The sequence below is a fragment of the Nicotiana sylvestris genome, chromosome 1 (genome assembly GCF_000393655.2).
Source record: "Nicotiana sylvestris chromosome 1, ASM39365v2, whole genome shotgun sequence".
Classification (NCBI taxonomy): Eukaryota; Viridiplantae; Streptophyta; class Magnoliopsida; order Solanales; family Solanaceae; genus Nicotiana; species Nicotiana sylvestris.
Genome location: NC_091057.1, coordinates 53831038 through 53903126, shown reverse-complemented (window position 1 = coordinate 53903126; position 72089 = coordinate 53831038). Strand labels below are relative to the sequence as shown.

At 42.8% G+C, this 72089-nt stretch overlaps 2 protein-coding genes across 2 annotated transcripts; one reads left to right on the top strand and one right to left on the bottom strand.

Annotated features, from left to right (window-relative positions):
* Positions 1-38107: 38107 nt before the first annotated feature.
* LOC138870106 (uncharacterized) lies at positions 38108-61070 on the bottom strand (the record flags this gene model as incomplete). Its single annotated transcript, XM_070147725.1, has 8 exons — positions 60743-61070; positions 60417-60613; positions 56233-56375; positions 55620-55716; positions 55026-55310; positions 40099-40220; positions 38961-39870; positions 38108-38173 (listed from the first exon to the last, which is right to left on the bottom strand). Coding segments are annotated over exons 1-8 (2148 nt in total), but the record flags the coding sequence as incomplete, so codon positions are not given.
* Positions 61071-63279: 2209 nt separating this feature from the next.
* LOC138870104 (uncharacterized) lies at positions 63280-63666 on the top strand. Its single transcript, XM_070147721.1, has one exon. It carries the CDS (start codon positions 63280-63282, stop codon positions 63664-63666), a length of 387 nt encoding a protein of 128 aa, XP_070003822.1.
* The last annotated feature ends 8423 nt before the right edge of the window (positions 63667-72089 follow it).

Sequence of the window (72089 nt, the reverse complement as noted above, 5' to 3'; positions counted from 1 at the left end):
ACCATGAAAGACTATACAACAAAAACTAGCCGACAAGGCATACCAAACTATACATGAGTCGACACCTGTCTATGAGCCTCTAAAGGAACATAAGTGCTGCAACATAGCCGGAACAGGGCCCCGACATACCCATAATGTCTATAACAAAAATGCATACCAAGACCAAGGCAAGTCCGGAGAAGGGATCTCGCCAATCACCGCTGAACTGGACAGCCTACTGTGGTGGGGGAGCTGCACCTGCCTGTCTATCAGGACCTGCAGCACGACATGCAGCGTCCACAAATAAAAGGACGTCAGTACGAATAAAGTACTGAGTATGTAAGGCAGGGAACCATAAATACGATCAGTAATGTAAGCAAGGATAGAGAATATACAACCTGTAACATCTTAGTACCTCTGAGGGCTACTGACATGAAATTCATGATACATATGTATAAATACATAAACCTTTAAAACATTCGCCTCTGTGGGCATCATCATCATTATATCGTACTCGACCATAATAGGCTCGGTAAAAAATGTACCCGGCCATCATAAGGCTCGATAGAATCGTACCCGGCCATGTGGAGCTCGGTAAAACCCAACTGATCAGTGGTTAAACAATATGTGTCATACCCGGCCAACTATAGCGTGGCTCGGTAGAGTAAAATAGATACATATATATAATGCATGCTCGACTCATGGAATCACATTCTAAACCTTTCGGAGTGACGTAAGGTCGGTATCCTCTATACACATTATTAGGACTAACTCTTCAGTATGAACCTTATAAGAATCAGGAAGTACCAACAACATTGATAACATAAGAATAAGAGAAGCAACATTAACATCAATCGTTCCATAAAAGGGAAAACAATGTAAGTACTTCTAGCTTCTAAGAGTAAAGTATCTTGGAAGCTCGTTCATTACATTATGTACAATCGGAGTCGTGAAAAAGAAGGAAAGGGATAGCCTCACATACCTTGTATATACTGCCCCAATCTCAAGATATGCAATTGTCAAAACTCCTTAGTCTACAATAAGAGAAACGATACTATCGTTATCATTTAAGCGTCATAACTATTATGTATCGACCACAACCTATTTTACAATGAAACGGACAGCACCTCCCCTATATATATGACTTCACACCATTCAAAACAATCACCAAACAGCCCAAAAAACATCAATAATAAACATATTGAGCCTCCCAAAATAGTCCACGCACAGCCTAATCACTCCATACATACGACGACCACCATAGTCGTGTCAAACGACCCGAAAATGTTACGAATAACTATCATCCCACAACCCTACATATATATGGTATTTCTCCACACCCTTCCTCCTCCAAAACTCCACAAAACAGTAGTAAAATACGCATCCTAACTGCAACGCAAAACAATCCACAAAACAATAACATTACTACCAAGCCTTTCGATATATATTTCACAAGTTCTAGCTTCAATGGCTTAGCCGCAACTTGGATAATCTTAAATACATATAGAGTAAGAGGTTCCTTACCTTTATACAGAAAGAACAACTCCAATTTGACCTTAAATTTCCATGAAATATCCCTCCAATGCTGCCACAACAACAAAAAAGCGAAACTAGCGATCAATTAGTGTTTTTCGGCACTAGAATCACTTTAGAAGGCTTGAAATCACCTAGGATTGATATTAAGAACATGAGGGAGTATTTACAGAACATAAACCCTTTAAAACAACCTCCCACATGAGCTGGAACGACACAAAAATGAGCAACAACAAGAAGAACAAGAGACTTACTAGCGCCACGGAATTCCCGACACTTGATTTGTGTTGTTTGCCCTTTTTTTGGGTCTTGAATCTTGAGAGAACCTTGAGAGGATGTTCCTAGGGTTATAAGGTCTGAAAATAGTGAGAATAAATGACTTAAAACGGGTTGGAGGCATCCTATATAGGTCCAAATATCTTAAACAACCTTAGTGAGCCCCATAGAGAGGTGCTTGGCGCAGTCTCGCGAAAATGCGAATATCTCTCTACTCCGAGATCGTATCGATGAACGGTTTAATGCATTGGAAACTAGACTCATAGATATTTAATTTGGTTGGTATATCAACCCGAAATTTCTTGTAAATTAGGAGAAAAGATTAGAAACATTTGACCTAATGTTTAAGTAAAATTATGAACCTATGTTGCGACAACTTTTGTCGACTTTTGTTTCATAACTCGTTTGACTTCAAGACTTATGATACGGATATTATATGATTAAAATACCTTAATACATGACCTCTTGAGTGTATTAAGCACCGCTAGATTTACCTGAAAATACGAGTTACAACATCCTTGATTCATTTAACTTCTAATACTTGTTAATCACCCTTATACACTCTTGTATCACTTAAGACCAATAGGATTGACTTCTTATCATCTCAAAGATAATTCCTTCTTGGATTTATGTTAACTAATATATGGCATGAACTAACACATGTGGATATGGGTTGTAACACCCTCCCCCCCTTAGGAACATTCGTCCTCGAATGTAAGGGTTTATGGGGAGTTTAAATCATCGTGGATTCCAATGGAAATTTCCGATCAATTTTCCCCTATAAAATGGTCACTAGCAAAACTTGCATGTAATTAAGCCCAACATATGGCTTCACAAGGCTACACAAAGCATTATGCGTATTTACATTATCTACATATCACCATTTTGTATTAAGGAGGAGTATTCTCAAATTATTGCTTACCTCATAAAGCCGTTTCTTCTTCCAATGTATCCTGTCTTCCACCAGCATCCTTGTTATCTTCATTCTGGAATAAGTAAGGGTATTTAGACTTCATCTCCTCTTCTGCTTCCCATGTCATTTCTTCCATATTTTTGTTCCTCCACAATACTTTGACGGAAGCTACATCTTTGCACATCCTTATAGTGCCATCCTTTTTCTTCACAAATAGAGTCGGCGCACCCCAAGGCGACATACTAGGCCGAATGAACCCTTTATCAAGGAGTTCCTGAAGCTACTCCTTTAAATCCTTCAACTCCATTGGTGTCATATGATACGGTGGAATAGAGATTGACTGAGTGTCCGGCACCAGATCAATACCAAAATCAATATCCCTATCTGGTGGCATGCCCGACAGGTCTGCAGGAAACACATTAGGAAAATCCCTCACAACTGGAACAGAATCAATACTGGGAGTCTCTGCGCCGACATCCCTCACAAAGGCTAAATATGAAAGACAACCCTTCCCAACCATACACCAGGCCTTCAAGAATGAAATTACCCTACTGGGAACATAATCAGTCGAACCTCGCCACTCAATCCGTGGCACACCCGGCATAGCTAATGTCACTATCTTAGCATGACAGTCTACTATAGCACGACACAGAGATAGTCAATCCATGCCCAATATAACATCGAAATCCACCATACATAACAACAAAAGATCCACTCGGGTCTCTAGACCCCCAATAGTCACCACACATGACCGGTACACATGGTACACAATAACAGTATCGCCCACCGAAGTAGATACACGAACAGATGAAACAAGAGACTCACGGGGCATATCCAAATAATGAGCAAAGTATGATGACACATAAGAATAAGTGGAACCAGGAGCAAATAATACAGAGGCATCTCTGTGACAGACTGAGACAATACTTGTGATCACGTCATCTTAATCAATAGCATCGGGTCTAGATGAAAGTGCATAGAAATGGGCATAACCGCCACCTAATCGACCTTCCCCTCTAGGGTGACCCCTAGCTGACTAACCTCCATCCCTAGCTGGCTGGATGGGTGGTGGTGAAGTGACCGGTGCTGAAGCCAAAGGCAGACTCCTCTGTTGAGATGAACCCGCAAGACGACGAGGACACTGCATCTACCTATGACCCATCTCTCCACACTCATAGCAAATCCCAACTGCGGGAGATGGGGACTGAAGGGAACCTCTAGCACCGGAATGACTAGCAAATGCACCTAGCAGAGAAGAGCCCTGAACTGATGGAGCACGGGATGAACTCTGAGGTAGAAGGGCACTGAGTGATGACTGGACCCAATGAGAACTGTGAGAACCATGACCCGATGACGCCCTATGATAACCTAGACGAGCTGGCTGAGCATGCCTGAATGGACGGCCTCTGTCGTGCTGAAACTAACTTCTCAAAGGAGAACCACCATAACTACCAGATCCTCGAGGCCTCTTGGCCTCCCTCTCATCTCGCTCCTGGTGACAAACTGACTTAATCTCACGAGCAATGTCTACAACCTCCTCAAAGGTAGCACTAGACACCCTCTCCTTGGTCATGAGAATACGAATCTGATATGTGAGGCCATCAACAAAACTCATAATCCTCTCTCTATCTGTCGGAACCAACCAAATAGCATGACGAGCTAACTCTGAGTACCTTATCTTATACTGTGGCATAGTCATCTCTCTCTGATGCAACCACTCGAATTGTCTGCGCAGCTCCTCTCTGCGAGACTGCATCACATACTTCTCCAAAAAGAGAACGGAGAACTGTTGTCAAGTAAGGGGTGCTGCACCAATAGGCTTATGCCTCTCATAAGCCTCCCACCAAGTGAAGGCGGCTCTAGAAAACTGAAAAGTAGTGAAAGCGACCCCGCTGGTCTCTAGAATACCCACTATGCGAAGAATCCTCTGACACTTGTCCAAGAAACCCTAGGCATCCTCGCCATCTGCACCACTGAAAGTCGGAGGCTGAAGTCTACCATACCTCTCCAACCTGCGCTGCTCGTCCTCTAGCATGTCAGGAGCTACATAGTCCTGAGCAGCTGCAACCACCTGGGCTAGATGTGCCCCTGTGTCTGAAGTCCCTGCACGACCTGCTCAGGTGTGCGAACGGCGGGAGTCTGAGTGCCTCCCTCCAACCTGAGAAGTAGTTGCGGCTGTAGTAACTAAAACTGCCTGAGCTAGGCTAGTGCATACTGATAGAATCTAAGCCAAGGCCTCATGAAGACCCGGAATCACAATGTTCACAGCTAGTGCCTGAGTTGGTGTTGTTGGAGCGTCCACAATTGGGACCTGATCCTGAACTGGGGCGGCTAGTGGATCTGCAAGTGCTGCCCTAGCTGTTGTGCAGGCCACACCCCTGCCCCTACCGTGACCATGACCGCGTCCTCGGCCTCTAGTGGCCACAGCTGGTGGTACTGGTGGTCGTCCATCCTGACCGGTAGCGTGTGTCCTCACCATCTGTGAGAGAATAGAATAACAGAAGTTTAGTACTCGGATCAACAGATTCTCATGACAAGAATTTCAAGAATATGAAGTTTTTCCTAAAGGTTCTGCAGCCTCTCGAGGATAAATACAGACGTCTCTGTACCGATCCACGAGACTCCACTAAACCTGCTCATGACTCGTGAGACCTATGTAACCTAGGCTCTAATACCAACTTGTTACGACCCTAAACCCAGACCCGGTCGTGATGGAACCTCTCGTAAAGACAAGGCCAGCCGACACAACACCCAATTCATTTTAAACAATTAACATAGCACAATTTAAGTCATTAACATGATTAAATCCCAAAAGAAATAGTGAAACAATACAATTTGCGGAACAGACACAACCCGACATCGGGGTGTCACCAGTCATGAGCATCTAAACATGTGTCTAAGAGTTTAAAAGAATTTATACAGACTATTACAGAACTAGAAATAGAAAGTAAGATAGGAGGGAGAAACACTGGGTTGCAAAAGCCGAGCAGCTACCTAGTGGATTCTGAATGGCCTGCTGGGAGCAATCAACCCTCAATGGCAGGACCTAAAGCTCCTGAATCTGTACACAGGGTGCAGGGAGTAAAGTGAGTACTCCAACTCAGTGAGTAATAACAATAAATGAAAATTGAGCGATAAGAAATTACGTAAAAACACAACAACATGCTATAAAGAGTCACTGAAAACCCAATAAAATGCAATAAAACAGTGAAATCTTATAAAAACACCTTGGTTCAGAATAAGCTTCTTTAAAACACCTTTTCAATAGTTAAACAAGTAAATGAAAAGCAGCTAGAAAGGATAAGCATATAAAATCTGCCCCTCGGGCACAATGTCAATAGAATTAGCCCTTCGGGCAATAACATGGAACAACACTAGCCCCTCGGGCTATATCACATATCACACTAGGTATGCGCGCTCACTAAGGGTGTACAGACTCCAGGAGGGGCCCCTTACGGCACAAGCTTAATATCAAACCATCTCGTGGCATAATCAAAATGGCTATCGGCCTCATATCAAGCCACCTTATGGCTTACAACTCAGGCCCTCGGCCTCATAATCATAATCAGTACAACACTGCTGCGGCGTACAGCCCGATCCCATAATAATCCTCACAACATAGTCCCTCGACCCTACTCAGTCAGAAATCTCTAAAAGCCACTCGGGCATAGTAAAAATATGATGCTTAGCCTAAAATATCATTTAAAGTACTAAAACAGAGTAAACATGGCTGAGTTATGAAAAATAGTATAATATAGCATGACTGAGTGCAGAAAAATCCCCTAAGGGTCCAAACAGTTGGCATGAGGCCCAAATATGGTGTTCAGCCCAAAACACGATGAAAGCAAACAGTTTTAAATCAAATACGCGGTAAAACAATCATTCGGGATGGACTAGGTCACAACCCCAATGGTGTACGACCCCACGCTCGTGATCTAGCATGTGTGTCACCTCAATTTAGCACAACGATATGAAATCCGGGGTTTCATACCCTCAAGACAACATTTAAAATCGCTACTCACCTCTACACGGTCCAAACTCTAGCTCGTGATGTCTTTGCCTCTCGAATCGACCTATGGATGCTCCAAATCTAACCAAAATCAGTACAAAACCATCAAAATATGCTAAGGGAACAAAGCCCACTCGAAAGAAATCAAATTACAACACAAATCCTGAAATTGGCCGAATTAGACCCCCGGGCCCACGTCTCGGATTCCGATAAAAATTTCATCAATAGACTCCTTATCACTCCCCGAGTTCATTCATATCAAAATCACCAAAATCCAACCACAAATGATCCTTCAAATCCCTAATTTTTGGTCTCCAATTACAAGCCCTAGTTCTTCAATGTTTAGGCTTAAATTCAACAATTTCCATGATTAATTAGGTAGAAATCACATTAGGATCGAGTAATAAGTCCATGAATCTTACCTCCAAGTGTTCCCCCTTGATTCCCTCTTCAATCCTCTTCAAAAAACATCAAAATCGCCCAAAAATGGAGGAACTTATGCTCAAAATCGCGGAAATGGGCTTTTAAAACATTCTGCCCATACATTTAAATCATTCTTTGCGAACGCAGTCAAAGCCTCGCGTTCGCGAAGCACAACCGGACGTTGACCACATTTTCCTTCTTTGCGGACGTGTCTCCCTTCTCGCGAACGCGAAGGCTCAGTTCCACAACCCATTGCGAATGTGGCTCCCCTCTAACGAACGCATAGCTCAATGACCCCAGCCCTTCGCAAATGCGGGACCTCCTTCGCGAACGCGAAGGCCAAAAATCCTGCCTCACATCTTGACACTCCACGAACGCGAGGGATCACTCGCGAACGCGAAGGCCAAAAGCCTGCAACAGCTGAAGCCAAAAATCTGCAACTTCTCAACTATGCATTTTGGTCCGTTTAACCACCCGAAACTCACCCGAGGCCCTCGGGACCTCAACCAAACATGCCAACATATATGATAACATCATTCAAACTTGTTCCAACCTTCGGAACACTCAAAACAACATCAAAACACCAAATTTGCATCAGATTCAAGCCTAAGAATTCCAGAATCTTCTAAATTCTGCTTTCGATCAAAAAGTCTATAAAACCACGTCTGAATGACCTGAAACTTTGCACACACATCCCAAATGACACAACAGACCTACTTCAACTCTTGGAATCCCATTCCGGCCCCTATATCAAATTCTCACCTATCAACCGGAAAATGCCAAAATTACAATTTCACCAATTCAAGCTTAAATCTATTCCGGACCTCTAAAACACATTCTGATCACACTACTAAGCCCCAAATTACCTCTCGAAGCTATCTGAACCATCAGAACTCACATACGAGCCCTTTAACACAAAAATCAACATCCGATTGACTTTTTCAACTTAAGCTTACTCAAAAGAGACTAAGTGTCTCAAACCTTACCAAAACCTCTCCGAACCCGAGCAACCAACCCGATAATACAAAGTACAGTTGAACAAGGCAATAATAAGCAAAAATGGGGGAAGCGGAGCGGTAACTCTTGAAACGACTGGCCGGGTTGGTACACTTAGTTGTGTAACCAAAGTCTGTCACTTTTGTAAAATATCTAAGGCCACTAATCAGGGCAAACTCTCGCAACCCAAAATTCAACCTCTCACCCTTTATCTCTGCTGTAAAAAAGTCAGGACCAGATGCATTCAATTCATACATCATGAGATGGTGAATTGCTTGATTTTGGATATATATTTTGGGCAAGAAAAGAAAATACCCAAAACATGTCTTCTTAAATAGCTTTAGCCCATTTTCAAACAGTAAATCCTTGATTTGGCCAGGAATAGTAGGGTCGCATAATGTTTGGAACCTGGTGATGCCATAATCAAAATCATGTTTTGCAAAAAAATTTCGATTCTGCAGCAAAAGAAACAGCAAGTTAATAAACTTGTTTCAAAACTAGAAAACAAAATAACTACATTTATAGACAAATTAACTACAACAAATCTACACAATGTAGACAAATATCTACATTCCCTAACTAAATAATTTCGAGTAATATACAACAAATCTATAATTTACAGTGAAATGTAGAAAATTTGTTAACCTACAACAAATTTACACAATGTAGACAAAATATCTACAAATACAAAAAAACAAAAATTATGGATGTTCATGAGAAGGAGAACAAGTGTTTTAGCTTTATAAAAAAAAATTGAAACTACTGAAATTGTACCTTCTCCAATGACTGTTGGGGTATAGTTTTAGCTGATTTTTGAACCTTCTCCTTTTTTGAAGGTTTAACATTAGGAGAAACTCTGGGTTTTTTTTACAACATTCTTGATAACTTCTTCTTCAACGAAATCATCATCGGAAGCAATTTCTTTGCCCTTCTGTTTTACAGATTTTACAGACGTCGAGGCTTCACCAGCATCCCTATCGTGCTTATGTTTTGTTGGAGCTTCTGGCCTAGCTTCACGAGGGGAAAGCCTGGGCTTGGTCTCTACTTTTGCATGTGCCGATTTTGAAATTCTTTTGGGTGAATACTGTGAGAAAATACCCAAATCAAAAGTAGGAATATCACCTACTTTAGTTTTTTTAGGGCTAATCTTCGAGAGTGTTTTCTTCTTCATTGAAAATTAAGCAAAAATTTAAGCAACTACAATTTTGGTAGAGTATTTAGAGTTGAAATCTGTAAAAATAGGGTTACGACCCGACCGGTCGTTTTAAGAATTAACGCCCTGATCCCTTATTAACTACTTTCCCCATGTTTGTTTCTGCTATTTTGATTTGTCGGGATGTTTGGTTTTGAGTTTCGAAGTATTTTGGGACAAAGAGAGCTTACGCTTTATAATTTGGACCGTAGTCGGAGCAGTGTGAAAATGGTCTCACAATGGAATTCCATCAGTTCTGTTAGCTCCTTTGGGTAATTTCGGGATTAGGGGTGTGTCGGATTGTGTTTTGAAGGTCCGTAGCTTATTTAGGCTTGAAATGCCGAAAGTTGAATTTTTGAAGTTTCCGGTTTGATAGTGAGATTTTAATATCGGGGTTGGAATGGGATTCTGGAAGTTGGAGTAGCTCGGTAGTGTTGAATGTGATGTGCTTGCAAAATTTCAAGTCATTCGGACGAGGTTTGATAGAATTTTTGATCGAAAGCGTAATTTGAGAGTTTTTGGAGTTCTTAGGCTTGAATACGATGTTAAGTTAGTGTTTTGATGTTTTTTTTAGCGTTCCGAAGGTTGGAACAAACTTGAATGATGTTTTAGCATTGGTTGGCATGTTTGGTTGAGGTCCCGGGGGCCTCGGGTGTGTTTCGGATGCTCAACAGGACATTTTTGGACTTAGAGAATTGCAGAAAAATTGCAGTAGGTTAGTTCTGGTTTCCTTCTTCGCGTTCGCGAGTGGGGTCTCACGTTCAAGAAGAGGAGCTGGGATGGTGAAAGTTTAATGCTTCGCGTTCGCGAGGCTGTGGGGTCTTATGCCTACGCGTTCGCGAAGATGGTCCCGCGTTCGCGTAGGAGGAGGGAAGATGGTCATCGTATTCGCGATGAAGGAAGACTGGGCCAAGCAAAGTTGTGCTTCACGAATGCGAGGGTCCTTCCGCGTTCGCGAAGAAGGAATTATCTGGGCAAAATATAAAATTTCAAAGTCGAGGGTTTGGCCATTTTTATCAAAACTAGAGCTTGGGAGCTCGGATTTGTGCGAGATTTTGAGAGATTTTCAGAGATATCGATTGGGTAATGATTCTTAAATCCTTTTTGCTTATAACCAATTAATCTAAACATGAATTCATCATCTAATTTAGGATTTGGGGTGAGAAATTGGAGAAAATTTTGGAAATGTTCTTAGACCTAATTTTCGAGTTTTGATTAGGAATTTGACATTAGATTGGGATAATTTTGGTATGGTTAGACCCGTGAGTGAATGTGGGTTCATAATCCGTATCTTTTACCCGATTCTGAGACGTGGGCCCGGGGGCATTTTGGTCATTTTACCTAATTTCGCATATTAGCTTAGAATATATTTGTGGAATCACATACTTGAAGTTATATTTACATTATGCAATTGAATTGATTAGATTTGAGCCATTTGGAGTCGAGTACTCGTGGCAAGAACGTGGTTTCGGGTTGATTTTGAGCCGGTACGAGGTAAGTGACTTGCCTAACCTTGTGTGGGGGAACTCCCCTTAGGATTTGGTATTGTTGATATTTGAATTGCCTTGTACGTGAGGTGATGAGTGTGTACTTGTGCTAATTGTTGAAAATCCTATTTTTATTAAGTAACTTTAATTGTGTTTCCTTTCTTGTTTATACTACTTGTAATTTAAGCCTACTGTTAGCTTAGGGAAGCATGTCTAATTGACTTAATTGCTTTACTTGCTCAAACTGCCTTATTTGGATTTTGTGTAGCATACTAGGATAGAAATACCTATTTTACATTTGTATGAAATTCAATTTAATTGAGTATTCTTCGTGTTGATGTTGTGTGTTTACTTTGGGCCTACGGGACGGTATCCCAGGAGATCCCCTACACATATATTGACTTGGACTGTAGTGGGGGATACCGAGAGATCCCTAGCGTATATTGAGGATACTAAGAGATACTTGGGATACCGAGAGATCCTCAGCATATATATTGAGGATACCAAGAGATCCTCGGGATACTAAAAGATCCCCAGCACACATATTGAGGATACTAAGAGATCCTCAGGATTTTGAGAGATCCCCGGTTGTTATCTCTGTGTTGAGCGGTATTCCTTTTGTGATTATTTTGTCTATGTTATAGTTATTGTTAATATTATTATCTTGTGTTACTTCTTATTGTTAGCATTTAATTATATTGTCGTATTCTTTACTGTTTTACCTCATTTTTAAGCTATAATTAGTAGGTCTCTAACCTTCCTCATCATTACTCGACCGAGGTTAGGCTTGGCACTTACTGAGTACCGTTATGGTGTATTCATGCCCTTTCTGCGCATGTTTTTCATGTGCAGATCCAGGTACTTCGACTCAGTCCTACTACCCTTGAGGCGAGGCAATTCTCCAGAGACTTCAAGGTATATCTTCCGCGTCCGCAGACTGAGGAGTCACTTTCCATTCTCTCTAATAGTTTATCCCTTCTATATTTATCTTGATTTAGACATTCTGGAGTTAGAACATAATATAGCATTCATAGCTTGTGATTTCATGAGATTCCGGGTTTTGGGAAATTGTTTTAGTTTTTGAGATCTTGTATTGGTATATGCCGAGCGACATCTTAAGCATTTCTATATTTGTTTATCTTCAATTTTTATTAGTTTTTCCGCTTTTTGGTTCTTTTTCGCAATTGTTAGGCTTACCTAGTAATAGAGACTAGGTGTCGTCACGACAGTTCACAGAGGGTGAACTTGGGTCGTGATAAGTTGGTATCAGAGCTTCAGGTTCATAGGAGTCATGAATCATAAGCCGGTTTATTATAGTCTCGTGGATCGGTACGGAGACGTCTGTACTTATCTATGAGAGTCTATGTAACTGTTAGAAAAATTTCCACTTCATTTGATTTCCTTGTCGTGCGAGATTTTTGATATCAAAATTCTAAACTTCTATCTTCTATTCTCTCACAGATGGTGAGGACACGTGCTACCAGAGATGATCAGGCACCCGCGCCCCCTACTGGAGCCGTCAGATATCGGGGTCGGGGTAGAGGCTAAGGATGCGCATGTGGTGCAATCAGAGCACCCGTACGAGCTACCACCGAGGTGCCACTAGCAGTTCCAGCCAGAGTCCAGGCACCTAATACGCCTACTGCTACTACTACTCTAGCTCTCTAAGAGACTCTTGCGCAGTTCATGAGCATGTACACCACTCTGGCTCAGGAAGGGTTACTTTCCCTTGCTGCAGCTACATCTCAGGCCGGGGAAGGAGCACAGACTCCCGCTGCCCGCACTTCTGAGCAGCGAGTGCATGTTGATCAGGTCCCAGAGATTATTACTGTACAGCCTGCAGTCCGAGATCAGCCCAAGGGTAGGGCAGCGGCTTCTGAGGATGGGCAGCTGAGGCTGAGAGGTTCAAGAAGTACAAGCCTCCTATATTCAATGGTATAGCATCATATGATGCTCTGGGATTTCTAGATGAGTGCTACTGTATCCTCTGTACCATGGGTATATCCGGTTAGAGCGGGGTTTCCTTCAACACCTTCTAGCTTTGAGGAGCCGCCTATGAGTGGTGGCATACCTATGAGTTAGACAGTCTGGATGAGGCAGCTTTCCTAACTTGGACTCAGTTTTCAGATATGTTCTTGAGAGATTATGTTCCTCAGAGCCTTAGGGACGCATGGCACACAGAGTTTGAGCATTTGCGCCAGGGTACTATGACTATCTTGGAATATGTTGTTCGTTACACTAGCTTGGCTAGACATGCCCCAGCCTTGGTTTCTACTGTTTGTGAGAGGATTCATCGGTTTATTGAGGGGCTTATTCCCAGCATCAGGTCTAGCATGGCTCGTGAGTTGGAGATGGATATTTCTTATCAATAGGTGGTGAGCATTGCTAGGAGGATAGAGGGTATGCATGCTAGGGACAGAGAGGAGAGGGAGGCGAAGAGGTCTTAAGAATCGGGCCATTATTCTAGTGCTCGTGCTCCAACTGTAGTTCGTCGTGGTAGGGGCTATATGAGTCGCCCCATTCATTCAACTCTTCCAGTAGCCAATGGTATTCCAGCTCATCCTAGGCCTTAGGAGCCTTATAATGCACCTCCAATATCTAGTGCGCCTCATGCACGGGGTACTTTCAGAGGTCAGTCCAGCAAACCTAGCCCGAGCTAGACACAGTCGCCACGTCCTCCTAGAGATTGTTTTGATTGGGGTGACACATGCCATGTGGTGAGGGATTGCCCTGGACTTGGGAGGAGTGCACCTCCACAGACTTCTCATCCACAGTGTGCCCCGCAGAGCTCTCAGGCTATGGTTACAGATCCAGTTGCTAACCTACCTGCTCATCTAGCTAGAGGTGGAGGTTGGGGAGGTAGGGGCCGCCCTATAGGGGGAAGCCAGGCTAGATATTATGCCCTCCTGCCCGTACCAAGGTTATCGCCTCCGATTCTGTCATCACAGGTATTGTCCTGGTTTGTCATAGAGATGCATTGGTTTTATTCGATCTAGGCTCCATTTATTCTTATGTGTTATCTTATTTTGCCCCACATTTGGGCGTATCTCGAGATTCTTTGAGTTCCCCTTTATATGTTTCTACTCCTATGGGAAATTCTCTTATTGTGGATCGCGTTTATCAGTCGTATATGGTTGCTCTTAGTGATTTTGAGACCAAATCCGATTTATTATTGCTTAACATGGTAGATTTTGATGTTATCTTGGGCATGGACTGGTTGTCACCCCATTATGCTATTCTTGATTGTCACGCCAAAACTGTGATGTTAGCTATGCTAGGTGTACCGCGAGTAGAGTGGAGGGGTACCTTAGATCATACTTCCAGTAGAGTTGTTTCATTCCTTAAGGCTCAGTGTATGGTTAAGAAGGGGTATGACACGTATCTAGCTTATGTGAGAGATGTCAGTATTGATACCCCCACAGTTGATTCAGTCCCAGTAGTACGGGATTTTTCTGATGTGTTTCCAGCTGACCTTCCGGGCATGCCACCCGATAGAGATATTGATTTTGGCATTGATTTGTTGCCAGGAACTCAGCCCATTTCTATTCCTCCATATCGTATGGCTCCTCCTGAGTTGAAGGATCCATTACAGGAATTGCTTGATAAGGGTTTTATTTGGCCCAGTGTATCACCTTGGGGTGATCCTGTCTTATTTATGAAGAAAAAGGATGGTTCTGCGCGTATGTGTATTGATTATCGCTAGTTGAACAAAGTTACAGTGAAGAACTATTATCCGTTGCCTCGTATTGATGATTTATTTGACCAGCTATAGGGTGAATGAGTGTTTTCTAAGATTGACTTGTGTCCAGGTTACCATCAGTTGAAGATTCGGGAGACAGATATCCCGAAAACTACATTCAGGACTCGGTATGGTCATTACGAGTTCCTTGTTATGTCATTTTGGCTGACCAATGCCCCAGCAGCCTTTATGCATTTGATGCACAGTGTGTTCCGGCCATATCTTGACTCATTCGTCATTGTCTTTATTGATGATATTCCGGTATACTCCCGGAGTCGGGAAGATCATGAGCAGTACCTGAGGACAGTGCTTCAGACTTTGAGGGAAAAGAAGTTATATGCAAAGTTCTCGAAATGTGAGTTTTGGTTGGATTTTGTGGCATTCTTGGGCCATGTGGTATCGAGTGAGGGTATTCAGGTGGATCCAAAGAAAGTGGAGGAAGTGCAGAGTTGGCCCAGAAAATCCTCAGCTATAGAGATCCGCAGTTTTTTTGGCTTGGTAGGTTATTACCGTTGATTTGTTGATGGGTTTTCATCTATTGTGGCCCCTATGACCAGGCTGACCCAGAAGGGTGCTCCGTTCCAGTGGATGGAATAGTGTGAGGTGAGCTTTCAGAAGCTCAAGACAGCTTTGACTACAGCCCCAGTTTTGATATTGCCTACAGGTTCGGGGTCCTATACTGTCTATTATAATGCCTCGAGGATTGGCCTTGGAGCGGTATTGATGCAGGATGGTAGGGTGATTGCCTACACATCTAGACAATTGAAGGTACATGAGAAGAATTATCTTGTCCATGACCTCGAGTTAGCTGCTATTGTTCACGCTTTGAAGATCTGGCGTCATTATTTGTACGGTGTGCCTTGTGAGATTTATATTGATCACCGGAGTTTGCATCATCTGTTCAAGCAGAAGAACCTTAATTTGCATCAGAGGAGGTGGTTAGAGCTGCTAAAGGACTATGATATCACTATTTGTATCACCCGAGCAAGGCCAGTGTGGTAGTCGATGCTTTCAGTCGTCGGGCAGAGAGTTTGGGAAGTTTGGCTTATTTACCAGTAGCGGAGAGGCCCATGGCGATGGATGTTCAGTACTTAGCCAACCAGTTTGTGAGATTGGATCTTTCGGAGCCTAGTCGGGTTCTAGCTTGCGTGGTTTCTCAGTCTTCCTTGTTTGATCATATCTGGGAGCGTCAGTTTGATGACCCTCATTTGCTTGTCCTCAAGGACAAAGTTCTGCATGGCAATGCCAGAGATGTGACTATTGGTGATGACGGGGTGCTGAGGATGCAAGGTCGGATTTGTGTACCCAATGTTGATGGGCTTCGGGAGTTGATTCTAGAGGAGGCCCATAAATCATGGTATTCCATTCATCCAGGTGCCGCAAAGATGTACCAGGATTTGAGATAGTACTATTGGTGGAGGCGAATGAAGAAAGATATAGTTGCGTTTGTAGCTCGGTGTCTCAATTGCCAACAGGTGAAGTACGAGCACCATAGACCGGGTGGGTTGCTTCAGCAAATAGAGATTCCGGAGTGGAAGCGTGAGCGAATCACCATGGACTTTGTAGTTAGGCTCCTACGAACTTTGAGGAAGTTCGATACCATTTGGGTGATTATGGATTGGCTAACCAAGTCCACGCACTTTATTCTTGTCTGTACTACCTATTCTTTGGAGCGGTTGGAGGAGATTTATATCTGGGAGATTGTTCGTCTGCATGGTATTCCAGATTCCATCATTTCAGATAGAGGTACTCCATTCACATCACGATTCTGGAGGGCCATACAACATGAGTTGGGTACTCGGGTGGAGTTGAGTACAGCATTTCACCCTTAGACGGACGGACAGTCCGAGCGCACTATTCAAATTCTTGAGGATAAGCTCCGTGCGTGTGTGATTGAGTTTAGAGGGTCTTGGGATCAGTTCTTGCCATTGGCGGAGTTTGCCTACAACAACAGCTATCAGTCCAGCATTCAGATGGCACCGTACGAGGCTTTATATGGTAGGTGGTGTAGATCCCCGAAGAGTTGGTTTGAGCCAGGTGAGGCTAGATTATTGGGAACGGACTTGGTTTAGGATGCTTTGGAGAAGGTTAAGGTGATTCAGGATAGATTCTGTACAGCCCAGTCTAGACAGAAGAGTTATGCAGTTCAGAAGGTCCGTGATGTTTCCTATATGGTTTGAGAGCGGGTTCTGCTTTGGGTTTCGCCTATGAAGGGCATTATGAGATTTGGAAAGAAAGGAAAGTTAAGTCCGAGGTTTATTGGTCCTTTGAGATATTGCGGCGTGTTGGGGAGGTTGCTTATGAGCTTGCCTTACCTCCCAGCTTCGCAGGAGTTCATCCGGTATTTAATTTTCGATGCTCCGGAAGTATCACGGTGATCCGTCGCACATGTTGGATTTCAGTTCAGTCCAGTTGGACAAGGATCTATCTTATGTTGAGGAGCCAGTGGCAATATTGGACAAGCAGGTTCGAAAGCTGAGGTCAAAGAACATTGCATCAGTGAAGGTTTAGTGGCGAGGTCAGCCGGTCGAGGAGGTGACCTAGGAGAGCGAACAGGATATGCGCAGCCGTTACCCTCATCTTTTCACTACTTCAGGTATGTCTTTATGGTCGTTCGAGGACGAACGACTGCTTAAGTGTAGGAGGATGTAACGACCCGGCCGGTCGTTTTAAGAATTAACGATCTGATCCCCTATTAACTGCTTTCCCCGTGTTTTTTTGCTATTTTGATTTGACGGGATGATTGGTTTAGAGTTTCAAAGTGTTTTGGGACACTTAGTCCCTAAAATAGAGCTTAAGCTTTAGAATTTGGACCGTAGTCGGAGTAGTGTGAAGACGGCCTCGGAATGGAATTCCGTCAGTTTTGTTAGCTCTGTTGGGTGACTTGGGGCTTAGAGGCGTGTTCAGATTGTGTTTGGTAGGTCCATAGCTTATTTAGGCTTGAAATGCCAAAAGTTGAATTTTTGAAGTTTCCGGTTCGATAGTGAGATTTTGATATCGGGGTCGGAATGGGATTCCGGAAGTTGGAGTAGCTCGGTAGTGTTGAATATGACATGGTTGCAAAATTTCATGTTATTCGGACAAGGTTTGATAGACATTTTGATCGAAAGCAAAATTTGAGAGTTTTTGGAGTTCTTAGGCTTGAATCCGATGTTAATTTGGTGTTTGATGTTGTTTTGAGCATTCCGAAGTTTGGAACAAATTTGAATGATGTTTTAGGATTGGTTGGCATGTTTGGTTGAGGTCCCGAGGGCCTTGGGTGTGTTTCGGATGCTCAACGAGTCATTTTTGGACTTAGAGAATTGCAGAAAAATTGCAGCAGGTCAGTTCTGGTTTCCTTCTTCACGTTCGCGAGTAGGGTCTCGCGTTCGCGAAGAGGAGCTGGGGCTGGGGCTGGTGGAAGTTTAATGCTTCGCGTTCGCGAAGGTTTTACCGTGTTCGCGAGTCTGTGGGGTTTTATGCCTACGCATTCGCGAAGATGGTCCTGTGTTCGCGCAGGAGGATGTAAGATGGTCACCGCGTTCGCGGCATGGACATCGTGTTCGCGATGAAGGAAGACTGGACTAAGCAAAGTTGTGCTTTGCGAATGCGAGGTTCCTTCCACGTTCACGAAGAAGGAATTATCTGGGCAGAATATAAAATATAAAAGTCGAGGGTTTAGCCATTTTTATCAAAACTAGAGCTTGGGAGCTTGGATTTGAGCGAGATTTTGAGGGATTTTTAGAGATATCGATTGGGTAATGATTCTTAACTCTTTTTTGCTTATAACCCATTAATCTAAACATGAATTCATTATCTAATTTCGGATTTGGGGTGAGAAATTGGGGGAAATTTTGGAAAAGCTCTTAGACCTAATTTTTGAGTTTTGATTGGGAATTTTACATTGGATTGGGATAATTTTGGTATGGTTAGACTCGTGAGTGAATGAGGGTTCATAATCCGCAATTTTTAACCAATTTCGAGACGTGGGCCCGGGGGGACATTTTGGTCATTTTACCTAATTTCGCGTATTAGCTTAGAATTTATTTGGGGAATCAGTTACTTGAAGTTATATTTATATTATGCGATTGAATTGATTAGATTTGAGCCATTTGGAGTCGAGTACTCGTGGCAAGAACGTGGTTTCACGTTGATTTTGAGCTGGTTCGAGGTAAGTGGCTTGCCTAACCTTGTGGGGGAACTCCCCTTAGGATTTGGTATTGTTGATATTTGAAATGCTTTGTATGTTAGGTGACGAGTGCGTACTTGTGCTAATTATTGAAAATCCTATTTTTATTAAGTAACTTTAATTGTGTTTCATTTCCTATTTATACTACTTGCAATTTAAGCCTGTTGTTAGCTTAGGGAAGCATGTCTAATTGACTTAATTGCTTTACTTACTCAAACTGCCTTATTTGGATTTTATGTAGCATTCTAGGTTAGAAATACCTGTTTTACCTTGGTATAAAATTGAATTTAATTGAGTATTCTTCGTGTTGCTGCTGTGTGTTTACTTTGGGACTACGGGACGGTATCCCGGGAGATCCCCTGCACATATATTGATTTGGACTATAGTGCGGAATACCGAGAGATCTTGAGGATACTAAGAGATCCTTGGGATACCGAGAGATCCCCAGCATATATATTGAAGATACTAAGAGATCCTCGGGATGCTAAGAGATCCCCAGTACACATATTGAGGATACTAAGAGATCCTCGGGATACTGAGAGATCCCCGGTTGTTATCTCTGTGTTGAGCGGTATTCCTTTTGTGATGATTTTGTCTCTGTTATAGTTATTGGTATTCTTATTATCCTGTGTTACTTCTTATTGTTAGCATTTAATTATATGTCGTATTCTATACTGTTTTACCTTGTTTTTCAGTTATAATCAGTAGAGCCCTGACCTTCCTCGTCACTGCTCGACCGAGGTTAGGCTTGGCACTTATTGAGTACCGTTGTGGTGTACTCATGCCCTTTTTGCGTATGTTTTTCATGTGCAGATCCAGGTACTTTGACTCAGTCCTACTACCCTTGAGGCGAGGCGATTCTCCAGAAACTTCAAGGTATATCTGCCGCGTCCACAGACCAAGGAGTCCCTTTCCATTCTCTCTAATAGTTTAGCCCTTCTGTATTTATCTTGATTTAGACATTCTGGAGTTAGATCACAATGTAGCATTCATTGCTTGTGATTCCATGAGATTCCGGGTTTTGGGAAATTGTTCAGTTTTTGAGATCTTGTATTGGTATATGCCATGCAGCATCTAAGCACTTCTATATTTGTTTATCTTCAGTTTTTATTAGGTTTTCCGCATTTTGGTTCTTTTTTCGCAATTGTTAGGCTTACCTAGTCATAGAGACTAGGTGCCGTCACGACAGTTCACGGATGGCGAACTTGGGTCGTGACAAATAGAGAGGGATTTTTGAAGAAGCAGAGGGATTTTTGAAGAAGAGTGAAAATAGGCGTTAATGAGGGGAGATACTGAAGATACGCGGGGGGTTACAGAGAGAGAAACATGGGGGAGTGGGATATGGAGAGAGAAAGGTGGGGGGAGTGGGATATGTACGTTAGAGTGATTTCAGGAATTGATTAATTATCATTCAATTCCTAAAAATGTACATAATTAGTAATTATGTATATATTATATAAACATATTAAAACTTGAATAGGGAGAATAATAAAGATTTCAACAGTATATAGGTATGTAAAAATCCCTTAATAAATCAGGGGAGTGTACAAGCCTACTTGTTGTGGGGTACAAGTAAATAAACTAATCTAAGAAACAGAAGCTCAAACTATTTTACACGAAACTATTTCTAGTTTCGTATAAAGAATTATTACATCAGTTATTTTCCTTCACTCCTCCTGCCAAGAAAATTAGACTCAAGAAGTCTATGAAAATAAAATAATTTATTTTATGCAGAATGTATATGTTTACAGAGTTTAAAAATAAAATATTTAACTTACAAAGAACGAAACTAATTAATTATTATTTGAGATTTTTAATGTAAATATGAGAGCTGGTCACTTGTCATATAGGAAAAAGAGAGAATTCTCTTTTTATATTTGTCCCTTTGAAAAACAATGTCAAGTTGTTGCTCTTTTCCATTTTTGTGTTTTCTTTAATATTTCAAGAGGGGCAACAAGATTTCAAGATTACACCTATCACAGGGTTTACATGAAGAGATACAATGTCACGACCCCGGTTTGCCCTTCGTGAACCATCGTGACGGCACCTAGTCTCTATGACTAGGTAAGCCTAATTTGCGGAAGAAAAACCAAAATTTGCAGAAGTAAACAATTTAAAACAGAAATAAAGTAGTAATAGTGTTTAAATGTGCCGCTCGGCTTACACCATATTTTACTCTCAATACCAATACATAAATCCAAGACCCCGAAACTCACGAATCACAATCTAAGAGAAACACTACACAGCACTAACCCCGGAATGTCTAATAAGAACAAAAAAATACATAAGGGCTAAATATTAAAAGCAGGAATAGAAAGGGACTTCTTGATCTGCGGACGCGGCAGATGTACCTCGAAGTCTCTAGGGAAGTCGCCTCCTCAAGGATGGTAGGCCTGAGTAGCGGTACCTGGATCTGCACATGAAAAACATGTGCAGAAGATGCATGAGTACACCACAGCAATACTCAGTAAGTGTCAAGCCTTATCTCGATTGGGTAGTGACGAGGAAGGTCAGGGGCCTACTGAGATAAAATAAATAATATGAGACATGACAGTATAAGATAAGTAGTACAGTTGAAAATCTACAGTAAGAATCTACACAGGATAATAAGGAGTACAATAACGGAAACAGAAACAATGGCAAACACCAGGAAGTACCACTCATAACAAGGATGATAACCGGGGAGTCTCTCAGTATCCCGAGCATCTCTTAGTACCCTCAATATATACCAGGGATATCTTGGTATCCTGAGGATCCCTCGGTATCCTCAATGTATGTTAGGGATCTCTTGGTATCCCGAGGATCTCTTGTATCCTCAAAGTATGATAGGGATCTCTTGGTATCCCGAGGATCTCTCGGTATCCTCAATATATGCTAGGGATCACTTGGTATCCTGAGGATCTCTTGGTATCCTCAATGTATGATAGGGATATCTTGGTATCCCGAGGATCTCTCGGTATCCTCAATAGATGCTAGGGATCTCTTAGTATCACGAGGATCTTTTGGTATCCTCAAAGTATGATAGGGATCTCTTGGGGATGCTAGGGATCTCTTGGTATCCCGAGGATCTCTTGGTACCCTCAATGCATGATAGGGATCTCTTAGTATCCCGGGGATCTCTTGGTATCCTCAATGTATGATAGGGATCTCTTAGTATCCCGAGGATCTCTTGGTATCCTCAATGTATGATAGGGATCTCTTGGTATCCTCAATATACGTGCCAGGGATCTCTTGGTATCCCGCACCTCAGTTCAGATCATAAATACGTACAGGGGATCTCCCGGGATGCCATTACTAGTCCCAAAGTAAAAACACACAGCAGCAACACAAGAATACCCAATTAAGCTAAATTTCGTACCAAGTAAACAGTTAATTCTAGCCTAACATGCTTCACCTAATGCAATTAAGGCAGTTTAAGCAAATAGGCAATTAAGTCAACTAAACATGCTTTTCTAAACTAGCAACAGACTAAATTCACAAGTAGAATAAAACAGGAAAAAGAACTCAATTGAAATACCTAAGGAAAAACCAGATTTTTAACAATTAGCTCAAGTACGCGCTCGTCACCTCACGTGCAAGGCATGTCAATTATCAAATATATCATATCCTAAGGGGAAGGTCCCCCACACAAGGTTAGACAAGCCACTTACCTCGAACCGGCTCAAAAATTAATCTGAAACCACGCTCTTGCCACGAGTACTCGACTCCAAATGGCCCAAATCTATTCAATTCAATTTCATAATGTAAATAACACTTCAAGTAACTGATTCTAGAATTAAAGTCTAAGCTAATACGCAAAATTATGAAAAATGACCAAAAAACCCCTAGAGTCCAAGTCTTGGAATCGGGTAAAATTTATATTTCCAGAAACCTCGCACTCTCACGAGTCTAACCATACCAAAATTATCCAAATCCCATAACATTTCGACCCTCAAATCCTCAAATATATCCGAGAGGGTTTCGAAACTCTTCCAACTAAATTCACAGATTTAATGCTAAAACTAGTAATAGATTCGAGTAATCTAACCAAAATTAAGTTAAGAACACTTACCCCATTATTTCACTCAAAAATCTCCCGAAAATTGCCTCTCCCCGAGATCCTAATTTGTAAAAATGGAAAATGGTTCGTCCCATTTTCAGAACTTAAAACATTCTGTCCAGCAAGTTTCGCATCTGCGACCAGATGAGCCGCATCTGCGGTCCCACAGGTGCGAGAAGAGATCTCGTTTCTACGGCGGTTTCCGCATCTGCGGACAAGGAGTCCGCTTCTGCGGACGCGCTTCTGCGATGGAGCGTCCACTTCTGTGATCTATTCTGGCCCTCCCTTTTTACGTTTCTGTGATGTAATAGCCACTTCTGCGGCTCCGCACTTGCGGAACCCAAACCGCAGGTGCGGTTATGACAGATATCAGTTGAAGCTACAACCTTCCAACTCCCAAAATTCTTCTGTCAACCTTCCGAAATCATCCCGAGGCCTCCGGGAACTCAACCAAAGGCACCAACAAGTCACAAACAACTATCCAAACTTGTACCAATCCTTAGAACACCTAAAACAACGTCGGAACCTCGAATTAACCATGGATTTCCAGCCTAAGAACTCCAAAATTCTCAAAATACGCTTTCGATCAAAAAGTCTATCAAACCTCATCCGAATGACCTGAAATTTTTGCACACACGCCATAATCAACACTATGGAACTATTCTAACTTCCGGAATTTCATTCCGACCCTCGGATCAAAATCTCACTATCGGATCGGAAACTTCAAAAATTCAACTTTCGGCATTCCAAGCCTAAATTAGCTACGGACCTCCAAAACACAATCTGATCATGCCCCTAAGCCCGAAATCATCTAACGGAGCTAACAGAACCATCGGATTTTCATTCTGAGGCCATCTTCATACTATTCCAACTACGGTCAACTTTCCAACACTTAAGCTCTCATTTAGGGACTAAGTGTCCCCAAAACTCTTCGAAACTCAAAACCGAACATCCCGACAAATCAAAATAGCATAAATAAACTTGGGGAAAGCAGTTAATAAGGGATCGGGGCGTAATTTCTTAATACGACCAGCCGAGTCGTCACATCCTCCTACACTTAAACATTCGTTCATCCTCGAACAAGCCTAGAGACATACCTGAAAAAGTAAAAAGATGAGGGCAATGGCTGCGCATATCCTACTCAGTCTCCCAGGTTGCCTCCTCAACCGGCTGACCCCACCATTGACCCCACTGCCAAGCTGGGAGGTAAGGCAAGCTCATAAGCAACCTCCCCAACACGTCTCAATATCTCAAAAGGGCCAATAAACCTCGGACTCAACTTTCATTTCTTCCCAAATCTCATAACACCCTTCATAGGCGAAACCCAAAGCGGAACCCACTCTCCGACCATATAGGAAACACCACGAACCTTCCGGTCCGTGTAACACTTCTGTCTGGACTGGGCTGTACGGAGTCTGTCCTGAATCACTTTTACCTTCTCCAAAGCATCCTGAACCAAATCAGTGCCCAATAATTTCGCCTCACCCGGCTCAAACCAACCCACCGGAGACCTACACCACCTACCATATAAAGCCTTATACGGTGCCATCTGAATGTTGGACTGATAGTTGTTGTTGTAAGCAAACTCCGCCAATGGCAAGAACTGATCCCAAGACCCTCCAAACTCAATCACACACGCACGGAGCATATCCTCAAGAATATGAATAGTGCGCTCGGACTGTCCATCCGTCTGAGGGTGAAATGTTGTACTCAACTCTACCGAGTACCTAACTTATGTTGAACGGCCCTCCAGAACCGTGATGTGAACTGAGTACCTCTATCTGAAATGATAGACACTGGAATACCATGCAGACGAACAATCTCCAGGATATAAATCTCCGCCAACCGCTCCGAGGAATAAGTAGTACACACAAGAATGAAATGAGCAAACTTGGCCAGCCGATCCACAATTACCCAAATAGCATCTAACTTCCTCAAAGTCCGTGGGAGACCAACTACAAAGTCCATGGTGATCTGCTCCCACTTCCACTCCAGAATCTCTATCTGCTGAAGCAACCCACCCGATCTCTGGTGCTCATACTTCACCTACTGACAGTTGAGGCACCGAGCTACAAATCCAACTATATCCTTCTTCATCCGTCTCCACCAGTAGTGCTGCCTCAAATCCTAATACGTCTTCGTGGCACCCGTATGAATGGAATACCGTGAGCTATGGGCCTCCTCCAGAATCAACTCCCGAAGCCCATCAACATTGGGTACACAAATCCGACCCTGCATCCTCAATACCCCATCATCACCAATAGTCATATCTCTGGCATCATTGTGCTGAACATTGTCCTTGAGGACAAGCAAATAAGGGTCATCATATTGTCGCTCCCTGATACGATCAAATAAGGAAGATGAGAAACCACGCAAGCTAGAACCCGATTGGGATTCGAAAGATCCAATCTCATAGACTGGCTGGCTGAGGCCTGAATATCCATCTCCATAGGCCTCTCTAATGCTGGTAAATAAGCCAAACTCCCCAAACTCTCTGCCCGGTAACTCAAAGCATCGGCCACCTCATTGGCCTTGCACGGGTGATACAGAATAGTGATGTCATAGTCCTTCAGCAACTTTAACCACCTCCTCTGGCGCAAATTTAGATCTTTTTGCTTGAATAGGTGCTACAAGCTCCAATGGTCAGTATAAATCTCACAGCAAACATCGTAGAAGTAATGGCGCCAAATCTTCAGGGCGTGAACAATGGCAGCTAACTCAAGGTCGTGAACAGGGTAGTTCTTCTCATGTATCTTCAATTATCTGGACACGTAGGCATTCACCTTACCGTCTTGCATCACACCACTCCGAGGCCAACCCTCGAGGAATCATAATAGACCGTATAAGACCCGGAACATGTAGGCAGTATCAAAATTGGGGTTGTGGTCAAAGCTGTCTTGAGATTCTGAAAGATCGCCTCACACTCCTCCGTCCACTAGAACAGAGCACCCTTCTGGGTCAACCTAGTCATAGGGGTTGCAATCAATGAAAACCCCTTCACAAAATGACGGTAGTAGCCTGCCAAACCAAGGAAACTACGGATCTCTATAGCTGAGGATGATCTGGGCTAACTCTACACGACCTCTATCTTCTTTGGATCCACCTAAATACCCTCACTCGATACCACGTGGCCTAGGAATGCCACTGAGTCCAACCAAAACTCACATTTTGAGAACTTAGCATATAACTTCTTCTCTCTCAAAGTCTGAAGCACAGTCCTCAGGTGCTGCTCATGATCTTCCCGACTCCGGGAATACACCAGAATATCATCAATAAAGACAATCACGAACGAGTCAAGATACGGCCGGAACATACTGTGCATCAAATGCATAAAGGCTGTTGGGGCATTGGTCAGCCCAAATGACATAAAGAGGAACTCATAATGACCATACTAAGTCCTGAAAGTAGTCTTCGAGATATCTGGCTCCCGAATCTTCAACTGATGGTAACATGAGCGCAAGTCAATCTTAGAAAATACTCATGCGCCCTAAAGTTGGTCAAACAAATCATCAATACGAGGCAAAGGATAATGGTTCTTCACTGTCACTTTGTTCAACTAGCGATAATCAATACACATACGCATAGAACCATCCTTTTTCTTCACAAACAAGATAGGAGCACCCCAAGGTGATACACTAGGTCGAATAATGTCACGACCCAAACTGAAGGGCCATGACTAGCACCCGACCACACTTTCCGAGCACCAACGTACATTTCATCTAACCTTCATTATTATCTTTTAGGGCTGACGAGATCAATATAAATGGTAGACCTAGATCATGGACAACCAGCAATAAAATATGACGGCATGAACATACATAGCAGGGGATGACCAGACAATCAAGAAACTACATATAAGGTATGAGCTACCACGCTACTATGAAAGACTATACAACAAAAACTAGCCGACAAGGCATACCAAACTATACATGAGCCGACACCTGTCTATGAGCCTCTAAAAGAACATAAGTGCTGCAACATATCCGGAACAGGGCCCCGACATACCCATAATGTCTATAACAAAAATTGCATACCAAGACCAAGGCAAGTCCGGAGAAGGGATCTCGCCAATCACCGCTGAACTGGACAGTCTACTGTGGTGGGGGAGCTGCACCTGCCTGTCTATCAGGACCTGCAGCACGACATGCAGCGTCCACAAATAAAAGGACGTCAGTACGAATAAAGTACTGAGTATGTAAGGCAAGGAACCATAAATACGATCAGTAATGTAAGCAAGGATAGAGAATATACAACTTGTAACATCTTAGTACCTCTGAGGGCTACTTACATGAAATGCATGATACATATGTATAAATACATAAACCTTTAAAGCATTCGCCTCTGTGGGCATCATCATCATCATATCGTACCCGGCCATAATCATCATCATCATATCGTACCCGGCCATAATAGGCTCGGTAGAATCGTACCCGGCCACGTGGAGCTCGGTAAAACCCAACTGATCAGTGGTTGCACAATAGGTGTCGTACCCGGCCAACTATAGCGTGGCTCGGTAGAGTAAAATAGATACATATATATAATGCATGCTCGACTCATGGAATCACATTCTAAACCTTTCGGAGTGACGTAAGGTCGGTATCCTCTGTACACGTTATTAGGACTAACTCTTCACTATGAACCTTATAAGAATCAGGAAGTACCAACAACATTGATAACATAAGAATAAGAGAAGCAACATTAACATCAATCGTTCCATAAGAGGGAAAACAATGTAAGTACTGCTAGCTTCTAAGAGTAGAGTATCTTGGAAGCTCGTTCATTACATTATGTACAATCGGAGTCGTGCAAAAGAAGGAAAGGGATAGCCTCACATACCTTGTATATACTGCCCCAATCTCAAGCTATGCAATTGTCAAAACTCCTTAGTCTACAATAAGAGAAACGATACTATCGTTATCATTTAAGCGTCATAACTATTATGTATCGACCACAACCTATTTTACGATGAAACGGACAGCACCTCCCCTATATATATGACCTCACACCATTCAAAACAGTCACCAAACAGCCCAAACAACATCAATAATAAACATATTGAGCCTCCCAAAATAGTCCACACACAGCCTAATCACTCCATACATACGACGACCACCGTAGTCGTGTCAAACAACCTGGAAATGTTACGAATAAATATCATCCCATAACCCTACATATATATGGTGTTTCTACACACCCTTCCTCCTCCAAAACTCCACAAGATAGTAGTAAAATATGCAGCCCAACAACAACGCAAAACAGTCCACAAAACAATAACATTACTACCAAGCCTTTCGATATATATCTCACAAGTTCTAGCTTCAATGGCTTAGCCGCAACTTGGATAATCTTAAATACATATAGAGTAAGAGGTTCCTTACCTTTATACAGAAATAACAACTCCAATTTGACCTTAAATTTCCATGAAATATCCCTCCAATGCTGCCACAACAACAAAAAAGCGAAACTAGCGATCAATTAGTGTTTTTTGGCACTAGAATCACTTTAGAAGGCTTGAAATCACCTAGGATTGATATTAAGAACATGAGGGAGTATTTACAGAAAATAAACCCTTTAAAACAACCTCCCACACGAGCTGGAATGACACAAAAATGAGTACCAACAAGAAGAACAAGAGACTTACTAGCGCCACGGAATTCCTGACACTTGATTTGTGTTGTTTGCCCTTTTTTGGGTCTTGAATCTTGAGAGAACCTTGAGAGGATGTTCCTAGGGTTATAAGGTCTGAAAATAGTGGGAAGAAATGACTTAAAATGGGTTGGAGGCATCCTATATAGGTCCAAATATCTTAAACCGACTTAGTGGGCCCCATAGAGAGGTGCTTGGCGCAGTCTCGCGAAAACGCGAATATCTCTCTACTCCGAGATCGTATCGATGAACGGTTTAATGCGTTGGAAACTAGACTCATAGATCTTTAATTTGGTGGGTAGATCACCCCGTAATTCCTTGTAAATTATGAGAAAAGATTAGAAACATTTGACCTAATGTTTAAGTAAAATTATGAACCTAAGTTGCGACAACTTTTGTCGACTTTTGTTTCATAACTCGTTTGACTTCAAGACTTATGATACGGATATTATATGATTAAAATACCTTAATAAATGACCTCTTGAGTGTATTAAGCACCGCTAGATTACCTGAAAATACAAGTTACAACATCCTTGATTCGTTTAACTTCTAATACTGGTTAATCACCCTTATACACTCTTGTATCACTTAAGACCAATAGGATTGACTTCTTATCATCTCAAAGATAATTCCTTCTTGGATTTATGTTAACTAATATATGGCATGAACTAACACATGTGGATATGGGTTGTAACACCCTCCCCCCCTTAGGAACATTCGTCCTCGAATGTAAGGGTTTATGGGGAGTTTAAATCATCGTGGATTCCAATGGAAATTTCCGATCAATTTTCCCCTATAAAATGGTCACTAGCAAAACTTGCAAGTAATTAAGCCCAACATATGGCTTCACAAGGCTACACAAAGCATTATGCGTATTTACATTATCTACATATCACCATTTTGTATTAAGGAGGAGTATTCTCAAATTATTGCTTACCTCATAGAGCCGTTTCACCTTCCAATGTATCCTGTCTTCCACCAGCATCCTTGTTATCTTCATTCTGGAATAAGTAAGGGTATTTAGACTTCATCTCCTCTTCTGCTTCCCATGTCATTTCTTCCATATTTTTGTTCCTCCACAATACTTTGACGGAAGCTACATCTTTTGTTCTCAGCTTGCGGACTTGCCGATCTAATATCGCCACTGGCACTTCTTCATATGATAGGTCCTCTGTAACTTGTACATCTTTGATAGGGACGACTCGAGAAGGGTCTCCAATACATTTTCTCAACATAGATACATGGAATACCGGGTGGACAAATTCCAATTCGGATGGCAATTCTAACTCATAAGCAACCTGTCCAATCCGTCGAAGAATTTTATACGGCCCGATATACCTTGGACTCAGCTTACCTTTCTTCCCAAAACGCATAATACCCTTCATTGGTGAGATCCTCAGGAAAACCCAATCACCAACCTCAAACTCTAGATCACGACGTCGGACATCAGAATAAGATTTTTGCCTGCTTTGTGCCGTCCTCAATCGCTCCTGTATCACTTTCACCTTCTCAATAGCTTGGTGAATCAAATCTGGCCCATATAATTCTGTTTCACCGACTTCGAACCATCCAACTGGTGATCTACATCTCCTCCCGTATAGTGCCTCGTATGGGGCCATTTTAATACTGGAATGGTAGCTATTGTTATAGGCGAATTCTATGAGTGGAAGATGATCATCCCAATTCCCCTTAAAATCTAGAACACATGCTCGTAGCATATCTTCCAGTGTCTGAATGGTACGTTCAGCCTGTCCGTCAGTCTGCGGATGAAATGCAGTGCTGAGATTTACCTGTGTGCCTAAACCCTTCTGGAAAGACCTCCAAAAGTTAGCCGTAAATTGAGCTCCTCGGTCTGATATAATAGATATGGGCACACCATGAAGCCTAACAATCTCCTTGATATACAACTTTGCATAATCTTCAGCCGTGTAAGTTGTCTTCACTGGCAGAAAATGGGCACATTTTGTAAGTCGATCAATTATCACCCAGATGGAGTCAAACTTATGATAAGAGCGAGGTAATCCAATAATGAAGTCCATATTAATCACCTCCCACTTCCAGGTCGGAATCTCTATATTTTGAAGCAATCCACCGGGTTTCTGATGTTCTATCTTTACTTGTTGACAATTGGGACACTGGGCTACAAATTCTGCAATAGACTTCTTCATATTATCCCACCAATACTGCTCCTTGACATCATGATACATCTTTGTCGAGCCGGGATGGATGGAATATCGGGATTGATGAATCTCATTCATAATCTTCTCTCGCAACCCTGCCACATTAGGCACACACAATCGGCTCTGGTATCTCAGTGCCCCATCTTTTCCGATCCCAAAAGCCATACTTTTACACTGTTGAATGCTTTCTCTTAATCGTACTAAGATAGGATCTTCATATTGTCGTGCTTTTACCTCGGCTACCAAAGATGATTCTGATGTATTCTGTACAGTAACACCTCCGTCATTAGAGTCTAACAATCTGATTCTCATATTGGCTAGCTGATGAAGCTCTTTAATCAACCCCCATCTACCTGCCTCAATATGTACTAAGCTTCCCATTGATTTACGGCTGAGAGCGTCTGCCACAACATTGGCTTTACCGGGATGATACAATATCTCGACGTCGTAGTCTTTCAATAATTCAAGCCACCTACGCTGCCTCAAATTCAACTCTTTCTGCTTGAAGATGTATTGTAAACTCTTGTGATCTGTGTAGATGTCAACATGGACGCCGTATAAGTAGTGCCGCCATATCTTCAAAGCATATATTACTGCAGCCAATTCCAAATCATGGGTTGGATAATTCTTTTCATGCTTCTTCAATTGTCTTGATGCATAAGCAATCACATTCCCACGCTGCATCAATACGCACCCCAAACCTATACCTGAGGCATCACAATATACCACATAACCTTCTGTTCCTTCAGGAAGAGTGAGCACTGGTGCAGATGTCAATCGATTCTTCAGCTCCTGAAAACTACGTTCACAAGTGTCAGACCACTGGAATTTGGTAGCTTTTTGTGTTAACTTAGTCAATGGTGATGATATAGAGGAAAATCCTTCTACAAACCGCCTATAATATCCTGCTAGCCCTAGGAAGCTGCGGACTTCTGATGGTGTTGTAGGTCTCGGCCAATTCTTTACTGCATCGATCTTCTGAGTGTCGACACTAATACCCTCATCAGATATCACATGGCCAAGGAATGCTACTGAGTTCAGCCAGAATTCACATTTGGAGAGCTTAGCATATAACTTACGATCCTGAAGCGTCTGTAATACTATCCGCAAGTGGCCCGCATGTTCCGCCTCCGAACGAGAATACACTAGAATGTCATCAATGAATACAATCACGAACACATCAAGATAGGGCCTGAATATAGTATTCATGAGATCCATAAAAGCTGCTGGGGCATTTGTTAGCCCGAACGACATCACCAAGAACTCAAAGTGCCCATATCTTGTCCGGAAGGCCGTCTTTGGAATATCCTTCTCCCTAACCCTCACCTGATGATACCCTGAACGTAAATCAATCTTAGAGAAATACTTGGCACCCTGGAGTTGGTCAAACAGGTCATCAATTCTTGGAAGTGGATACTTGTTCTTTATAGTAGACTTATTCAACTGTCGATAGTCGATACACATCCGTAACGACCCGTCTTTCTTCCGCACGAATAGGACTGGTGCACCCCAAGGTGAAGTGCTAGGCCTAATAAAGCCCTTATCCAGCAAGTCCTTCAACTGCACCTTCAACTCTCGCAACTCTGTCGGGGCCATTCTGTATGGAGGAATAGAGATCGGTTGAGTGTCAGGCAACACATCAATGCTAAACTCAATCTCCCTTTCAGGAGGAAGGCCTGGGAGTTCATCTGGGAAAACATCTGGGAATTCGTTGACCACAGGGATTGATTGTAAAGTAGGCGGTTTCGCCTCCGCATCCCTAACGCGAACGAGATGATAAATGTAACCTTTTGAGATCATTTTCCTTGCCTTAAGATAGGAAATAAACCTACCTTTCGGTGTAGCAATGTTCCCTTTCCATTCAATGACGGGTTCACCCGGAAATTGGAACCTAACCATCTTCGTACGACAGTCAACATTTGCATAGCATGAGGCCAACCAGTCCATTCCCATTATCACATCAAAATCAACCATTTCTAACTCAAATAAATTTGCCGAGGTTTGACGACTACAAATCATCACAGTGCAACCTCTATATACCCTTCTAGCAATCACAGAATCTCCTATCGGAGTAGATACCGCGAGGGGTTTACTTATCAATTCAGGTTCAATGCCAAACTTATTAGCCACAAAGGGTGTAACATATGATAATGTAGATCCCGGATCAATCAGCGCATATACATCATAAGAAAACACAGATATAATACCTGTAACAACATCTGGAGACGACTCGAGATCCTGTCGACCTACTAGAGCATAGGTTCGATTTTGAGCACCACTCGAACTCGGCACTGCACCTCTACCCCTACCACGACCTGTCGACTACTGAAAACCCCGTGCTGGAGGTCGAACTGATGAGGAAGAACCAGACACAGATCCAGTCGGCTGAGCCATACCATCACCTCCTCTATTAGGACAATCCCGCATCATATGGCCAGGCTGCCTGCACGAATAGCATGCATCAGAACCTCGACGACACAGTCCAAAGTGGGCCTTGCCGCACTGATCACAATGTGGTGTTGGGGGTCTCATCTGACTAGTATACCTGTGATGTTGCGAGCCAGATGCCCGTGAACTCTGACCTGGACCAGAATAGGATCGATCATATCGAGGCCTCTGAAACTGTGGAGGAGCACTAGCTACAGGTGGCGCCGAACTCCTCGAAAACTGTGGCCTGATGCGGCCTCTGAAGTCATCAGAATACCCTGCAAATCTCGCCCTCTTATGCTGGCCTCTATCCTGCTCCCTAACTGCCCTCTGCTGGCGCTTACGATCCTCTAGGGTCTGGGCATAAGCTTGAATACGGGAAATATCCATGCCCTCCACCAAGGAGGCTGTCGTACACTCATTTATCAGATGTGGTCCCAACCCATTCACGAACATATGCACCCTATCACTCATCTCGGCCACCATATGGGGAGCATACCTTGCCAAAGAATCAAACTGCATACTGTACTCTCGCACACTCATATTACCTTGTCTAAGGTTCAAGAACTTATCAGCTCTAGCTCGTCGTATCTCAACTGGCAAGTAGTGACGAAGAAAGGCCTCAGAAAATTCCTTCCACACAGCTGGAGGAGGGTTCGGACCCCTGGATCTCTCCCAACTATCATACCAGAGAACCGCTAAATCCCGTAGCCGATAAGAAGCCAACTCTACTGCCTCTGTATCACTAACATGCATAACCCGAAGTGTACGATGAACCTGGTCAATAAAAGTCTGTGGGTCCTCCTTGGGGTCTGATCCGGTAAACACTGGAGGGTCTAAATTAATAAAATCACGAACTCTTGTACTAACTGGTTTCTCAGCAGCACCTGTATTCTGCCTCTGAGCCTGAGCAGCTACCAAGCTAGTCAATAACTGCAAAGCACTCCGCATATCCTGGTCTGGAGTGCCAGACGGAGGAACTGGAGGCGCTGGGTGCCTTCTAATATCCTCTGGAGGAGATGGAGTAGATGAGGTATGAGAGGGCATCTCACTTTGAGCCTCACTTTGTCCTGCTCTGACTTGGGGCACCTGACTGGTACCCTCTCCCGCTGCTGTATCAAGCCGTCTACTAATCGTTTGCTTCCTAGTCGAAGGCATCACTGAAAAAAACAAGGTGAATATTAGAGACGAACACTTACGACTCAACTCTACGCACGATCTAGATTCAGGAAGAAGGTAACAACCCTAGATGTCATGTAGCCTCCTGATTATAAATGTGGCGCGCTACACATCCATAATCAAGACTCTACTAGACACGGCTCATAGACAACCCCTAGGACAGACTTGCTCTGATACCAAGTTTGTCACGACCCAAACTGAAGGGCCATGACTAGCACCCGACCACACTTGCCGAGCACCAACGTACATTTCATCTAACCTTCATTATTATCTTTTAGGGCTGACGAGATCAATATAAATGGTAGACCTAGATCATGGACAACCAGCAATAAAATATGACGGCATGAACATACATAGCAGGGGATGACCAGACAATCAAGAAACTACATATAAGGTATGAGCTACCACGCTACTATGAAAGACTATACAACAAAAACTAGCCGACAAGGCATACCAAACTATACATGAGCCGACACCTGTCTATGAGCCTCTAAAAGAACATAAGTGTTGCAACATAGCCGGAACAGGGCCCCGACATACCCATAATGTCTATAACAAAAATTGCATACCAAGACCAAGGCAAGTCCGGAGAAGGGATCTCGCCAATCACCGCTGAACTGGACAGTCTACTGTGGTGGGGGAGCTGCACCTGCCTGTCTATCAGGACCTGCAGCACGACATGCAGCGTCCACAAATAAAAGGACGTCAGTACGAATAAAGTACTGAGTATGTAAGGCAAGGAACCATAAATACGATCAGTAATGTAAGCAAGGATAGAGAATATACAACTTGTAACATCTTAGTACCTCTGAGGGCTACTTACATGAAATGCATGATACATATGTATAAATACATAAACCTTTAAAGCATTTGCCTCTGTGGGCATCATCATCATCATATCGTACCCGGCCATAATAGGCTCGGTAAAAAAACGTACCCGGCCATCATAAGGCTCGGTAGAATCGTACCCGGCCACGTGGAGCTCGGTAAAACCCAACTGATTAGTGGTTGCACAATAGGTGCTGTACCCGGCCAACTATAGCGTGGCTCGGTAGAGTAAAATAGATACATATATATAATGCATGCTCGACTCATGGAATCACATTCTAAACCTTTCGGAGTGATGTAAGGTCGGTATCCTCTGTACACGTTATTAGGACTAACTCTTCACTATGAACCTTATAAGAATCAGGAAGTACCAACAACATTGATAACATAAGAATAAGAGAAGCAACATTAACATCAATCATTCCATAAGAGGGAAAACAATGTAAGTACTGCTAGCTTCTAAGAGTAGAGTATCTTGGAAGCTCGTTCATTACATTATGTACAATCGGAGTCGTGCAAAAGAAGGAAAGGGATAGCCTCACATACCTTGTATATACTGCCCCAATCTCAAGCTATGCAATTGTCAAAACTCCTTAGTCTACAATAAGAGAAACGATACTATCGTTATCATTTAAGCGTCATAACTATTATGTATCGACCACAACCTATTTTACGATGAAACGGACAGCACCTCCCCTATATATATGACCTCACACCATTCAAAACAGTCACCAAACAGCCCAAACAACATCAATAATAAACATATTGAGCCTCCCAAAATAGTCCACACACAGCCTAATCACTCCATACATACGACGACCACCGTAGTCGTGTCAAACAACCTGGAAATGTTACGAATAACTATCAGCCCATAACCCTACATATATATGGTGTTTCTACACACCCTTCCTCCTCCAAAACTCCACAAGATAGTAGTAAAATACGCAGCCCAACAACAACGCAAAACAGTCCACAAAACAATAACATTACTACCAAGCCTTTCGATATATATCTCACAAGTTCTAGCTTCAATGGCTTAGCCGCAACTTGGATAATCTTAAATACATATAGAGTAAGAGGTTCCTTACCTTTATACAGAAAGAACAACTCCAATTTGACCTTAAATTTCCATGAAATATCCCTCCAATGCTGCCACAACAACAAAAAAGCGAAACTAGCGATCAATTAGTGTTTTTCGGCACTAGAATCACTTTAGAAGGCTTGAAATCACCTAGGATTGATATTAAGAACATGAGGGAGTATTTAAAGAACATAAACCCTTTAAAACAACCTCCCACACGAGCTGGAACGACACAAAAATGAGCAACAACAAGAAGAACAAGAGACTTACTAGCGCCACGGAATTCCCGACACTTGATTTGTGTTGTTTGCCCTTTTTGGGTCTTGAATCTTGAGAGAACCTTGAGAGGATGTTCCTAGGGTTCTAAGATCTGAAAATAGTGAGAATAATTGACTTAAAACGGGTTGGAGGCATCCTATATAGGTACAAATATCTTAAACCGCCTTAGTGGGCCCCATAGAGAGGTGTTTGGCGCAGTCTCGCGAAAACGTGAATATCTCTCTACTCCGAGATTGTATCGATGAACGGTTTAATGCGTTGGAAACTAGACTCATAGATCTTTAATTTGGTTGGTAGATCACCCCGTAATTCCTTGTAAATTATGAGAAAAGATTAGAAACATTTGACCTAATGTTTAAGTAAAATTATGAACCTAAGTTGCGACAACTTTTGTCGACTTTTGTTTCATAACTCGTTTGACTTCAAGACTTATGATACAGATATTATATGATTAAAATACCTTAATAAATGACCTCTTGAGTGTATTAAGCACCGCTAGATTACCTGAAAATACGAGTTACAACATCCTTGATTCGTTTAACTTCTAATACTGGTTAATCACCCTTATACACTCTTGTATCACTTAAGACCAATAGGATTGACTTCTTATCATCTCAAAGATAATTCCTTCTTGGATTTATGTTAACTAATATATGGCATGAACTAACACATGTGGATATGGGTTGTAACACCCTCCCCCCTTAGGAACATTCGTCCTCGAATGTAAGGGTTTATGGGGAGTTTAAATCATCGTGGATTCCAATGGAAATTTCCGATCAATTTTCCCCTATAAAATGGTCACTAGCAAAACTTGCAAGTAATTAAGCCCAACATATGGCTTCACAAGGCTACACAAAGCATTATGCGTATTTACATTATCTACATATCACCATTTTGTATTAAGGAGGAGTATTCTCAAATTATTGCTTACCTCATAGAGCCGTTTCACCTTCCAATGTATCCTGTCTTCCACCAGCATCCTTGTTATCTTCATTCTGGAATAAGTAAGGGTATTTAGACTTCATCTCCTCTTCTGCTTCCCATGTCATTTCTTCCATATTTTTGTTCCTCCACAATACTTTGACGGAAGCTACATCTTTTGTTCTCAGCTTGCGGACTTGCCGATCTAATATCGCCACTGGCACTTCTTCATATGATAGGTCCTCTGTAACTTGTACATCTTTGATAGGGACGACTCGAGAAGGGTCTCCAATACATTTTCTCAACATAGATACATGGAATACCGGGTGGACAAATTCCAATTCGGATGGCAATTCTAACTCATAAGCAACCTGTCCAATCCGTCGAAGAATTTTATACGGCCCGATATACCTTGGACTCAGCTTACCTTTCTTCCCAAAACGCATAATACCCTTCATTGGTGAGATCCTCAGGAAAACCCAATCACCAACCTCAAACTCTAGATCACGACGTCGGACATCAGAATAAGATTTTTGCCTGCTTTGTGCCGTCCTCAATCGCTCCTGTATCACTTTCACCTTCTCAATAGCTTGGTGAATCAAATCTGGCCCATATAATTCTGTTTCACCGACTTCGAACCATCCAACTGGTGATCTACATCTCCTCCCGTATAGTGCCTCGTATGGGGCCATTTTAATACTGGAATGGTAGCTATTGTTATAGGCGAATTCTATGAGTGGAAGATGATCATCCCAATTCCCCTTAAAATCTAGAACACATGCTCGTAGCATATCTTCCAGTGTCTGAATGGTACGTTCAGCCTGTCCGTCAGTCTGCGGATGAAATGCAGTGCTGAGATTTACCTGTGTGCCTAAACCCTTCTGGAAAGACCTCCAAAAGTTAGCCGTAAATTGAGCTCCTCGGTCTGATATAATAGATATGGGCACACCATGAAGCCTAACAATCTCCTTGATATACAACTTTGCATAATCTTCAGCCGTGTAAGTTGTCTTCACTGGCAGAAAATGGGCACATTTTGTAAGTCGATCAATTATCACCCAGATGGAGTCAAACTTATGATAAGAGCGAGGTAATCCAATAATGAAGTCCATATTAATCACCTCCCACTTCCAGGTCGGAATCTCTATATTTTGAAGCAATCCACCGGGTTTCTGATGTTCTATCTTTACTTGTTGACAATTGGGACACTGGGCTACAAATTCTGCAATAGACTTCTTCATATTATCCCACCAATACTGCTCCTTGACATCATGATACATCTTTGTCGAGCCGGGATGGATGGAATATCGGGATTGATGAATCTCATTCATAATCTTCTCTCGCAACCCTGCCACATTAGGCACACACAATCGGCTCTGGTATCTCAGTGCCCCATCTTTTCCGATCCTAAAAGCCATACTTTTACACTGTTGAATTGCTTTCTCTTAATCGTACTAAGATAGGATCTTCATATTGTCGTGTTTTTACCTCGGCTACCAAAGATGATTCTGATGTATTCTGTACAGTAACACCTCCGTCATCAGAGTCTAACAATCTGATTCTCATATTGGCTAGCTGATGAAGCTCTTTAATCAACCCCCATCTACCTGCCTCAATATGTACTAAGCTTCCCATTGATTTACGGCTGAGAGCGTCTGCCACAACATTGGCTTTACCGGGATGATACAATATCTCGACGTCGTAGTCTTTCAATAATTCAAGCCACCTACGCTGCCTCAAATTCAACTCTTTCTGCTTGAAGATGTATTGTAAACTCTTGTGATCTGTGTAGATGTCAACATGGACGCCGTATAAGTAGTGCCGCCATATCTTCAAAGCATATATTACTGCAGCCAATTCCAAATCATGGGTTGGATAATTCTTTTCATGCTTCTTCAATTGTCTTGATGCATAAGCAATCACATTCCCATGCTGCATCAATACGCACCCCAAACCTATACCTGAGGCATCACAATATACCACATAACCTTCTGTTCCTTCAGGAAGAGTGAGCACTGGTGCAGATGTCAATCGATTCTTCAGCTCCTGAAAACTACGTTCACAAGTGTCAGACCACTGGAATTTGGTAGCTTTTTGTGTTAACTTAGTCAATGGTGATGATATAGAGGAAAATCCTTCTACAAACCGCCTATAATATCCTGCTAGCCCTAGGAAGCTGCGGACTTCTGATGGTGTTGTAGGTCTCGGCCAATTCTTTACTGCATCGATCTTCTGAGTGTCGACACTAATACCCTCATCAGATATCACATGGCCAAGGAATGCTACTGAGTTCAGCCAGAATTCACATTTGGAGAGCTTAGCATATAACTTACGATCCTGAAGCGTCTGTAATACTATCCGCAAGTGGCCCGCATGTTCCGCCTCCGAACGAGAATACACTAGAATGTCATCAATGAATACAATCACGAACACATCAAGATAGGGCCTGAATATAGTATTCATGAGATCCATAAAAGCTGTTGGGGCATTTGTTAGCCCGAACGACATCACCAAGAACTCAAAGTGCCCATATCTTGTCCGGAAGGCCGTCTTTGGAATATCCTTCTCCCTAACCCTCACCTGATGATACCCTGAACGTAAATCAATCTTAGAGAAATACTTGGCACCCTGGAGTTGGTCAAACAGGTCATCAATTCTTGGAAGTGGATACTTGTTCTTTATAGTAGACTTATTCAACTGTCGATAGTCGATACACATCCGTAACGACCCATCTTTCTTCCGCACGAATAGGACTGGTGCACCCCAAGGTGAAGTGCTAGGCCTAATAAAGCCCTTATCCAGCAAGTCCTTCAACTGCACCTTCAACTCTCGCAACTCTGTCGGGGCCATTCTGTATGGAGGAATAGAGATCGGTTGAGTGTCAGGCAACACATCAATGCTAAACTCAATCTCCCTTTCAGGAGGAAGGCCTGGGAGTTCATCTGGAAAAACATCTAGGAATTCGTTGACCACAGGGATTGATTGTAAAGTAGGCGGTTTCGCCTCCGCATCCCTAACACGAACGAGATGATAAATGTAACCTTTTGAGATCATTTTCCTTGCCTTAAGATAGGAAATAAACCTACCTTTCGGTGTAGCAATGTTCCCTTTCCATTCAATGACGGGTTCACCCGGAAATTGGAACCTAACCATCTTCGTACGACAGTCAACATTTGCATAGCATGAGGCCAACCAGTCCATTCCCATTATCACATCAAAATCAACCATTTCTAACTCAAATAAATTTGCCGAGGTTTGACGACTACAAATCATCACAGTGCAACCTCTATATACCCTTCTAGCAATCACAGAATCTCCTATCGGAGTAGATACCGCGAGGGGTTTACTTATCAATTCAGGTTCAATGCCAAACTTATTAGCCACAAAGGGTGTAACATATGATAATGTAGATCCCGGATCAATCAGCGCATATACATCATAAGAAAACACAGATATAATACCTGTAACAACATCTGGAGACGACTCGAGATCCTGTCGACCTACTAGAGCATAGGTTCGATTTTGAGCACCACTCGAACTCGGCACTGCACCTCTACCCCTACCACGACCTGTCGACTACTGAAAACCCCGTGCTGGAGGTCGAACTGATGAGGAAGAACCAGACACAGATCCAGTCGGCTGAGCCATACCATCACCTCCTCTATTAGGACAATCCCGCATCATATGGCCAGGCTGCCCGCACGAATAGCATGCATCAGAACCTCGACGACACAGTCCAAAGTGGGCCTTGCCGCACTGATCACAATGTGGTGTTGGGGGTCTCATCTGACTAGTATCCCTGTGATGTTGCGAGCCAGATGCCCGCGAACTCTGACCTGGACCAGAATAGGATCGATCATATCGAGGCCTCTGAAACTGTGGAGGAGCACTAGCTACAGGTGGCGCCGAACTCCTCGAAAACTGTGGCCTGATGCGGCCTCTGAAGTCATCAGAATACCCTGCAAATCTCGCCCTCTTATGCTGGCCTCTATCCTGCTCCCTAACTGCCCTCTGCTGGCGCTTACGATCCTCTAGGGTCTGGGCATAAGCTTGAATACGGGAAATATCCATGCCCTCCACCAAGGAGGCTGTCGTACACTCATTTATCAGATGTGGTCCCAACCCATTCACGAACATATGCACCCTATCACTCATCTCGGCCACCATATGGGGAGCATACCTTGCCAAAGAATCAAACTGCATACTGTACTCTCGCACACTCATATTACCTTGTCTAAGGTTCAAGAACTTATCAGCTCTAGCTCGTCGTATCTCAACTGGCAAGTAGTGACGAAGAAAGGCCTCAGAAAATTCCTTCCACACAGCTGGAGGAGGGTTCGGACCCCTGGATCTCTCCCAACTATCATACCAGAGAACCGCTAAATCCCGTAGCCGATAAGAAGCCAACTCTACTGCCTCTGTATCACTAACATGCATAACCCGAAGTGTACGATGAACCTGGTCAATAAAAGTCTGTGGGTCCTCCTTGGGGTCTGATCCGGTAAACACTGGAGGGTCTAAATTAATAAAATCACGAACTCTTGTACTAACTGGTTTCTCAGCAGCACCTGTATTCTGCCTCTGAGCCTGAGCAGCTACCAAGCTAGTCAATAACTGCAAAGCACTCCGCATATCCTGGTCTGGAGTGCCAGACGGAGGAACTGGAGGCGCTGGGTGCCTTCTAATATCCTCTGGAGGAGATGGAATAGATGAGGTATGAGAGGGCATCTCACTCTGAACCTCACTTTGTCCTGCTCTGACTTGGGGCACCTGACTGGTACCCTCTCCCGCTGCTGTATCAAGCCGTCTACTAATCGTTTGCTTCCTAGTCGAAGGCATCACTGAAAAAAACAAGGTGAATATTAGAGACGAACACTTACGACTCAACTCTACGCACGATCTAGATTCAGGAAGAAGGTAACAACCCTAGATGTCATGTAGCCTCCTGATTATAAATGTGGCGCGCTACACATCCATAATCAAGACTCTACTAGACACGGCTCATAGACAACTCCTAGGACAGACTTGCTCTGATACCAAGTTTGTCACGACCCAAACTGAAGGGCCATGACTAGCACCCGACCACACTTGCCGAGCACCAACGTACATTTCATCTAACCTTCATTATTATCTTTTAGGGCTGACGAGATCAATATAAATGGTAGACCTAGATCATGGACAACCAGCAATAAAATATGACGGCATGAACATACATAGCAGGGGATGACCAGACAATCAAGAAACTACATATAAGGTATGAGCTACCACGCTACTATGAAAGACTATACAACAAAAACTAGCCGACAAGGCATACCAAACTATACATGAGCCGACACCTGTCTATGAGCCTCTAAAAGAACATAAGTGTTGCAACATAGCCGGAACAGGGCCCCGACATACCCATAATGTCTATAACAAAAATTGCATACCAAGACCAAGGCAAGTCCGGAGAAGGGATCTCGCCAATCACCGCTGAACTGGACAGTCTACTGTGGTGGGGGAGCTGCACCTGCCTGTCTATCAGGACCTGCAGCACGACATGCAGCGTCCACAAATAAAAGGACGTCAGTACGAATAAAGTACTGAGTATGTAAGGCAAGGAACCATAAATACGATCAGTAATGTAAGCAAGGATAGAGAATATACAACTTGTAACATCTTAGTACCTCTGAGGGCTACTTACATGAAATGCATGATACATATGTATAAATACATAAACCTTTAAAGCATTTGCCTCTGTGGGCATCATCATCATCATATCATACCCGGCCATAATAGGCTCGGTAAAAAAAATGTACCCGGCCATTATAAGGCTCGGTAGAATCGTACCCGGCCACGTGGAGCTCGGTAAAACCCAACTGATCAGTGGTTGCACAATAGGTGCCGTACCCGGCCAACTATAGCGTGGCTCGGTAGAGTAAAATAGATACATATATATAATGCATGCTCGACTCATGGAATCACATTCTAAACCTTTCGGAGTGACGTAAGGTCGGTATCCTCTGTACACGTTATTAGGACTAACTCTTCACTATGAACCTTATAAGAATCAGGAAGTACCAACAACATTGATAACATAAGAATAAGAGAAGCAACATTAACATCAATCGTTCCATAAGAGGGAAAACAATGTAAGTACTGCTAGCTTCTAAGAGTAGAGTATCTTGGAAGCTCGTTCATTACATTATGTACAATCAGAGTCGTGCAAAAGAAGGAAAGGGATAGCCTCACATACCTTGTATATACTGCCCCAATCTCAAGCTATGCAATTGTCAAAACTCCTTAGTCTACAATAAGAGAAACGATACTATCGTTATCATTTAAGCGTCATAACTATTATGTATCGACCACAACCTATTTTACGATGAAACGGACAGCACCTCCCCTATATATATGACCTCACACCATTCAAAACAGTCACCAAACAGCCCAAACAACATCAATAATAAACATATTGAGCCTCCCAAAATAGTCCACACACAGCCTAATCACTCCATACATACGACGACCACCGTAGTCGTGTCAAACAACCTGGAAATGTTACGAATAACTATCAGCCCATAACCCTACATATATATGGTGTTTCTACACACCCTTCCTCCTCCAAAACTCCACAAGATAGTAGTAAAATACGCAGCCCAACAACAACGCAAAACAGTCCACAAAACAATAACATTACTACCAAGCCTTTCGATATATATCTCACAAGTTCTAGCTTCAATGGCTTAGCCGCAACTTGGATAATCTTAAATACATATAGAGTAAGAGGTTCCTTACCTTTATACAGAAAGAACAACTCCAATTTGACCTTAAATTTCCATGAAATATCCCTCCAATGCTGCCACAACAACAAAAAAGCGAAACTAGCGATCAATTAGTGTTTTTCGGCACTAGAATCACTTTAGAAGGCTTGAAATCACCTAGGATTGATATTAAGAACATGAGGGAGTATTTAAAGAACATAAACCCTTTAAAACAACCTCCCACACGAGCTGGAACGACACAAAAATGAGCAACAACAAGAAGAACAAGAGACTTACTAGCGCCACGGAATTTCCGACACTTGATTTGTGTTGTTTGCCCTTTTTGGGTCTTGAATCTTGAGAGAACCTTGAGAGGATGTTCCTAGGGTTATAAGGTCTGAAAATAGTGAGAATAAATGACTTAAAACGGGTTGGAGGCATCCTATATAGGTCCAAATATCTTAAACCGCCTTAGTGGGCCCCATAGAGAGGTGCTTGGCGCAGTCTCGCGAAAACGTGAATATCTCTCTACTCCAAGATCGTATCGATGAACGGTTTAATGCGTTAGAAACTAGACGCATAGATCTTTAATTTTGTTGGTAGATCACCCCGTAGTTCCTTGTAAATTAAGAGAAAATATTAGAAACATTTGACCTAATGTTTAAGTAAAATTATGAACCTAAGTTGCGACAACTTTTGTCGACTTTTGTTTCATAACTCGTTTGACTTCAAGACTTATGATACGGATATTATATGATTAAAATACCTTAATAAATGACCTCTTGAGTGTATTAAGCACCGCTAGATTACCTGAAAATACAAGTTACAACATCCTTGATTCGTTTAACTTCTAATACTGGTTAATCACCCTTATACACTCTTGTATCACTTAAGACCAATAGGATTGACTTCTTATCATCTCAAAGATAATTCATTCTTGGATTTATGTTAACTAATATATGGCATGAACTAACACATGTGGATATGGGTTGTAACAAATAAAACCCTTATCAAGTAATTCCTGCAACTGATCCTTCAACTTTTTCAACTCAGGAGGAGCCATACGATACGGAGGAATAGAAATGGGTTGAGTGCCCTGCAACAGATCAATGCCAAGATCAATATCTCTATCAGGCGGCATGCCTAGAAGATCAGCTGGAAACATATCGGGAAAATCCCGTACTACTGGGACTGAATCAACTGAAGGGGTATCAATACTGACATCTCTCACATAAGCTAAATACGTGTCACATCCCTTCTCAACCATGCGTTGAGCCTTAAGGAAGGAAATAACTCTACTGGGAGTGTGATCTAAAATACCCCTCCACTCAACACGCGGTATACCTGGCATATCCAGTGTCACGGTTTTGGCGTGACAATCAAGAATAGCATAATGGGGTGACAACCAGTCCATGCCCAAGATAATGTTAAAATCTACCATGCTGAGTAATAACAAATCAACTCTGGTCTCAAAACCACGAAGAGTAACCAAACACGACCGATAAACATGGTCCACAACAAATGAATCACCCATAGGAGTAGAAACATAAACAGGGGAACTCAAAAAATCCCGAGGTACACCCAAATGCGGAGCAAAATAAGAAGACACATAAGAGTAAGTGGAGCCTAGATCAAATAGAACCGATGCATCTATATGACAATACCTGTGATGACAGAATCGGAGGCAACAGCCTTAGTACGGGCATAGTATTTGTCTTGTCCTCCCTCTCTAGGGTGACCTCTACCTCACCAACCTCTACCTCTAGCTGGCTGAGCAGAAGGGGTAGCAACTAGAGCTGTGATCATAGCTTGAGAACTCTGCAGAGCACGCTATGGCTGAGACGTCTGTGGAGGTGCACTCCTCCCAAGTCTGGGGCAATCCCTTACCACATGGCATATGTCACCACACTCAAAACAAGCTTTAGGAGGACGTGGTAGCGGGAACTATGTTGTACGGGTACCCTAAGAGCCCTGAACACCTAAAACACTGTGTGAAATCTAAGATGCAAACTAAGCTGGCTGACCCACAAAACATCTACCATGTCGTACTCTTCCTCCAAAATAAGGACCAGTGGGTCTCTCTAGTCTACAAGGCCTCCTTACTTCCCTATATTCTCTCTTCTGACCTCGTTTGCCCTCTCTCTCATGGACCCACCTATCTTCTACTCAGTGAAAGGTCCTCACTACCCGCTGAACTGGGACCACAGGCCGTGTCGCTATGATTCCCGGAACCCGACCAATGAGAACTCGCTGCTCTGGAGTGGGGGTGGTGGATGTTTGGGTCCCTTCCCTGATCTGTGAAGTAGTTGGTACAACCTGAATCAACCCTGCCTGAACTAACGTTCCAAACATGCTCGGAACTGTGCAAATGTCACTTGAAAGGCTGGAGCAGTAGTAGCAGTAGGCGCATCCGGTGCCTGGGCTCTAGCTGGAACTGCTGGTGGCTCCTCAGTGGCAGCTTGCGCGGGTGCTCTTGCTTCATTGCGTGCGCGTGCGCGTGTGCGTACTTGGCCTCTACCCCGGCCCCGACTTCTGGCAACTCTCGCAGGGGCACGGGTGCCTGATCATTTCAGGTAGTGCGTGTCCTCACCATCGGTGAGAGAATAGAAAATAGAAGTTTAGAATTCGTGATGTCAAAAATCTCGCACGACAGGGAAATCAAATGAAGTGGAATTTTCTTAACGGTTACATAGCCTCTCGTAGATAAGTACAGACGTCTCCGTACCGATCAGTGAGACTCTAATAAACTGGCTTGTGATCCATGACTCCTATGAACCTAGTGCTCTGATAACAACTTGTCACGACCTCGGTTCGCCCTCCGTGAACCATCGTGACGGCACCTAGTCTCTATGACAAGGTAAGCCTAATTTGCGGAAGAAAACCAAAATTTACGGAAGTAAATAATTTAAAACAGAAATAAAGTAGTAACAGTGTTTAAATGTGTTGCTTGGCTTACACCATGTTTAACTCTCAATACCAATACATAAATCTAAGACGCGGAAACCCACGAATCACAAGCTAAGAAAAACACTGCATAGCTCTAACTCCAAAATGTCTAATAAGAACAGAAAAATACAGAAGGGCTAAATACTAAAAGCAGGAATAGAAAGGGACTTCTTGATCTGCGGACGTGGCAGATGTACATCGAAGTTTCTACGGCAGTCACCTCCTCAAGGATGGTAGGCCTGAGTAGCGGTACCTGGATTTGCACATGAAAAACATGCATAGAAGAGCGGTACTCAGTAAGTGCCAAGCCTAACCTCGGTTGGGTAGTGACGAGGAAGGTCAGGGCCCTACTGAGATAAAATAAAGAATATGAGACATGATAGTATAAGATAAGCAGTACAATTGAAAATCTACAGTAAGAATCTACACATGATAATAAGGAGTACAATAACGGAAAAAGAAATAATGGCAAACACTAGGAAGTACAACTCATAACAAGGATGATAATCGGGGATCTCTCAGTATCCCGAGGATCTCTTAGTACCCTCAATATATACCAGGGATCTCTTGGTATCCCGAGGATCTCTCGGCATCCTCAATGTATGTTAGGGATCTTTTGGTATCTCAAGGATCTCTTGGTATCCTCAATAGATGTTAAGGATCTCTTGGTATCCCGAGGATCTTTTGGTACCCTTAATGTATGATAGGGATCTCATGGTATCCCGAGGATCTCTTGGTATCCTCAATGTATGATAGGGATCTCTTGGTATCCCGAGGATCTCTCGGTATCCTTAATATATTCTAGGGAACTTTTGGTATCCCGAGGGTCTATTAGTATCCTCAATATACGTGCCAGGGATTTCTTGGTATCCCGCACCTCAGTTCAGATCATAAATATGTACAAGGGATCTCCCGAGATGTCGTCCCATAGTCTCAAAGTAAAAACACACAGCAGCAACACAAGAATACCTTACTAAGCTAAATTTCGTACCAAGTAAATAGTGAATTCTAGCCTAACATGCTTCACGTAATGCAATTAAGGCAGTTTAAGCAAATAGGCAATTAAGTCAACTAAATATGCTTTTCTAAACTAGCAACAGGCTAAATTCACAAGTAGAATAAAACAGGAAAAAGAACTCAATTGAAATACTTAAGGAAAAACTGGATTTTCAACAATTATCTCAAGTACGCGCTCATCACCTCACGTGTAAGGCATTTCAATTATCAAATATATCATATCCTAAGGGGAAGGTCCCCCACACAAGGTTAGACAAGCCACTTACCTCGAACCGGCTCAAAAATCAATCTAAAACCATGCTTTTGCCCCGAGTACTCGACTCCAAATGGCCCAAATCTATTCAATTCAATTTCATAATGTAAATAATACTTCAAGTAATTGATTCTACAATTAAAGTCTAAGCTAATACGCAAAATTATGAAAAATGACCAAAACACCCCTCTAGCGCACGTCTTGGAATCGGGTAAAATTTATATTTCCAGAAACCTCGCACTCTCACGAGTCTAACCATACCAAAATTATCCAAATCCCATAATATTTTGACCCTCAAATACTCAAATATATCTGAGAGGGTTTTGAAACTCTTCCAACTAAATTCACAGATTTAATACCAAAACTAGTAATAGATTCGAGTAATGTAACCAAAACTAAGTTAAGAACACTTACCCCGTTGTTTCTCTCAAAAATCTCCCAAAAATCGCCTCTCCCCGAGCTCCAAATTTGTAAAAATGGAAAATGGGACGAAGTCCCATTTTCAGAACTTAAAAAATTCTGTCCAGCAAGTTTCGCATCTGCGACCAAATGAGCCACCTGCGGTCCCGCAGGTGCGAGAAGAGATCTCGCTTCTGCGGCGGTTTCCGCATCTGCGGGCAAGGAGTCCGCTTCTATGGACGTGCTTCTGCGATAGAGCGCCCGCTTCTGCGGTCTATGCTGGCCCTCTCTTTTTCTGCTTCTACGATGTAATAGCCGCTTCTACGGCTCCGCACCTGCGTAACCCAAACCGCAGGTGCGGTTAGGACAGATATCAACTGAAGCTGCAACCTTCCAACTCCCAAAATTCTTCCTTCAACCATCCGAAATCATCCTGAGGCCTCCGGGACCTCAACCAAAGGCACCAACAAGTCACAAATAACTATCCAAACTTGTACCAATCCTTAGAACACCTAAAACAACATCGGAACCTCGAATTAACCATGGATTCCAAACCTAAGAACTCCAAAATTCTCAAAATACGCTTTCGATCAAAAAGGCTATCAAACCTCGTCCGAATGACCTGAAATTTTTGCACACGGGTCACATTCAACACTATGGAGCTATTCCAACTTTCAGAATTCCATTCCAACCCTCGGATCAAAATCTCACTATCGGACCGGAAACTTCAAAAATTCAACTTTCGGCCTTCCAAACCTAAATTAGCTGCGGGCCTCCAAAACACAATCGGATCATGCCCCTAAGCCTGAAATCACCTAACGGAGCTAACGGAACATCAGATTTCCATTCCGATGCCCTCTTCACACTGTTCCGACTATGGTCAACTTTCCAACACTTAAGCTCTCATTTAGGGACTAAGTGTCCCAAAAATCTCCGAAACTCAAAACCAAACATCCCGGCAAATCAAAATAGCATAATTAAGCTTGGGAAAAGCAGTTAATAGGGGATCGGGGCGTAATTTCTTAAGGGGCCGACTGGGTTGTCATATACAAATACGACCAGCTATGAATAAATTTTTGAATTATAGTACACATGCAGGAAAGACTACTGCCAATTATTCTACTACCTGTACTTTAAATATTCTAATGTATTAGCAGTAAGTAACTTATTCTTTTGATTGGAGAGAAATAGCCTTTCAATTTCTTTACAAACAAATCATATAGTAACAGCTAAGCTAAGCCTTAAAAATTAGTGTGTCAACATTAATTCTGTTGTCGATGTGTCACATGTAAATCACACAACAATAAGTATGTGCCCATGTTTACCAAAATCAAGCCCACAGTAAAATATCAAGAAATTACACTTAATGAACTTAAAATGGATGGTCTTGAGTTCTTGAGGACAATACTTGTTAAACTAAAAGTTATGCCTATGAGATAAGTTGGGTCAAAAAATCAATAGTGGTACCAAAGGGTCCTATTTGTGCAAATCACCCTTAAAACTAAGAGTGCACATCGGTGGGGTTGATTTGAATTTTTCAATTACTAAATCAAAGTATCAGGTTTTTAAATCTATAAACCAAACCAACAAAGTCGAATTTTTCAATATTGGTTTTTCTCGGGTTTTTTGGATTTTTGCGAGTTTTCAGATTTTTTCCTAGTAAAGTTTTCTTAGCACAAAATATGTAACTTATGCTCCAAATATTTCTTTAGTCCTAGTAAGATACAACTATATAATATATTTTCCAAAAAATAATACAATATTATGAGAAGTCATAACATTATACTTAAACATTCAATAACAAAGATAATAAATTGCATAAAGCAAATATTACGAATTAATAAGCCATAATAAGAAGTAACATAATCTAAAAATACTATATAGGTCATGCTAAAATAAGATAGCTAATAAGTCTATTAATTACATAACTTAGTACTAAAGAAACAGATAAACTAAGTTATGCATTTTCATTATAAATCAATGTAAAACTAAGATATAAATATCCAACAGACCAACACTTTTGTGATTCCTAGTATTGAATTGAATTTCTTTTGCTAGCATTAGTATTGATTTAAATTTTGTTTGAGTTACTACATTTATGGGCTATAAAATTTATTTATGTCACGGCCCGTCGTGAGGGTGCCTATCGATGATACTAGGCCAGCCGACATTACTAAAACGCTTTCAACCATAACTAGAAATAAATCAAGACTTTTAAAATAACCGAAATCTTTGCCATAAAATGGGGAGAACCCCAAAAAAAATTTAAGTGCGGAAATAAAGCCCGACATCGGGGTGTCACTAGTCATGAGCACCTAACATAACCGATTCGAAAGTAACAAGACTAACATAGCCTGGAATTCAAAATACAAAAAATAAGGAAAGATAGGGAAGAAGAAGGCAGGGTTGCGAACGCTGGAAGCTACCTCGCGATATCCGATGACCAGCTACGAGTATTATCAACAACCTCCGCGTCCAACAGCTCCTGAATCTACACACGAGATGTAGGGAGTAACGTGAGTATGCCAACTCAGTAAATAACAATAATAAATAAGGAACTGAAAATAGTGACGAGCTACACAGTTTTAGTTCATTTTCAATAATTTCAGAAAGGAAAATAGTCATGCTTCCCAAGTTCTGGTAATTCAAGTCAAATCAGTTTATTTTAGGCAAGTTCAAGTAACACCAGATAAGAATATCTTTCAACAGTTTTCAAAACATGGATATAAGGCAACTGTGTGCATCAATAATGTAATCATATACTGCCTCTCAGGCAATCATCTCTCAGTCCTCCCAATCACTTCAACCTCACAATCACCCATTCCTTACAGTCACTCATTCCTCACAATTACTCGGCACTCGCACTTAGTAGGTACTTGTGCTCACTGGGGGTGTGCAGACTCCGGAGGGCTCCTTCATCCCAAGCGCTATAACAAGCCAATCATGGCATCAATCAATCAGGCTCTCGGCCTCACTTAGTCATAAATCAATAAAACAAGCGGCGTGTAGCCCGATCCCATAAATATCATCACAATCAGGCCCTCAGCCTCACTTAGTATTAAATCTCTCCAGCCTCTTGGGCTCTTAGAAATCAGGAAAATCAGCTCAAACAACAATAACATGAAGTATCCGATAGAATAATAGAGACTGAGATATGATATAAGAGTAAAAATTGTGACTGAGTACAAATAGCACATAACAGGCAATTCAACAAGTAATGCGGCCTCTGTGGGACTCAGCTGTACCAACACAGCCTAGACATGGTTTTAACATGATTTACAATAAATTTCCATAACACATAGAGAGCATATCGCTAACAGCATGTTGTTCAACTTTACAGCTTATACGAGGCAGACTAAGTCACAATTCCCTCGGTGCAAGCCCACACGCCCGTCACCTAGCATGTGTGTCACCTTCAAAATATTCACAAGACACAACGTCCGGGGTTTCATACCCTCAGGACCAGATTTATAACTGTTACTTACCTCAACCCGAGAAAAACCTACTCCGTAATGCCCTTGCCTCTCGAATTGACCTCCAAATGTTCCAAATCTAGCCAAAAGTAATACAACACAACCAATATATGCCAAGGAACCAATTCCACAAGAAAAACTACTAAATTAGACTCAAATCCCGAAATTGGCTCAAACCCGGCCCCCGAGCCCACATCTCGAAATCTGACAAAAGTCACAAAGCTAGAAAGCCCATTTACTCACGAGTCTAACGATACCAAATTTAACAAAATCCAACCTCATTTGGTCCCTCAAAACCCCAAAGTTCACTCTCCAAAATTCCAAGCCCTAACCCCTCATTTTCGCTTCAAAACCCCACTAATTAGATGAGAAACCAACGGGAAAACACCATAGCTAAGGGTACTTAGGCTTAGGGGACTTACCTCAATGAAAATCCTTGAATCCCCTTCAAAAATCACCTCAAAAGCTCCAAAGTCTGAGTTGAAAATGGTGGAAATAAGGAAAAATCACGAAGTCCTCTATTTATACATTCTGCCCAGTGAAGCCGCACCTGTGGTCCCTTTACCGCATCTACGGGACCGTATCTACGGACCAAGCTCTGCTTCTGTGGAAAGCACTTACAACCCCTGGGACCGCTTCTGCACCTCTAGACTGCATCTGCAATAGTCGCAGGTGCAGAATTAACATCGCATTTGTGGACCAACACATGCACATGCGCCCACTCTTCTGCTTCTGCGACCATCGCAGGTGCAGGACTTCATCGCACCTGCGCTTTCTGCCCTACTCCTCCAATCTCGCATTTGCGATCCTCCTCTTGCACCTGCGATGAGACATCCGCAGGTGCGATTATGACAGTTGAGTTCAACTTCAGCAACTCCTTCAATTTCCAAACGTGTTCCTTTAATCACCCGAAATCAACTCGATGCCCTCAGGACTTCAACCAAACATACCAACATATCCCATAACATCATACAAACTTAGTCGAACCTTCGAATCACCCAAAACAACATCAAAACACCAAATTACACTCGGATTCAAGCCTAAGAACTCCAAAACTTCTGAATTCTTCAAACGATGCCGAAACCAGCTAAACCACGTCCAAATGACCTCAAATTTTGCACACAAGTCAAAAATAACACCACAAACCTATTCCAACTTCTGAAATTCCATTCTAACCCCAATATCAAAATTTCTACTACCGACCAAAATTGCTAAAATTCTAACTTTAGTCAATTCAAGCCTAATTCTACTACAGACCTCAAAATCACATTCCGGATGCGCTTCTAAGTCCAAAATCACCTAAAAGAGCTAACGGAACCATAAAAATTCAAATCTGAGATCATTTACACATAAGTCAACATCCGGTCAACTTTTCCAACTTAAACTTTCTCTTAAGAGACTAAGTGTCTCAACTCACTCCAAAATACTCTGAACCCGAACCAACTAACCTGGTAAGTCAAAATACAACTGAAGAACATAAAAGAAGTAGGAAATGAGAAAATGAGGCTATAACTCTCGAAATGACTAGTCGGGTCGTTACATCGTCCCCCTCTTAAACAAATGTTCATAATCGAACGGGTCTAGAAACATATGTAGTGCCTCAAATAGGTGTGGATATCTTCTTTACATCTCCCACTCGGTCTCCCAAGTAGCCTCCTCCACGATCTGACCTCTCCACTATACTTTCACTGAAGCTATATCCTTTGATCTCAACTTTTGGACTTGCCACTCTAAAACAGCCATCGGCTCCATATCATAAGTCAATTCACCATCTAACCGAATCGTGCTGAAATCCAAGACATGAAACAAATTGCCGATATACTTTTAGAGCATAGAAACATAAAATACTGGATGCACACCTGACAATCTATGTGGCAAAGCAAGCTCATGGGCCACCTCCCCAATCCTTCGAAGCACCTCAAATGGCCCAATAAACTGAGGGCTCAACTTGCCCTTCTTTCAAAACCTCATAACACCCTTCATGGGTGAAACCTTCAGCAAAACCTTCTCCCCAACCATGTAAGACACATCACGGACCTTTCTGTCAGCATAACTCTTTTGTCTTGACTGAGCTGTGCGAAGCCACTCCTAAATCAATTTCACCTTGTCCAATACATCCTGAACCAAGTCTATACCCAAAAGCCTAGCCTCACCCAGCTCAAAACAACCCATCAGAGACCGACACCACCTCCCATATAAAGCCTCATACGGAGCCATCTGAATACTCGACTGATAACTGTTGTTGTAAGCAAACTCCGCGAGTGGTAGAAACCGATCCCATAAATCACCAAAATCAATGACACACGCATGTAACATGTCCTCCAATATCTGAATAGTGCGCTCGGATTATCCGTCCATCTAAGGATGAAATGTTGTTCTCAACTCAACCTGAGTGCTCAACTCTCACTGCATGGCTCTCCAAAACTGCTATGTAAAATGTGTGCCTTTGTCTGAAATGATGGAAACTGGCACACCGTGAAGGCGAACAATCTCTCTAATATAAATCTCTATCAACCGGTCTGAAGAATAGGTAGTACTCACAAGAATGAAGTGCACATACTTGGCTAGTCGATCCACAATCACCCAAATAGCATCGAACTTCCTCGAAGTCCGTGGGAGCCCAACTAAGAAATCCATGGTGATCCGCTCCCACTTCCACTCTGGAATCTCTATCTGCTGAAGCAAGCCATCGGGCCTTTGATGCTCGTATTTCACCTGCTGGTAGTTGAGACACTGATCTACAAACCCAACTACATATTTCTTCATTCTCCTCCACCAGTAGTGCTGTCTCAAATCCTGATAAATCTTCGCGGCACCCGGATAGATGGAATACCTCTAGAATCAACTCCCATAGCCCATCCACATTGGTCACACATATCTGGCCCTACATCCTCAATACCCTATCATTACCAATAGTCACATCCCTGGAATCATCATGCTGTACCTTGTCCTTGAGGACAAGCAAATGAGGCTCATCATACTGGCACTCTCTGATGCGATCAAACAAGGAAGACCGAAAAACTACACAAGCTAGAATCCGACTGGGCTCCGAAATATCCAATCTCACAAGCTGGTTGGCCAAAGCCTGAACATCAACCGCAAGAGGTCCCTTTAGAATAGGAACAAATTCAAGACTGCCCATAGTCACCGCCTTCCTATGCAAGGCATCGGCCACTATATTGGCCTTTCCCAGATGATACAAAATGGTAATATCATAGTCCTTTAGCAGCTCTAACCATCTTCGCTTCCTCAAATTGAGATCCTTCTATTAGAACAAGTGTTGGAGGTTACAATGATCAATAAACACCTCACAAGACATACCATAGAGATAATGCCTCCAAATCTTCAATGCATGAACAATGGCAGCCAACTCCAAATCATGAGCAGGGTAGTTCTTCTCATGAGGCTTCAACTGAAGAGAAATATAAGTAATCACTCTACCCTACTACATCAAAACACATCCAATACCGATCCGAAAAGCATCATAATATACTGTATAAGAACCTGAAGCTGATGGCAGAACTAATATTGGAGTTGTGGTCAATGTGGTCTTGAGCTTCTGAAAGCTTGTCTCACTTTCATTCGACCACCTGAAAGGAGCACCCTTTTGGGTTAATTTGGTCAAGGGAGATGCAATAGAAGAGAAACCCTACACGAATCGACGGTAATAACCCACCAAACCAAGAAAGTTACGAATCTCTATGACTAAGGATGGTCTTGGCCAACTTTGGACCGCCTCTATCATCTTCGAATCAACCTAAAAACCCTTATTGGACACCACGTGCCCCAAGAATGCCACCGAGCTGAGCCAAAACTCACACTTGGAGAACTTAGCATAAAGTTTCTCCTCCCTCAACCGCTGCAACACAATCCTCAAATGCTGGGCATGCTACACCTGACTACGAGAGTACACCAGGATATCATCAATGAATACAATAACAAACAAGTCGAGATAAGGCTGGAACATACTGTTCATCAAATGGATGAACGTTTCTAGGGTATTGGTTATCCCAAAAGACATCATAAGGAACTCATAATGACCATATATCTTGAAAGTTGTCTTAAGAATGTACGAGTCCCTAATTTTCATCTGGTGATACCCTTACCTGAGATCAATCTTGGACAACACCCTCACTCTTTGAAGTTGGTCGAATAGATCATCAATGCATGGCAAAGGATACTTGTTCTCAATGGTAACTTTGTTCAACAGCCTATTATCAATGCACAGTCTCACAGTGCCATCCTTCTTCTTCACAAATAGAACAGGTGCACCTTATGGTGACACACTAGGCCTAATAAACCCCTTCTCAAGGAGCTCCTAAAGTTGCTTCTTCAACTCCTTCAACTCAGTCGGTGCCATACGATATGGTGTAATAGAAATAGGCTGAGTGTCTGGCACCAAATCAATATCGAAGTCATTATCCCTATCATGCGGCATGCCAGCAAGTCTACAAGAAACACATCCGAAAAATCATGCACCACTGGAACAGAATCAATGGTAGGGGTCTTGTTACACCTCATGTTTTCTTACGTGAGAGTATTCGTAAGTTAATTTATGTAAGCTCAAAAATGAGATAAACTTTGAAAGTACATAAAGTAAGTTAATCATGTTATAGTGGAGGTTACAAATATTTAAGATCATGAATACCAAGTACCAAGAAGTTTTGAAGGCTACGAAGCTAAATGATTTGAAGAAAATAAGTTTCGTCAAAAGTTGACAAGTTGGGAATGTTATAACATGTACTTTTGGGGTGAGACTAGGGTGCTTAACCTTATAAGGAGATTATGTTATGAATTATTTTAGTCGTATGATAGTCGTATGGTATGTTTTGAAGTCAAGCGAGTTGTAAAACAAAAGTTTGAAAAGGCCATAACAAGTTATATTCATAAATATGGTGAAAATTAGGTCAAATGTAGCTGAGCATTTCTCCCAATGTACTTAGAATTACGGGATGATCTACCTACAAAATTGAAGATATACGAGTCTAATTTCTAAAGGATTAAATCATTCATTGATTTAACATTTTAGTAGAGAGATATTCATATTTTTGCGAGACTGCGCAGAATGGTAGGTGACAAGTAGGTGCATCACCTACTTGCCAAAAGGAGAGGCCACAAATAAAAGCCCTAAAGTCGGCCAAGAGGGGTGTTTTAAGGAAATATTAACTTATGTCATTCACTTATTTCTTAGAACAAAAATCAGATTGAACCCCTTCACCTCCTCCCCAAAAATCCCACACAAACCCTAGGTTATTTCAGATGTTACGATGTGATTCTAGTGCCGAAAACCCCGAACAGCTTGCTAGTTTCTCATTCTCCTTCATGTAGTTGTGTTGGGGGACTGATTTTTGATGGAGAAGGACTAGGTTTCATGGTTCTACTCAGTCCAAGGTAAGTTTATTCTTCTCCTTCCATTATCTATGCTTGTACGAGTTGTAACTCGACCGTAAAGACTAGACCTAGCGAGTTTCGAATGAGTAGTATGTTGTTTCTTGTTGCATCATTGTTGGCTGATTGGGAACTTATTTTTAAGCTGAATTTATGGCTGGTTTATAGGACAAGAGTCTTAATTATGTACTGTTGGTTGTGTTGCTCAATTTTAAAGAAAAGACAAGTCGAAACATGTTTTAGTAAATCGAAAAATCAGTTTTGAGTTGTTGAATTGTGGGACTATTTTGTGGGATGTTTCGTGTTGCTGTTGGGTTGTCAATTTTGCTACTATTATTATGGAGTTTGGGAAGATAAAGAGTGTGGAGAAACACCACATAATGGCAGGGTGGTTGGCTGGTCATTCGTCGTTACATTTTTAGGTTGTTGAACACTACTTTGGTTGTCGTTTTATGTATGAAGTGATTAAGGTATGAAGGCTGTTTTTGTGGTATATTATGATGGAGATAAGGTTGGAACACGATGCATACATGTTGTTATTTTTGTGTTCTTGCTGTTATTGGTATTTGGTATTGGAGGGCCTTGTTATAGGGGAGATGCTGCCAAATATATGTAAACAAGCTACTAGTTTAAGTTATGGACTTAAACTTTACCCAACACTAATTTTAAATCTCCTTGTGTTGTGGTAGATTGAGTTGAGTTGTTTGAAGAATAGCATCGAAGGTATTAAGAACTCAATGGAGTTAAGGTATGTTAAGGCTAATCCTTTCTTTCATTTTGGCATGATCCAGTAACTACATATATTTGATAACGAGACATAAAGAGAAGTTCATATTCCTGAATTTATGTACATTTTCCTCTCCTAATAATGTAACCTGAAGCCAACCTCTCAATCAGCCACTGCCTACTCCCAAATCTGCACAGAAAGTGCAGAGTGCAGTATCAGTACAACCGACCCCATGTATTGATAAGTGACGATCCCAACCTCAATATGGTAGTGACGAGGCTATGGTGGGGTAATTACAATATAACCTGCATATAATGCATAATAAAACAGAAAGAAGAACGGAACAAATAAAATAGTAACTTACAAGGAATGAATACAAAACCTAATTATCTCACCGCAACACAGTTATAACCAATCCTTAAGTGAAATGCAAAACTACATAATAACTTCATAGTAGAAGAAAAATACATAAACACATAAACTGATGTGGCGCACAACCCGATCCCACCGATGGAACTTCTATCATCTCAATGAAACCAAATTCATTGAGCATGGCAGCATGGTTGTTCATCCTTGTTTCCAACAAAGTAACCAAGCTCGACCTATGCGTATCTAGCATCTCCTTAAAGTTCCTACTAATGTTGTCATTGTTTCCTCCCCATATATTCCATTTTATGAAATTATTAGATTGATACATGGCTAAGTTAGAGTCAGTGTTGTTCATCTCCCTATTCTCCCTTATCCCCCCCCCCCCTTTAAGTTATAGCATTCTCCCTTATCGGGACTTCATATTCAAATTAGTATTGTCTTCTTTTAGCCAAGAGAGCAAAGAGTCTATATATATACAGTATTATATTATTTTCACTACCATCGAGCTATAATCGATGGGCAGGCCCCTATTGGGCAACCTCTGATCAGATGGTGAGTTATATACCAAGCCTATTGTGGCCGAGCACCTATGAGCAAGCCCAGAATGGCCGAGATACAGAGCCTAGTATGGCCGAGCGCCTATGATCGAGCCTACTACGGCAGAGCAGTTATATATATACCGAGCTTTATAGGGCCGGACAGCTATTTTACTTACTATATTGAGAGAGGTGAGTCAATATCAGCAGGTAAGCATATCTTCAGATTATGTTTGACTCTCAGTTACCTTCTGCTATTATATTATCAGTTTAGTTTCAGGTTTCAGTTATTCTATTGCCTTACATACTTGGTACATTATTTCGTATTGACATCCGTTTTGCTGGGGATGCTGCATTTCATGCCTGCAGGTCCTGATAGACAGCTCGATAGACCTTCCCAGCAGACAGAGTCAAACATCAGCTTGGTTGGTAAGCTCCAGTTCCTCGGAGTTGCCATGTCTAGACCTTGGAGTCCATTTTATATATACAGGTTTGATGGGTAGGTCGAGGCCCTGTACCGACTATGGTATAGTTCAGTTATCTCTAGAGGCTTGTAGACGAGTCCTGTATAGTTTGTATATCTGTAGATGTTCATGGCGGCCTCGTCAGCCTCCATAGTTATATATATATATATGAGCTTTTGGGTATGTTTACCCTACAGATGAGAGAGACATTATTTTTAGACGATTCAAAATATGGCCTCATCGGCCTAGGTTGAGGGTTACCCCCCCAGAGTCCATAGTTACAAAATGGTACGCTCGGGCCGAGTACGGCACCGGGTGCCGGCCACGCCTCTTCAAGTTTGGGGCATGACAGGTCTCTACACTGACATCTCTCACAAAAGCCAAATAGGATAAACAACTCTTCCCAACCATCCGCTGGGCCTTCAAGTATGAAATCACTCTACTGGGGGCATAATCTAAAGAACATCGCCACTCAATCCGAGGGAACCCCGACATCGTCAATGTTACAGTCTTAGCGTGGCAGTCTAAAATAGCATAATAGGGAGATAGTCAATCCATACCCAATATCATATCAAAAGCAACATACTAAGCAGTAGAAGATCCACTCTAGTCTCTATTCCCCCAATGGTCACTACACACGACCTATACATATGGTCCACAATAATAGTATTGCCCACCGGTGTAGATACATGAACAAATGAAACAAGAGACTCGCGGGGCATATCTTGATAATGAGCAAAATACGAGAATACATATGAATATGTGAAACCAGGGTCAAATAATACAGAGGCATCTCGGTGACATACTGAGACAATATCTATTATCACTGTGTCTGAAGCAATGGTATCTGGTCTGGCAGGAAGAGCATAGAAACGAGCCTGACCTCCACCTGATCTGCCTCCTCCTCTTGGGCTACCCCTAGCTGACTGAGCTCCACCCTGAGCTGGCTGGGCGGATGGTGATGTAACTGGTGCTGAAGATGCGGCCTGGCCCCTTTGTTGCGCTGGACCTCCCTGACAATGACGGTACTACCTCTACATATGCCCAAACTCCCCACACTTAAAACAACTCCCTGATGCTGGTGGTGGGGACTAAAGGGAGCTTCCAGCACCGGGATAACTTGTAGAAGAACCTGCCATAGATGAGCCCTGAACCAATGGAGCATGGGATGAACTCTGAGCTGGAAGGGCACTGAGAGATGAGTGACCCTGTTGAGAACTGTGATAATCATGGCTAGATGATGCACCACGGTGGGCTAGGCGAGCCGCCGGAGCATGCCTGAAGGGACGACCCCTACCGTGGTGAAACTTACCTCCAAAAAGAACACCACCAAAACTACCGGATCCACGAGGCCTCTTGGCCTCCCTCTCTACTCGCTCCTGGCGGCGAATTGACTCTATATCCCGAGCAATGTCAACAACCTCCTCAAAAGAAGTATCAGACACCCTCTGCCTAGTCATAAGAATCCGCAGTTGATATGTGAGGCCATCAATGAACCTCTTGATCCTCTCCCTGTCTGTGGGAACGAACCAAATAGCATGACGGGCCAACTAGTTTTCTGTTTGCTTCTCTTTCCTTCTTGTTTACTAATTTTGTTTGTGTCGATCAATCAGGTACAATGGCTCTTAATGCAAATGACCCTCTCGGCAATGTGATAGCGGGGGAGGAGGTAGAGGATCTAGAATAAGATGAGGTCTTACCTTAAGTTCCACGGAGGGGCCGACATGTCAATATAAATGCAAATGAGAACAACAATATTCCAGACCCTCCTCCGGCACCACCGAGAGTGGCTCCCAGAGTTTTACCAAATCAAGGATACGCCAGTGCTATTGTTCCTCCCCGAATCCGGGCGGGGAACTTTCAAATCACAAATGTTATGCTGACCTTGCTTGAGCAAAGAGGCTATTTCACGGGTGCCTCTGATCAAAATGCCTACAAGCACTTGAAGGGGTTCGTGAATACATATTGGGGTAGCAAGCAGACAAACGTGTCCGAGGATGCGTTGAGATTGAAGCTTTTCCCGTTTTCTCTTCAGGGTAAAGCATTGGATTGGTTAGAAAGTCTCCCTAATCATTCTATTACAACATGGGATGAATTGGCAGACAAATTTATTGCCAAGTTCTTCTCTCTAAGTCATATGACAACTCTTTGGGATGAAATTCTAGCGTTCAAGCAAGAGCCGACGGAACTTTTGCATGAGATATGGGAAAGATATAGAACAATGGTGAAAGAGTGCCCTAATAACGATATGACCGAGGCTATGATTCAACAAACCTTTTATCGGGGCATCAACACCACAAATCAATGCATCGTGAACCAATTGGCCGGAGGGAACTTTATGAAACTTTCTTACCAAGAGGCATGTGATATACTGGATGAAATGGTTGACACCTCTTCGGCATGGCAAAGCCGAGCAAACTTGCCCCAAGGTGACCCCATGGTCATCCATTTGCACAAGGAATTGCATGATCATGGTCAAGCTATCGCCGAGCTTACAACAACTATGAATAAATTGGCAAAGGCGCAATTGCAACAAGTCCAAAACCCGCGCCAAGTCAACGCAATGGAAGCTGTTTCTATGTTGAAAAGGAGGCAAAGAGGACAACAACCTCAAGGTAATTGTGAACAATATGACAACAACAATGATGGTGGTGGTTATTCAAATGAGTGCTATGATGATCAAAGCGAAGAGGTCCAATATGTCAACAACTATCAAGGGAATAGAGGTAACTCTTCAAATCAACAATGGCGTCTTCAAGGTAATTGGGGCAATCAACAATAAGGCGGAGGTAATTGGAATAACAACAACCAAAACAACAATTGGGGTAATCAAGGCAACCAAGGAAATTGGCATGGTAGTAACAATAATTGGGGCAACAACAACAATCAAGGAGGGTGGAACAATAGCGGGAACCAAGGCAACAGGGGGCAAGGTTTTCAAAGGCCCCCCATGTACCAACAACCGAACAATCCACCCCCCCTTTCCTTCTCAAGGTCCGAGTTCATTCGAAAGCGAGATGGGGAGAATTTAAAGCATGTTCGAGCAAATGATGAAAAAGAACCAAGATTTCGAGGCCCAATTAGCTTCGCATAACACATCTATCTGGAACTTGGAAGTGCAATTAGGCCAAATCTCTCAGTCTTTAAATACTCTCCCAAAGGGTGCTCTACCAAGTGATACGGTAGTAAACCCCAAGGGTGGGAACAATAATCATGTGATGGCAGTGACAACGTGAAGTGGAAGAGGCGGTGATGTGCATGCCTCAAGAGGAAACCAAGTTATGGTGGATGAAGATGAGTTACGAGATAATGAAATGCCTTTGGTGGTTGAAGATGTAGTTGAACCAAGTGTGAGAGATGATGTGCGGATTGATGTTCATGAGGTTGAGGAGGAAACACAAGAGGCTGTGAACCCGTCTAGGTAACATGTTGTTGATATTCCCGAGCCGGTGGTGCCCATAGCCCAAGCACCCTTACCTCGACCTCCTCCTCCCTATCCTCAACGGTTGGCCAAGCAAAAGGGTGACAACCAATTTAAGAAATTCATTGAGATGATGAAGAGTTTGACATGTGCCTTTGGTGGAGGCACTCGAGCAAATGTCGGGGTACGCAAAGTTCATGAAAGATTTGGTTACAAAAAAGAGATCAATGGAGTGTGAGACAATCAAGATGACCCATCAAGTGAGCGCAATTGTACATTCTATGGCTCCGAAACTTGAGGACCCCGGTGCATTCACTATCCCATATACCATTGGAAGTGCCAACTTTGCAAAAGCCCTATGTGACTTAGAGGCAAGTATCAATTTAATGCCATATTCGGTCTTCAAGACCTTGGGAATCGGACAACCTCGTCCAACTTCTATGAGGCTTCAAATGGCAGACCGATCAATGAAGTGGCCTTTGGGGATTATTGATGATGTCCTTGTTCGTGTTGATAAGTTCATATTGCCGGCCGATTTCGTTATTTTGGATTGTGAGGTGGATTTTGAGGTGCCAATTATCCTTGGAAGAACTTTCCTAGCTACTGGGAAGGCTTTGGTAGATGTTGAGGCGTGAGAGTTGACCTTCCGTGTTAGTGATGAAAAGGTGGTATTCCATGTGTGCAAATCTATGAGGCAACCGAATAGCACCGAGGTGTGATCGTTTGTTGACATTGTCACGGCAGTGATAGTGGATGACACAAGCGCAATGGTGGATGTTGAGGACTCACTTGAAGCCGTGCTCTTGAACATGGATGTTGATGATGATGCTGGGAGAGTTGAATGTGTAAACGCTTTGCATGGTATGGGCTCGTATTCTTATGAGCCTAGGAAGTTATCCTTGGATCTTGAGAATCGCAAAACTCCCCCAACCAAGCCATCTATTGAGAAGCCGCCAGTGTTGGAGTTGAAACCACTTCCTCCTCACCTCAGGTATGAATACTTGGGCCCTAATTTCACTTTTCCTATTATTCTTTTGTCTTGCTTGACTAACGTGCAGGTTGACGCCACTTTGGCGGTTCTACAAAAGTGCAAGAGGGCAATCGGACATTGGCGGATATACGGGGTATAAGCCCCACCTTTTGCATGCATAAGATCATATTGGAGGAGGATGCGAGGCCCTCACTTGAACAACAAAGGAGACTCAACGAAGTTATGCAAGAAGTGGTCAAGAAGGAAGTTATCAAGTGGCTTGACGCCGGTTTGGTGTATCCTATTTCTGACAGCTCATGGACTTCTCTGGTGCAATGTGTATCGAAGAAGGGCAGGATGACTGTGGTAATCAATGCTAACAATGAGTTGATTCCTACTCGGACGGTGACAGGATGGAGAGTTTGTATGGACTATAGAAAGCTTAACAAGGTGACTCGAAAGGATCATTTCCCGTTGTCGTTCCTCGACCAAATGCTTGATCGCCTTGTGGGTCGGTCGTTCTATTTCTTTTTAGATGGGTATTCGGGGTACAATCAGATTCTCATCGCCCCGGAAGATCAAGAAAAGATGACCTTTACTTGTCCCTACGGCACATTCGCATTTTCGAGGATGCCGTTTGGATTGTGTAATCCCCCAGCGACCTTTCAACGATGTATGATGGCAATTTTCACCGACATGGTGGAAGATATATTGGAGGTCTTTATGGATGATTTTAGCATGGTGGGAAACTCCTTTGAGGAATGTTTGACAAATTTGGACTGTGTGTTGGCCCGATGTGAAGATACAAACCTAGTTTTCAATTGGGAAAAATGTCATTTTATGGTAGAAGAGGGTATTGTATTGGGTCATAAGATTTCGAAGAGAGGTATTGAAGTTGACAAAGCCAAGATTGAAGTCATTTCAAGGTTACCTCCCCCGACTTCTGTCAAAGGGGCGAGGAGCTTTTTAGGGCACGCGGGTTTCTACCGAAGGTTCATCAAAGATTTCTCTAAGGTAGTTAATCCGTTGTGCAAGTTGTTAGAGAAGGAGGCCAAGTTTGTTTTTGATGAGAAATGCATGGAAGCTTTCGAGCTTCTAAAACACAAGTTGACAACAACCCCTACCATTACCGCACCCAATTGGAGCTTGCCATTTGAGCTCATGTGTGATGCTAGTGATGTTGGGTAGGGGCGGTCTTGGGCCAAAGAATCAACAAGATGTTCCATCCGGTGTACTACTCAAGCAAGACGATGAATGAAGCTCAAAGAAACTATACAGTCACCGAGAAGGAGTTGCTAGCTATTGTGTTTGCCATGGAAAAGTTCCGACCATACCTTATGGGGGCCAAAGTGATTATCCATACCGATCATGTCGCCCTTAGGTATTTGATGACCAAGAAAGATTCAAAAGCAAGGTTGATGAGATGGGTGCTACTTCTTCAAGAGTTTGATCTAGAAATTGTGGACCTAAAAGGAAGTGAAAATCAAGTGGCGGACCACTTGTCCCACTTGGAAGAAGAGGGGAGGCCTTCTGACAGCCTTGAAATCAATGATGTGTTCCCGGATGAACAACTTCTTGTGGTATCTATGCATGATATGTCGTGGTTTGCCGATGTGGCAAATTATCTTATGACCGGTATAATCTTGTATGAGCTCTCTTCTAACCAAAGGAAGAAGCTCAAGCGGGATAGTTTGGATTATTATTGGGATGAGCCATATTTGTTCAAGATTTGCACTGATGGTGTGATTCGCCGATGTGTCTCGGAAGAAGAACAATTGAGCATTTTGGAGGCTTGTCATTCCTCTCCCTATGGTGGCCATCATGGCGGGGTGAGGACGGTTTCTAAGGTGCTTAGTTGCGGGTTCCATTGGCCCTCCTTATTTAAAGATGTCGGTGATTTTGTCAAGAGATATGATGAATGCCAACGATCCGGTGGGATTTCTAAAAGGATGAGATGCCTCTCAACACAATTCTAGAGGTGGACATTTTTGATGTGTGGGGTATCGACTTTATGGGGCCGTTCGTGAGTTCTTGTGGGAACACCTATATCTTGGTAGCGGTTGATTATGTGTCGAAATGGGTTGAAGTCGTCGCTTTTCCCAACAATGAAGCTCGAAGTTGGTGGCGTTCTTGAAAAAGAGTATCTTCACAAGGTTTGGCACTCCACGTGCTATCATTAGTGATGGTGGTTCTCATTTTTGCAACCGGGCTTTTGATTCATTGCTTGCCAAGTATGGTGTAAATCACAAGGTGACCACTCCTTATCATCCTCAAGCGAGTGGCCAAGTTGAGGTTTCCAACCGAGAGATCAAGAGTATTTTGTCCAAAACTGTCAATGCCAATAGGACCGATTGGTCGAAGAAACTAGATGATGCTCTTTGGGCCTATCGGACAGCTTACAAGACCCCGATTGGTATGTCTCCGTACCGGTTGGTGTTTGGGAAAGCTTGTCATCTTTCGGTGGAATTGGAGCATAAGGCTATGTGGGCCTTGAGAAAATTGAACTTAGAATGGGATGTCATTGCGAATCTCCGGGTTGAGCAACTCAATGAGCTAGACGAGTTTAGATTTCATGCCTACTCCAGCGCGTCCTTGTACAAGGACAAGATGAAGTACCTTCACGATAAGTATGCCCGAGGGAAGGAATTCAAAGTTGGTAACATGGTTCTTCTTTTCAACTCCCGGTTGAGGTTATTCCCGGGAAACTTAAGTCTAAGTGGAGTGGTCCATTTGAAGTTGTTGGTGTAACCCCATTTGGAGCTATTGATCTCAAAAACAAAAATGGTGAAGTTTTCCGGGTCAATGGGCATCGTGTTAAGCATTACTTGGGAAAGTTTGATGACACCCCCATGGTGGCACTTATTCATTTGAAGTGACTTTGATGGTAACATGCGTCGTGTCGCGACGTTAAATCAGGCGCTTCTTGGGAGGCAACCCATGTCTTTTTCTTTCTTTTTTGATTTATGTTGTATATTAGAATTTTTGAGCTAATGGTTTGTGAGATGTTGCAGGAATTGTGATTGAACCAGTGCAAAACAACTGTGCAAAAAGTGCACAGTCTCTGAATAGTGACCGTGCGGCCGCAATCCCACTTTGTGCGGTCCGCACCGGCCAAAGAAAATATTGCCAAGTCTCTGAACTGTGTTCACGCGGCTGCGTCCCACTTTGTGCGGCCCGCGTGGTTCTCATACGGCCGCAGCCCGTCTCATGCGGTCTGTGCGCCTTCGTTGCAGCTACAGGTAAATGGTAAAGTCCCAGTGTGGCCCACAGTCGTGTTCATGTGGCCGCACTGGACGGTAAGTGATGGGCCCCACTGTTTCCTATAAATAGACCATTAGGATCTTCATTAGAACTTTTCGCCAAAATTAACCCCTGAGCCCTAAAAGTTACTGTTCACATTCAGAGACCCCTCTTATTGTTAATATCAAGAGCATTTTTTTGCTTTCCTGGTAACATATCTCTCACATTAGTCTTTACTTAGTATTAATTTAAACTTTATACATGTTTCCCTAGTCATAACTTCTTCGTTTTTCTTTTTTGTTCTTCGTCGTTTCATGATTAGGAAAGTTTTATATTGTTCTTATTGTTCTTTGAAATGATGGGCATGTTATAAATGAGCAGGGACAAAGTAGGATGCTAAAACGTAAAAGAATTGAGTTTTTTGTAAAACCTTAATTGCCCCTGTAATGAAAGCCCAGCGCTGCCGCACTCCCTGATTATGCGGTCCGCATGCCTTTTACGCGGCCGCATCATTCTGTTACGTGGTTCGCGTATGCCTTGAGCCTAAAGTTTGATACTTCCCAGCGCGGCCGCACGCCTTGTTTGTGCGGTCCGTTCCATGCCCCACGCGGCCGCATCCCATGTTTGCGCGATCCGCGTGGGTGAGGTTCAGAGGGCACCAGTTTTTAATAGTATGGCCAATGTGGCCGCATGACCAGTTTGTGGGGAACGCGTTGGCCCCCACGCGGCCGCACCCCTTGTTATGCGGTCCGCATGGTTCCTAATCAGAGAGGTGTTCATTTCTCAATTTGGTCAGTGCGGTCGGCATGCCTTGTTTGTGCGGTCTGCACTGTTATCACCTGTTCTCTATCTGTGTTTCTGTTCTGTACTTAAACTCTGCAATTGCCTGAACTAACAATGTTAGAATTATTTGTGTGCAGGAAATGGTTAAACAACGAGGGTGTGGAGCTAAACAACCCGGACGAGGAGCTGACCCCTCCCGGGGAGGTAAAGCAAAATTGAAGAAACTCACTCCCCAACCAAAGCTAAAAACAAGAAAGCAGGTGATGAGTGATGAAGAGCAGTCGGGGAGTGAGTACCTCCCCTCCCAGGATGTCTCAATTGATTCGGGGAAAGCCCCTGCAGGCCCAGCTAAAGCTCCAACTGTTATACAACCTGAGTCGTCTGAGGGCTCAGAAGCAGGCAGTGCCAAATACTCCACCTCCCCCACAGCTTCAGAATTCGGGGAGGGTGCAGAAGATAAAAACAAGAGTGATGAGGAGGTCCCGGATAGTGGGGTACTTAGAGTTGGGGGAATTGAAAGAACTAGAAACCTAGTTGTATGGCAGGATAGATTTGTCAGCGAGGTGGCCTTTCATAAATTCCGGGAAGTGTGGCCCAAGAAGAAGGTGATTCCAGAAAGAAGATTAGTCACCCGTGATTTGTCACCCTACCTTCCCTGAGTCCATGAACATTTTTTTACTAGAGTGGGGTGGGATTTCTTTAAAGATGAGTTGGTCGATGAAAATGAACATATGGTGAAGGAATTCTACAGCAATGTGGCCCACATAAAAGAAGGGTCAATTGCAACCAAAGTGCAGGATAAGAAGATAGTGTTCTCGGGAGAGGCGTTGAACGAATATTTGGGTTTCAATGAGGAGGATGACTCTCTATATAGAGAGAAGTTAGCGTTGAAAGAGGAAGCTCGTCCTTGGGTGGCATAGTTCTTAGCTCAGCCGGGTACTGTTACGGAGTGGATTCAGGTGGGAAGAAAATACTGCGAAAGGACCTCAATTTTGAGGCGAGAGGATGGTTAACTTTTGTGTGCAACAGGTTGGACCCTTCGTCCCATGACCAGACCATTCCAATCGCCCGAGTAGTTCTCATTGCATCCATCATGGCAGGTTTCCCCATCAATGTGGGGAATGTTATGTACAGTGTGATCACATCCATTGGCATTGATACGGACAGAAACTACCCCTACCCGAACACCCTAACAATGTACTTTGAACATGCAAAGGTGAAAAAATACCTCTTCGATGTTGGAGTCCGGCCGGTGTCCCCGTTCTCATGGTTTAATATTCAGGGGCCGGACAACCCGAAGGGGGATAAGAAGGGAAAAGTATCCACCTCTGCCCCGACTAGCCAGTCTGAGGAGCCAGTTGCGGTAGAGGCCTCTATTGAGCCACTTACTCCTGCTGCCACTACTGTTCCGGACATCCCATCCTCCTCTGCAGGTCCCAGTTCTTCAACTGGCCCAGTGGTTCCCACATCCAAATCCAACCCCCTCACGGCCCAGCAGTTAGCAAAAACATTGGCCAGTTTGAACAACTGGATGTCAGTCTCGACATCCAAGTTGTCCACTTTGGCTACCACAGTTGCGGCCCAGTCTGTTCTAGCCACCGTTGAGATTCATCAGTCCATTGAGGAGACATTGAAGACACTCCTGGCCAACCAGGAGAAGATTTTGGCTACTCAGGCTGCCTTGACAAAGGCAGTTGATGCACAGGGCAAAGCTCTAAAGGAGCTTGCTAGAGAACACAAGAAGATGAGAAAATCTCGGGCATCTAAGGAAGAGGTGAAGGAGCTCCGAGCTGAGGTTGACAAGCTAAAGGCAGACCAGCTGCCTTTAGACTTGTTCTTTGATGAGTCAGCACCTCCACCAGCAGTAGTTGTATCGGAGCCACAGCAGGAGGAGGAGCATAGGCACCCAAGGAAGAAGAGGAAACTTCCTAGTACTGAGGGTGTTGTGATAGAGGTAGCACAGGTTCATGAGGATACTTTCAGTGCTCCACCAGATGTTCAGTCGGTCCATGACCCGGCCCCTGTCCCAACAGCAGAGCAGCAGCAGGCCGGGAACCAGTCTGAGGTTCCCGCCAGTACAGAGGACCAGGGGACCACTGATCAGCCCATGACGACGGATCAGGCTTGAGGAGCCACTCTATATCCTTTCTCTGTTTATATGCTTATTTTGGTAGTTGGCATTCGGGACAATGCCAGCTTTTATTCGTGGGGGTGCGCCCTACTATTTTATATTTTGATGGTTGATACATTTGAGATGACTGTACATATTTATTTGACTCTTAGCTTATGTTGCTAGTTGATAGTTGGCATGTACATAACTTTTCATTCTAGTTACTTTTCTACTTTATGTACACATTTATTCCCCCCCCCTCCTCGGTTGTATATTCTACTCCCCTATTGTACATATTCATTCGATTTTTTTATTTTCGTTAAAATTTTTCATTTTTAGTTTCATAGCAGGCTCGTAACCTTTTTGTTTTGTGTTGGCATTTGCAATAAGCCCTTGGTTTTCTTAATGCCACGGTTCTTTCCAAGGGTAGAGTGTTGTGCGAACCGGGTGGCTCTTCCCAATGAGAGATAGCGTGACAACCTTCTTAAGGGTTTGAGTCCGTTTTTTATTTTTCTTTTTTTTTTATTTTCAAGTTTTGCAGTCAAAGGTACCTCAGGCAAAGCTTCACTTGGGCCTAACACATTTGCCTTTGATCCCATGGTCAAAGACATAATGTTGTGCTTAGGATGGTGAAAGTCGTGGCCTTGAGACTCTTGTGTTGACCAAACAGTCATCATGTGGTCGTATTGGACCATTGTGCGCTTGATTCATAACTAAGGTCGTTCTGGGCCCTCGACTCGATATCTTTAGCAATCATTGAGTGTGTGTGGTGAGAATTCGATTTGCGAGTCCAAGTCCCGAACCGATGGTCTAAAACTTGCCCCGAATGTTTGTTGAGGCGAAATCCTAGGTGAAATTTGGCTTGAGAAGTGATTGTAGGCTCTCCTTGATCCAAAATGCTAAGATTGAACAATTCCATGACCTACCAATGAAATGATCCCTAGTTAACCCTTTTGAGCCTTGAACCTTCTTCTTTCAAGAACCAAAGCTACAAGCCTATACCCGTTCTTAATGATACCCTCTCTTGGCACCCAAATCTTCCCTTGAGTAGATGGCAAATATCTAAGTTTGGGGGGAGACAAGAAAGGAAACAATGTGGTAAAAGGTATAAAGCAAAAAGAAAATAAAGGTAATGAAAAAAAGAAAGAAAAGATAAGACAAAAAGAAAGACCTAATTGAATAAGGTCAAAAAGGGGATTCAAAGAAAACAAAAGTGAAAAGGGGTGTGGAAAAAGTAGAAAAAGGAGAAATGTGTTGAATTGCATAAGAAAGGGTGACAATATGTCTCTCTAACCCCTTGAAAAAGAAGTGAATACTCAAATGAGTCAAGAAAGTGTGCCAAAATGAATCAAAAGAAGTGCTTAAGGGAAGATTGAATCCACTTGAACAAAAATATGTCCTACCCTTACCCAAAAGCCTTCACAATGACTTCACAAAAGCCCTACATGATTTTGAGTTGAAGGGAACCTACATTAGTGGATACTTACATAAGGGGAAAGCATATGGTACTTAGAGCCGGACTTGTGGCCTCTTCCTTGAGAGAGATGAGTGAAAATCCATCAACCTCGGTTTGTGTGTCAATACTTTAAAAGGTGAGGTTCACTTAGGGAGAGTTGAGGATGTGTGAGTTTGGGTTCCACAATGGCCAAAGTAATTGAGAAAAGTTCTTTGATGAAATGTGTCAACTCTTGATGCTCTTGTGTCACACTTGATCCACAAGTTTTCAAAGTTTAAATGTGTTAATGATGCATTCGCATTGAGGGCAATTGTTAGTCCCAATTGATGCTTGTTGAGGTTACTTTAGGATAAACAGGAATTACTTGGGTGTTTTCCATTGAGGGGTAGGTCTTATTTTGTTTGCTTGAGGACAAGCAAAGGTTTAAGTTTGGGGGAGTTGATAAGTAGGATTTTAACATGTTTTATACCCATACTTGCCTGCGCTTTGAGTGTAATTT

Bases quoted from the DNA above. Each gene is read 5' to 3' on its own strand.
- LOC138870104 (XM_070147721.1), top strand. From the start codon at position 63,280: ATGACCCATCAAGTGAGCGCAATTGTACATTCTATGGCTCCGAAACTT.